Source organism: Delphinapterus leucas, chromosome 14, assembly GCF_059928025.1.
Source record: "Delphinapterus leucas isolate spDelLeu-1000000601 "Yukka" chromosome 14, BTC_Dleu_Yukka2, whole genome shotgun sequence".
NCBI classification, from domain to species: domain Eukaryota; kingdom Metazoa; phylum Chordata; class Mammalia; order Artiodactyla; family Monodontidae; genus Delphinapterus; species Delphinapterus leucas.
The window spans coordinates 72724252-72796023 of NC_143142.1; the positions used below are offsets into that span (position 1 = coordinate 72724252).

Here is a 71772-nt window from a genome sequence, read left to right on the forward strand (position 1 = left end):
GATAGATGGTTTAGAATTGAGAATTTTTCAGATATTTGAAACGTGTTAGCAGCAAAAAATCACATACTACATACCCCCAACAGGGTCTGGGAAAGCACCTTGTAATTAAACACAATAATATTTCTGCAGAGGTATGTACAAATGTTCATTCTAAGTGGGATAAAGACTGAAATAGTCTCACATCAGTTCAGTTAAGGCTATTTCAACATGAGATTAGAAAAACTTTTGATTTTCGGAGATTTTTTTGGATTTTAAAAATGCAGACAAGAAACAATGAAGTTGTGTTTTTCATAAATAAGGGATTGGTTTTACAGCACTTTGAGACAGAAAATGCTCTACCATGTACATTTAAAGTTCCTACAAGCGTATTAACATTAATCTATCTCTTAAAATCATCTATATAAAATCACTTGCACAATATTTTTAAATAATTAATTCAGAAAATTCTGGAATTCAACCAGAAAGATCACTTATTTCAACCTGCTGCCTAATTCAGCTGATCCCTATTAATAGCATCCTAGCCAGATGTTCACTCAGCCTGTGCAGAATACTCCTGTGGATGAAGAATGCACTTTTCATGTGGTAACTTGCTGTACTCTTGGACAACCTTAATTATTAGAATCAAAGTCAACTCCCCTGTCACTTTTACCCTTTGGTCCTAACCCTGCCCCGAGGATCAGAAAAAATACTCTACCCCCTCTGCCACATGACAGCTAGGCAAATATTTGAAGTGGCAATCATGTACCACACCATTTGCCTCTTCCCCAGCTTAAACATGTGCTCTAACTCTTCCACATAAAGCATGGTTTCCTCTTCCCTCACACCCTGAGAGCCCACGGTAATCTTTAGCTTATCAATAGCTATATTAAAATGAGGTAGCTAGAGCTAGATAAGCCTCCAGCCCAGAATACAGGGAACCTGTTACCTTCTTTGTAAGCTATATGCCATATTTCTAGTAGTTTAGCCTAAAATTACATTAGCTTTTTAGGCAACATAATACTTTTGTATCATTTTGCATTTAGAGTACACTAATACCTCCATTTTTGCACATGCATTGTTTTGACAATCCAGGAACCTCCTTTGATTTATATTTTCAGCCTCAATAAAGGGCTTTCATACTGGTCTTTGTTCGATTAAATCATGCTGGTTTTCTTTCCAACATTCATGTTTCATTTTGAATCTTGATTTTCTCTTTCAATATATTAGCTATGACTGCTAGCTTTGTGTCACCTAAAAATTTGATGAGTAGACCTTCTAACCTTCAGTAAAGACTTCAAAAAAAAATATTGAACAAGATAGGGTCAAGGGCCCTATAGCATCACTAGAGACTTACCTCCAGGAAGGCATCCTCAAGTGCTCACTATCTAAAACAGCCAATGAACTTCATACACAAGTAACAATACCAAGCTTTAGATGATATGTACTGAATGAGCAGCAAGAAAAACACATGGTATACAGAGAAGAAAATGACACCTCTCAGAACAATCAGACAAGGTTCTAAAATTTAGTAATTAATTTCAAATACAAGTTTGGCTACAAAAGGGCACTTTAAAAGATGTCTCTGCTTCCTGAAATGTGCATATATATGTGCTAGGGTTGCAATGTAAAATCCATTTCCTACTGTGGATATCACCCAGAAAGTTTACAAACACAGTATTAAAGGTTGGTAGGATTTGAAGTGTCATAAAGGGGAGAATAAACCACGGGGATAAATTTTACCCCGTTATGGATAAACTCCTATAGATGTAACTTCTTCCACTGCCTTCTTCACCCCACCCACCCCACCCTAACTACTTACTACTGTAAGCAGCCCCAACTTACAGAAATCTATATTTTAAGCATATATATATACATAATTATAAATAATTGGTTTCCAAGGGATTATTCACTTTTAAAATGGGTACATCCAGAAGGTTCATTTACAAGGTAAGTGACCCTGGTTTAATATATGTTCATTTGATTGACACCCAATTTTTTTTCAGAATATCAAGAATACAAAATATCCAGGGTTGCTACTGTTTGCTTATATTGTGTAACAAACCTGATGTTAAACATGACCCTTGAAACTTCCCACATCTCTCCAGCCAGGACACTTTGATGATATAGTAAATATTGCTATGGTTCCCCTTTGAAAAAACAGGACTTAAACAAGCAATTTTTCCACATAAAACTTAAAATTCCCTTCAGAAGAAATCCCTTAATCAAAAATTTGTAACACTTTCCAAAAAATGACATAACTCTGAAGCAATTCTGGTCTCATGAATCACTTTAAATCATGACAGGTTCTGTTCTCTCATTCTGTTTTCTGTTCCTTCTGTCTTTCTTGGTCTGTAAATTAGTTACAGATAGGAACCAAAAAACCCAGAACCCACTCACTGAATTGCGTCACTTGGAATTAGAACTAAAAGAAAATTCATTTCTGAAAAGGAGAAGCCTTAAAGCTTTTGGAATATGAAGCTAATCATTACAAAGTTATCCCCATTTATGTCCCAATATCTAAATTACAATATTTAACAAAGGCAAGTTCTTCTTGATGAAAGAGTCAAGTAAAAAAAAAAAATTTAACTAAACTAGGGTTAGTCATCATTTCCCCAAGTATGCCACGATATCTCATAGCATTAGTTACCACTATGAGTGGTATCACTTAAGTAATGAGTAATTTAATTAAGTAATAACTCTAAAAAGAGAAGTTTAGAATAACAGGGAGAAAAACTAAAGTATGAGAAAAAAAGAAAGTAAAAAAATTCCAAAGTAAATCAGATATGCAAATAGCTTCAAAAAAGAAGTATAAAAATGGCAACTGAAGCTTCAGATATGAGCTGATATTAGCCAAGTTCACTGGGGATGAACATAGTTCGTCACTGGCAACAGCAAAGGCAAAAACTGCAGAGGCAAAAGGCAAAAACTCTGTCCTCCAAAAACACAAAATCCTTGCCTTAATCATATGAATCTAGGTAACCTTAGTTGGTTTGTGAATTCCTAAAAATATTTCCACTCACCCCACCTCTATTTTACTGGAGGTTGAAATTCACCCTAATTCACTCCCTCTCCGACAAAGTCTCCTACTTAAAAAAAAAAAAAGTGGGAAGGGAGAGACCTACTAAAAACTGCAACCAGATCAAACATCATAGTTTTGTAGCAGATATATATAGAATATTATTGAAAGGATTTCCAGAACTTTCACCAAGCCCAGGATCAACTTAATGGAAAATTTTAAGGATTTTCCACATTTAAAATTACAAAGCATGTTTGAAACCTGGTGTTTCAAAACATGATATTTCAAAATTATCCCAGAAAATTCCATTATCTTGTCACCGATTTATATTGATAAGGTAAAGAATTTGACAAATGCACTGCATTTGGTTGATGTGAAAACAATGCCCACAAACCAGGTTTCCCCAGTCTGATAGTTGGAAAACCATTACAAAATCCATTAAACCATCTCAGTAAGCAAGAGAGGAAAGGCCATTTTGCGTTCAGTGACCTATACTCAGCCCATGGATTATGAAGCAGGCAATGCAGTGAGAGGGCCCTTTTTGACTCTATATTAGATCTCCAGGGAGCCAGTGCTCAACTCTTTCCAGGAGAAAGTCTGAAGCACACATTCCTCCAACAAAGGAAGACAGTAAAATACTTAAGGGCCGTTTTAGAAGGAAATAGAAAAGTGAGACATCGGGAATGAGAAGCTTTACACCTGTAATACTTTTGCTCTACATAGCCTACATATTTCTTGTATAATTCGATTCTTATAAAATGTCGTATAAGAAAATTTCAAATTGTAATGGAAAACTACATGGTTTTAAGACGCCCAACGAAGCGGACATAAAATGTATACGTCAAAGGACTACTCTCTGGCTGCCAGTGCTTTTCTGATATAGATACAAGGGCGAGGCGGGGAGAGGGGGTGATTCTCATACGCTATGTATATACACCAAATCTTTCTACCTTTTTGAGTCAGTTAGAACCAGAACGGCTTCTTTAGCATGTATTCTCCACACAGTTGTGTCAACTCCTGGTTCTGAGGACACACAGACACTCCTCCTCAGGACACACATCTCTCACTCAGTTCGGTACAAAGGAGAGGGAAATGGCATCCACTGCCTGCCCTCGGGGTGCCGCCGCCGCGAGCCCGCCTGGACTTGTTGCTCTGGCGGCGGCGGCGCGAAGTCTCCACTATCCGCCGAACGTGGCCCGCCCTGCCCACGAGGAGGGCGGCCTCTGCGGGGAGCCGGTGTTCCGGGTCATCGTGGAGCCGGGCGGCGGCGGCTGCCGCACGAGGCCCCCCAACCGGGCGTGCGGGGACCGGAAACGCCGCCGGTGCGCCCTTCCGCCTGCAGGACGCGGGGTCGGTCCGGGATCCGCGCCGAGCCTGAGACCCGCGCCGAGCCTGAGACCCGCGCCGAGCCTGAGGCGCCCGCCGCCCCCAAGGCCGTCCGCCGCGAGCCCTGAGGGAGGGTCCCTCCCCTGGTCCTGCCTTTTGTCTTCAGTTCTCCTCCTTCTCCTCCGCAGGAGGCCAGCGCAGGCCTGAGGGGGGTAGACCAGGCCTGTCGGCCCCGCGCACACACAGGCGGGCCCCGGCGGTCTTCGCGCGAGGAGAGGAGCCTGAGGCTTGGAGGCCCTACGAAGCCGCGTGCTCGGCGGGGGGCCGGGTGGCCCGGCGAGGACCCCGGTCGAGGGCACCCGAGGGCCGGAGTCGACTCCCCGCCCTCCCTCTGCGCCCCGCGGCCTCCCCACCCCCTACTCGTTCCGGGAATCAATAGTGGCCGCTGATTTTTCACAATTGCAGCTGTCTAATTCATCAGTGAATAATTAAATCAGAAGTAGCCAGGCCGGCCTGAGCAGGGCCGGGTTTGGCGTCGGAGACTAGGGGTCTCCCCTTCTGGATCCCGTCAAATTGGGGGTCCAGTTGGGATATAGAAGGGCGGTCGGGGTCAGGCCTCGCCACGTGCCACTGCTGGGAGAGCGGCCCGAGCCGGGACGCCATTCAGGGTGGGCGGGGGAAGCAGGAGCTCACGTGTAGGAAACAATGCGGGAGGGGGGAGCAGCCTGAGGAAAAAAGGAGGATGAGGAGGGACGAGCGGCTCCCAGGCCCGCAGTTTCCCTCCATGTGGGTGCTTATTGCTAGATCCCCCCCACCTCTCAGAGACCTCGCGTGGCGCTGAGGTTTCAGTTAAGTGCGGACGCTCTCCTCTCCCCGACTTCGCGAAGGGAGAAGAAATCCACCCTCGGGAGGCGATCTGCCTTTGAGAAAGGCGAAGAGAAGTAGAGAGAAGCGCCTAGAAATGGCATTGATTTAGACATCAATCCTGGCCGGCTCCCTCCGGCTCCCTCCGCCTCCTGAGCCGCGGGGCCGCGCAGCCCCTCCCGGAGAAGAGGCTCGGCGCGGGCCCCGGGGCCTCCGAGCTCCGCGGGGCCGGGAGGGCAGGACCCGGGCAGCTGGAGGGCACGGTGCGACAGGGGAGCCGCTCGCAGCCTCCCGCGCCCGCGGCCTCGACGCCGGTCTCCGCGCCGAGCCGGCCGGTCGGCGCAAACACCGCTTCCTCGAGGCCAACAGGTCTCCCCGGAGTCAGGAGCGCCGCGGGCATCGCTCTCCCAACCCCGGCGGCAGGACGCCCTCGGAGCCCGGCATCTTTAGAAGCAGCCAAACCACCTGTGCCCGGCCAGGCCCGGCGCGGCGCTGGATGAAGTGGCCTGCGGGGACCGTGGCCCGCTCCTCGAACGACCACGGCCGCCCCTGAACCCTACGGTTGGCCAGAGTTGCTTTTTCTTTACACATTTGGAAGCGAAACAATTCAGAATTTCTCAAAAGTGGCATCGAAGCGATTTTCCAAAGATTAAATGCTCCTAAAATAATCCGAGTGTGTTTTCTGTTATACTTTTGATTGTATCACCTTGAAAAATCACCTCGGACTCCTTGGTTATTTAATATCCTTGGAAGATGATATCCCAGGAATCTAAAATATATATATATCATGCGATTTTTTTAAAAAAAGAAATGGTCTGATTCGCATAAATATTTTATACCCCTGGGTTGGGTTTTAGTTTTCCAACAGAAATATTTCTTTGAAATCGGAAATAATATTTTTCAAGTTTAAAATCTGATCAACTCTTTTTTTTAATACTCTGTACTTTAAAGAAAAAAATCAACTGTAGCTAGACGATTGAAATTATACGAAAAAAAATTTAAACCCCCCATTTTCATAGAGAGGGGAAGTGCTAGGTATCTGTATTAATGTCTAAACAGTATTGAATCCTCAATCAAAAATTGTTATGTCCAGAGCAAATAAATGATCGTTTTAAGAAGGTAATAAATAAAAGCGACGCCCGTGCTTAGCGTCTCAGAGCAACTTGAAAACAGCTCCACTTTCAGAGAGTTAAATTTGTCCTTTTTAAAATCAACTGCAACTTTTGCCTTCCTTTGAAAGGACAACAAAAAGATTTCACGCACAAGTTGACCTGAACAAAAGGACCTCAAGCCAGTTATTCTTTTGTGGGGTGACAACTGGAGGAGAGGAAAACTTTAAGTATACTTGGATGGTACTTTTGGAAACCCACTGTAAAAAGAAAATGCGACCGCAGCTCCACACGGTTTAAAACCAAGACTTCGGGGCTGTGGTGGGAGAGAAATCATGGGACAGGAACTGAAGGCCTGTGAGGAGAAAATTCGTCGTGGTTTTCAGATTAACAAGTTGCTTTCTTAAAGCTCAACGTTCTTTCAGGGGGAAAAAAAAGCCTACGTAGTTGTGAGAGTCAGGCTTCCGGCTCCCCGCGCCCACCCTCCTCCCACTAAATAAATAAATAAATCAGCCTTCTGATCTTCGCAGCTTTGAATCCTCAAATTCCCCTTCACTTTTTAAATTTCCTCCAAGAGTCAAATTATTTCTCCCACCAGCTTCCCGAGTGGTAGCAGCCTCTAAAACAGAACCGGAAGGGGGGCCCCCAGAGGAGAGTCTGTCGTGAGCACCGAATTCGAAGGAAGTCCCCTGGCAGGGACTGCAGTCCCGCCACCCAGCCCTGGCGACAGTCATCTCTGGTCCAGATCAGAGGCCCGGGCACACACCCCGGGCAAACTCCTCCCGAGAGGGGGCCGGGGAACCCAGAGAGGGCAGGGAGGAAGGAGGACAGAAACGTGTGTGTGTGTGTGTGTGTGTGTGTGTGTGTGTGTGTGTGTGTGTCCTTGAGGACACAAAACTCCAGCAGTCCCCTCTCTGAGGGAGTGGAGGGAGGCGATCAAGGTCGGCCGACCTAGTCCCAAGCCTTCTTTAAAACTAGGCAGGCGGACGCGCTAGAAGCTTTGCTCTGCGGAGGTCTGGATTCGGGCTGCCGCTGCCTGTCCAGACCCGCTGCCCCAGAGCAGGTGCCAAAGCTTCTTGGGGTGGGGTCTCCTCCGCCCCTCCCCTCCCCCAAGCTCGCCCACTCCCCGCGCCTGGACTACTGAGGCTAGGTGGGTTAAGCCCAGGCTCCGGCATCCCGCTGGGTTCTCCCCGCGACCCTACTCCCCACCTTCGAATCCAGGCACCAGGGCTTAGGGCTCCGAGAAAACGCTCCCCCGGCAGGGAGGGCTCCGGGAGCTTCGTTTTTCTTTTCCTAAGAGGCTAGCTGAGGGTGGGAAGAACACTAACAAACTCCAACTCTCCCCCGACCCTGGCGCAGTGTCTGTCTGTCCACCCAAAAGTTCAGGGCAGTCCCCCGCCAGCTCTTCTAACTTGGCCTTTTCGATATTAACAACATCCACGCAGAGCCAGAAGCAGACGAAAAAGGACCGGTTCGGCCTCAACACCTAGAAAACTTTGTTTCAGACTTTCCTAGATTCACCTGGAAACTCAGAAGTATCAGTGAATTTCTGAGCTCAGAGGCCGAAGGGAGTTAGTGGGGCTAGGCATCGGTTTTGGTTTTCTTCTCCCTGTGCTCAACCAGCCCGAGCTTTCAGGCAGAAGAAAACTGCACCTAATGGAGATATCAAACAGAGCCACAATTCCGAAGACGCCTTTTCCGCCACTAGCACCCACCGTCCATCTGCAAGTGTAATCACAGACTTGCGGCGTCTTCATCACCAGAGGCTGCGAGAAAAGGGGAGAAAATCCTCTGTCATTAAAAGGAACCCTCTATTATCACTATTATTGTTTGTGTATAGCAACATAAGAATGTCCCCCTCCTCTTAAAATTCCCCCACAATATTAAAACAGCATTTGTCGTCAGATTCCTACAAACGCTTGAGGCCTTTCTGGAAAACCATTACCATTCAATGGCTAGAAAATTGCTCTCCTTCCTTTAAAAAAAAAAAAAAAGGCACAGCAGCAGATACAACAGACAACAAAAACTTTCTCCTGCATAATCCCTGCTCATGGAATGACAAAGAAATGACATTGACTTACCCCTGAACGGATGATGTGTTTGATAAGTGGGGGACTTTTTCGAAGATTTCTGTTCAGGAGCTGCACAGACAGCTGCAATTCATGGGCGACGCTGATTGCCAGAAACGCTATGGATTGGCATGGGGTCTGCAGCTCACAGATCCTGATCAATACCCCTACACTCACACGCCAGATGGTTTGGGGAAGGACAAAAATAAAATAGTCCAAGTCAGCCCACCATTATGTTTCTTTGTATTGCTCTGATAAACCTAGTTGTAGCGCAAATCCGTTCTGCCCAACACAAAACCTTCTTCAGGATTTTGAACGTTTGGGTGGAAATAAGCAGCCCCCGTTCTACCCAGGGTTTGGGCTGTGGTTACAGTTGTTTACTAAAAACAGAGCTGTTGGACCCCTTATCCAGATTGGGTTTACTTGTGGTGTGTTTATTTTTTTTCGTGAATAATTTATAGGGTCTCTGTTTTAATTGAATGTTCATGTCTCTCTCCCTCTCAGACCCTTAAAATTTTTTTAATGTAAAAAAACATATGAAAAGTCCAGTAAAATTTTCCAGTCTTTTTCTGCACTTGCTCAACTTCCATTTTTTTTCTTTTACAGTACAATAGCTTATATTTGTTGTCAAAGCTGCATTTTATTTACAGGCTTCTTTTGAATCATTTAAGTGTTTGGTCTTGAAGAAAATCGGCCCTGCGAATGGGGTATTCTAAGTAATGGATATCCTGCTCCTGATATAATGGCTGGTGCAACTGTTTGTCCAGATTCTAACAGTCGTGAAGTAGCACTTCTGCTGCCACATTTCTATACGGTCAGGGGGAACAGGAGTGTAACTTCAAATTAAAAGAAAAAATTTTGAGTCGTAGAACTTCCGAAGGTTAGAACATGTGTGCTTAACAAGGGGTGGTTAGAAAGCAACTCTTCCTTTTTATTTTCTCGAAGAACTATAGAGAAAAAAATCAAAGATATTTCAAAACATATTTGAAAATTGTATTAGTACTGATATTCTTAAAATTATCTTCAAGTAGATACTATTTTTCCGGTTTAAAAAGAAAGGGAGAAAACATGCAAACTTAATTCAGTAAAAATTAGGATGCTGAGTAAACAAGCACATTAATTTTTCTTTTCAATGGGTTTTGGGATGAAATATAAAACCTCAAACCGCTATCAGAAAAACAACGTGAAAAGTCTGCTTTAATCTAGCCCAATGAAATTATACACAAAGAAGCCAATGCGATTTCATGATTTCCCTGAGATCGCCAATATTGATCGAGGGAAGGGGAGGGGAGGAGGGAGGGAGGAAGGAGCGAGGCAGCAAGAATATGCAAGTCACCTTTCAACTCCCCAGCACGTGACTGCTCCCAGGCACACCGAGGTGGAATACCCAGGAGCAGATTTATCCTGGTAGCCTGGGAAATGAGTTTATAATTTTGAAATTTTATTTAAATGGCAATTTATATGCCTAGGTTTCTGAACGGAGGCAGTGCCTACCAGATGTCCCAGCCTGGGGTCACTGGCCACTGCTTGAGCCTGAAGCCAGGGCAGAGGAGGCTGCCTTCGGCACTGGGGCACATCAAACAGATTTTTCCCCTGTCTTGCTCCTCTCCTGCCTTATTTCAGTGTCTGAGCACGCCTGGACCAACGGGATTGCACTCTTGTGAACTTTTGTTCAACTCGGTGTGTATTTCAAACATTAACTTTCAAATTATCCCAAATGTCCAGCTGCCATATACAAGGTGGGGAGGGTGAAGAGAGATGGTAGGGGAGGTGAGGGAGAGAGGAAAGTCAGAGAAACAGAAAACTGAGAGATTTTACCTGTCTAGTACTGTGACATTAAAAGATGTGAGCATCTAGAAAAGTATGTCTAGCAAAGCAGGGGATCATCCACTTTCTTACTCAGGCTTTGATATCACAAGAAGAGGCTATTTGAAAGAATAATTGGCAAGGTATTGGCCAGAATTCAATAAAGTTGATCTAGAAATAGTGTCACTGTACGTTCATGTGACAGCATGATGTGGGAGGGGGTGGATTTTTTTGCTCTGTAGCTAGAAGAGAGAGGAGGGCAGCCGTAAAAGGTCACCAAGACTAAGAACTGTTTTCCAAATGAATAAAACCTTTCTCTAGCGCCAGGGAGGCACATACAGTATTCCAGACTGTGTCCTTGTTTTCTTATCAAGTTTTCTCTAACAGCTGGAAGTTGTTGGAGGGGGCTGTCTTAAGGAGACCCCCTGCTCTTCTTTTGACAGCTGATCAAAAGAAAATAGGTCACGCTTCTCCAACTTATGTCCACCCTGTCCTTAATTACTGTCTCTTTAAACAAAGGCAACATCTGCGCAACCTCAGCTAGCTTGAATCTTCGCAGGCAAACAGAACGCAACCTGCTTCGGAAGAATCTGTTTCTTGTAAGGTTTTCAATGCCGAGTGGCTCTCTGCCTTCAACTACCCCCTCCACCCCAACCCGGGCCGCAGAAATCTCCACCTTCTCTCTACAACCCCGCTCCATTCCCAGTCGCCGACCAGGGGTTACTAAACAACGGCAATCCTGGGTAGATGAAGGTACACTTTTCAAAGCTGCGGCTTGCGAGCGTTCTAGAACTCAACAGGGCTCTGGTCTTTTCAGAAACAAGGTTTGGATATACAGATATGGGCTCCATGTCATCTATCCACAGCCGTAACCCAGGGCGTTCCTCTCCCGGGATTCGAGAGACGTGTGTGTGTGTGTGTGTGTGTGTGTGTGTGTGTGTGTGTGTGTTAGGGGGAAGATCCGCGAGTAACGTCCCGGACGTTTACATACTCCCTACTCCCAGGAGAAGTTTGCTAACTAAGGCATCGGCAACAACCCTGCTGTACACTACCCCCCTCCAGCCCCCGCCCCCTCCCACCACTCCTTTCCAACTCGCTCGCGCAGCAAGCATTTGGTCACCTTGAAACCGTAGCTCCTGGTGTTCTAGTTTTGTTTTGCAATCTAGCAGGGGCCCTTTTGAAGGCTCATAACTGAGAGATTTATGGGCTCGCCGGGTAATTAAATGATGTTATTGTGTTAACTTTGCAGGCATTACTGCGGCCCGCGCCGCGGGTGGGCTTGCGTCCGCCAGCCGCAGCTAGCAGGCAGCGAGGGCGCTGGAGTTCCTTCGCCCCGTAGATTCCGCACTCCCCAGTCTCGGGAATTTACCCTACATTAGAATACATTAGCGCCCGCATTTTTAAAGGCTAAACTACTGGCTCCCAGCTAGGGACGCTTGGGAAGTGGCTTGTTAGGAGACGTGGGATTGTTTTTACACCAGCACGTAGCTGGAGTTTTCCCTCCTGGCTTGCCTCGATAAAAGCTTTGGGGTGAAGCAAGGGGAACTGAAGCAAAAGCCCTTTAGCCCAGGTCGCAGCAGCTCCGGAGAGACACAGAGCGTTATCTTTAACGTAATTTCTCTCCCTCACTCGCTCTCTCGCCTCTCTCCCCACTACCCTCTCCTCCCCTCCCTCTCTTCCTCTCCTTGACGTTTGATTCCAGTGGCAAAGGAGGAAAAAAAAAAAAAAAAAAAGCACAGAGCCGTCAGCCAAACGTGAAACGCGCGGCCCCGCCCGCTCCTCAGCCATTGGCAGCTGTGCGCAGGAGGCCCGCCTCCCGGGGCAGTCGCGGCCACGCAGTGGCTGCTCGCGGCGCCCATCGGGCACTGCCCCGCCCCGGGTCCGGGAAGGTAGGTTGGCTGCCCCGGCGAGCGGCAGAGCCCTTCTGGACAGCTCCCGCTCACCCAAACAGAAGACGTCGGCACCGGAGCGGGCTCGGACATGGCTAGGCAGCGCGCAGCCCCGAGCGGCGGGACTCGGTGATCCCTCCCTCCTTCCCCGCCCCCTCCCGTCTCCCGCACACACGCCGCGTCTGCCCCCACCCCACCCCACCCCACCCCCACCCCGGGCGCGCCCGCCCTCCCGCAGCCCGGGGCGCACACCCGCACGCACGCTCCCCCTCCACACGCTCACGCACTCCCGCGCCGTCCCTTGCTCCCGCGGCAGAGCTCCGCCACGCGCGCCTTGCCAGCCCGCCGGCCACCCCCGCCGCCCCCGCCGCCCCCGGGCCCCGATGGACTGAATGAAGGCTGCCTACACCGCCTATCGATGCCTCACCAAAGACCTAGAAGGCTGCGCCATGAACCCGGAGCTGACAATGGAAAGTCTGGGCACTTTGCACGGGCCGGCCGGCGGCGGCAGCGGTGGGGGCGGCGGCGGGGGCGGCGGGGGCGGCGGCGGGGGCCCGGGCCATGAGCAGGAGCTGCTGGCCAGCACCAGCCCTCACCACGCGGGCCGCGGCGCCGCTGGCTCGCTGCGGGGCCCGCCGCCTCCGCCGCCGCCGCCGCCGCCAACGGCGCACCAGGAGCTGGGCACGGCGGCAGCGGCGGCAGCAGCGGCGTCGCGCTCGGCCATGGTCACTAGCATGGCCTCGATCCTGGACGGCGGCGACTACCGGCCTGAGCTCTCCATCCCGCTCCATCATGCCATGAGCATGTCCTGCGACTCGTCCCCGCCCGGCATGGGCATGAGCAACACCTACACCACGCTGACGCCTCTCCAGCCGCTGCCGCCCATCTCCACCGTGTCGGACAAGTTCCACCACCCGCACCCGCACCCCCACCACCACCACCACCACCACCACCACCACCACCAGCGCCTGTCGGGCAACGTCAGCGGCAGCTTCACCCTCATGCGCGACGAGCGAGGGCTCCCGACCATGAACAACCTCTACAGCCCCTACAAGGAGATGCCCGGCATGAGCCAGAGCCTGTCCCCGCTGGCCGCCACACCGCTGGGCAACGGGCTGGGCGGCCTCCACAACGCGCAGCAGAGCCTGCCCAGCTACGGGCCCCCGGGCCACGACAAAATGCTCAGCCCCAACTTCGACGCGCACCACACTGCCATGCTGACCCGCGGTGAGCAACACCTGTCCCGCGGTCTGGGCACCCCGCCCGCGGCCATGATGTCTCACCTCAACGGCCTACACCACCCGGGCCACGCTCAGTCCCATGGGCCGGTGCTGGCGCCTAGCCGTGAGAGGCCACCCTCGTCCTCTTCGGGATCGCAGGTGGCCACATCAGGCCAGCTGGAGGAGATCAACACCAAAGAGGTGGCCCAGCGTATCACCGCCGAGCTGAAGCGCTACAGCATCCCACAAGCGATCTTCGCGCAGAGGGTGCTGTGCCGGTCTCAGGGGACTCTCTCCGACCTGCTCCGGAACCCCAAACCGTGGAGTAAACTCAAATCTGGCAGGGAGACCTTCCGCAGGATGTGGAAGTGGCTGCAGGAGCCCGAGTTCCAGCGCATGTCTGCCTTACGCCTGGCAGGTAAGCCCAGAGGGTCTCCTGGAGCCAGGGTGCTGAGAGAGGGCTCCGGGGTGCCTGTGGCCCCGGGTGAGGGCGCTTAGCCACATCTCTGGGTTCTCGCCTCCTCTCCACACTTCCTATTTCTTCTCTACTTTATTTCTTCTTCTGTTTCCTCTTTCTCCTCTCCTCTTCTTTCTGTTCTCCCTTTCTCTTCTCTTCCTTCCTCCCTCCTCGTTTCCTGGGCTTCCTGACCGACCCCCACCCGCATTTTATTCGCACTTTGGTCAACGTGCCAACTCTGCCCTCTCCTTCCGACCTTACCCAGTTGTGGGAGTCGCGATGGGGGTGCACCGTGTCCGCTAGGAGCCCTCTCTTTCCAGGACTCACAGGAAAGGGGGATTGCCTTTATTGGAAACCCTGTGCACTTGAACTCTTGCTTAGACAATACATTTCCAAGCTTGCTTAGGCAATACGTTTCCGTTTTCCAAGCTGCCTGGTCTCCCTATACGGAGGCAGTTGGTGGGCTGGGGTGGGGGAGCGGGAGGCAAACTTGTTTGGTCACTGACAAGAGTCACAGCCTTGCCCACGCGGAGAACGGGTGACCAGGGTACAACAGCGCTTCCCGAGCCCGTTTCCAGCCTTGACATTGGCACGGGGACTTTATGATCGAAAGAGCAGGCTGGGGCCAGCTCCCTTGTCACTGCCCACAGTGAGGGGAGGGTACAAGGACGAAGGTTGGGACTGCCACATCCTCTCTGGGAGGACGGGAGAGGAGCAACTAAGAGTAGAGAGCGTCCTGCCTCACTCGCCGGCCGCCCTTGCCCGGCTCCCAGCGTCTGCCAGGATTTGCCGAGGTTTGGGGCCTCCGGGAGAGACTGGGAGCTCGCGGGAAGAGGTGCAGAAAAATTAAGATGCAGGTTAGTTAACGCATCTTGGCCGCGGGCTACAGGCTCCGCCTTTGCATTAAGCGGACGCTGATTGTGCGCGTAGCTCGGCGACGGGGAGGGCTTGCGGCCGGCGGGAGAGGACGGGTCGACGCATTGGTTACATTGTTCTGTAGCCGGCTTGGCTCTTTGTGCCTCCTCTAGCGGCAGAGCCGCGAGGTACAGCCCTCTATTGTTCTAGGAGCGCAGAAACCTCCTGCGTGGGCGGCGGGAACCAGAGAGAAAGGCGCAGCCGTGGCTGCGACTGGCACACAGTTGCGCGCTTTAGTGCGCACAGAGCCAGCGCGGTGCGCGTGGCAATTGCGCTGCCCCCAGGACCCTGCCACGGGCCAAGAGGGGCAAAGTGTCCAGGCGCCCCACTGGGGAGGACGCACGGTACCCGGACGCAGGCCGAGATGGGCAGCTTCTTTTGGATTGAGGCTGTCTCTCCCGATCGTCGGATTATCTGGCGGACAATTCGTGGTGGCAGTGATTTACATAGGTGCGGGTAGTAGGTAGCGCGCGGTTCCGAGCCGCACACAACGCGCTTCCGGAGCTGTGAGCTCAGGCTTCCTCTCTGGCTCCCCGGGGCTATCCTCGCACCGCTGAGCCTGGCTTGTAGGGTGCACTCTACTTACGCCGGACAGGGCTGGGGGGTGTGACAGGCAACGTGTTCGCCCAGGCTTGGGGAGGGGGCGTTTCCACTCTGACAGCCTCTGCCTTTGCCCGCTGTTGGAGGATTCGGATCTCCAGTCAGTAATCTCCCAGCAGTGTTGATCTGAAAAGGTAAAGAAACTAGTCCCTCCGCCAAGGGCTTCCTCACATCGGTGGACTCCAAATAGTTCTGCATGGATTTAGAAACCTACTTTATCTTTCTCCTCATTTAGCTTTTTACTCTTCATCCTCTCCTACAATTTTCTCCGATTGCTCTTGGTTCCTCGCAAATATTAAGCAGTGAATAGAGATTATCCGTGAAAAACTGGAAGCTTACTGACAATTCCAAACAGCGTGGTACCCCTTTATCTTAGGCCCCTGAAAAGGCCTTTAGTCCCTCACGGGTGAGCTTTAGCAAGGGCTGGCTTCTTGGGCACAGGCAGCCAGAAGAAACTTGGCAGCTGGTCTTGGGGAGGGGGGACCAGGGTAAGGTAAAGGCAGGATGACAGCTATTCTAGTCAGGCTGATCTCAGAGCGCTGCCGCCCCCTCACGCCTGTCCCGAAAAAGACAGAGATTTTTAAAACACGTGCCCTCTGCCAATGTATAAGTGATTTGGAAAGTAATGCTTTCCTGGCTAGCCGGTCTCAAGCATTTTTGCAACAGCATTGCTGGGATGGGGGAGAGTGTGGCATCCCTGGGGGACCCCAGTCCCACCACCCACCACGGGAGAGTCCCGGGGCCACTCAGGGGCTGGCCTCAGGCAGCATCGGGGATTTTCAGAGCAGGAGCAAGAAAGCCCGCTCAGTGGGAGTCTGAAAGCCTCCTTCAGCGACTGGGAATTTCCTGCGAGGGACCCCGCTTTGCTCAGGCATTCAAATGTGTGTCTGTTTTATTACCCAGAGCTGAAAAGGGACAAGAGCTTTGGCCTTTTTATCTGGCCATTCGATCAGCAACTACAAGTGTGTTGAGTGGTTATTATTACATAGGAAGCTTTTCAGTTTGGGGTCGGTAGATCAGTCTCTTCAGACACTGATGCAGAAGCTGGGACTGGTATTATGTACTTGGAGCGCTAGGGGACAGGAGCAAATGGAGAAGAAAAGCTGAGCCCTTCTCCACCAGGAGTATGGATCGGAATCTCGCCAGGACGCTGCCGAGGGCCCACACCGTTGAGCTCTGGGGGTTAAACAATCCCAGTGATTCTACAGGGCAGCTCTGCCTGAATCCCAGGCCCGAACCTCGCCGAGACCGACCAGCCCCCCATCTCATCGAGACCAGCTCGCGCTCTCTCTCTCTCTCTCTCTCTCTCTCTCTCTCTCTCTCTCTCTTTTAATTTCGCTTTCTCTTTCCCGTTTTGGGTCTTGCCAGAGGTAAGCAGATAGGGGTTTGAGGAACCGCAGAGTTAAGATGCCTGATTTGGGCCAGTGTCGGCAACCTCACCCTTAGGTGAAGTACACCCCCGTCACAACAGAGGCGCCGACCGCCTCGGTGTATCCACAGCCCGGGATAGCATAGCAAAAGGGAAGGGAGAAGATGGGGGAGCTCAGATTGCCTCAACAGTAGATTTCAGAGAAATGGGCTCCAAGTGCACGACTTCGTTCATAAAGGGTGGCGAGGGCTGAAACTGTTTGCAACCATGCGGGCTTGGGTCTCTTCCGCGGTCCCCGGGTCTGGCACCGGCAGAGCAGTTTTTATTAACCCGGCAAGAGGCGACGAGGACAAACTCCAGCGTGTTCAAGCACAAATCCTCAAGAGGCCTCTGAACTAAGCACACACGAACCAGGAGGGACCGAGAGAACCCAGGCAAGAAAGTGGATGGGCGCCTCGCGGAGGACGATCGAGGCCCCGGTGGCGGGAGTGGTTTCCTCCAACAACTGGAAGACAGAGCAGAGACCCTCCGACGACACACCCTGCCCAGGTTTCCGCCTTCTGTGAGCCGGGCTCCCGGGGCGGCCCGCCCCGAGCCTGCCTCGCGTCCCCGCGGCGAACAGACGCCCGGCCCTCCCCAGGCAGCAGCTCCCAGCGACCAGTCCGGAGCCACCTCTTGCTGAGGCAGCGGAGGGCCCTTAACCAACCCAACGGGATGTCGCCTGGGCCACCTGACGCCCGCGGCAGGGGAGCGTGGCCAGGGCACAACGCTGCGGCGCCTGCCAGGGGCACCACGTGCGTGCGCGGCTCCTTTTGGCGCCAGGGGACGTCCTCAGGCCACCCTAAGCCTAGGGACGGGGGCGGGGACCTCATCCGCAGAGGCCCGCACCCCGACTCCCACCCCTCCCTCTGGTCAGCCTCTCGGCCGGGCTCAGCCGGTCTCTCCCGAAGGTTTAGTTCGGGATCCGAGCCGGAGAGGCCGAATGTACCACGTCGGTACGGAACACAAGATGTTTTCTCCTGCTGGCTGGTCGGATTAATAATTGAAAAGCTCACTGCCATCCTTGCTTGGTCAAGTCCCCGGTGCCTCGAGAACACCTTCCCAACCCGCATTAGGGTGGGCGGGAGCTGGGCCGAGCCGGCGGGACGCGAGGGAGGTTAGTGAACCCGCGGGCGAGAAGTAGCCTGGGTCCACGGGCGCCCTCGATGCGAGAGGCTGCGCATTTATTTTTATTCCAGGCTTTCCACCATGTGGTTATGTCACTTTCTCAAACAAATGTGTATATGGAGGGAGATCGATGCTGATAATGTTTAGAAGATTAAAAGAGCATTAATGCTGGCAACAATAATGTTAACGTGTAGACCCAGATTTCATTGATCTGGAACTTGATCCGGCGCGTTTCCAGTAAGCCCGACGGCGCCCTCTTCCCAGCAGAGCGCTCGCCAGCGGCCTGGCTCCCCGGCGCTCCCGCCGCGCTGCTTCCGCAGCTGCAGGCGGGTTCTTGGGTCTGGCCGCTGCTTCACCCCGCGCGGCCCCAGCCCGCCGCTTCCTACTCGAGGTTTCCTGCTGTCGCCAGGCTGCCTGCCCTCTCCCCCGGTCCCCGCGCGCGCAACGCCGCTTTCTGCGCTCGCTGCCGCGGGCTCTGCGGGTGGTTGGTATACCGAAGGCGTCGCACGGTACGGCGCCCGAGTCCTCTCGTGCTTAGGGTGCCTTCGCCTCTGCCCCGCGCGGCCCGCATCTGGTCCAGCAGGGCCGGGAGCAACTTCTTTCCTCCACGGAAACCATCCCGGAAATTTGGTCTCCTCTCCATATGAGGGAACGTCCAAGCCGAACTTTAGAAACGACGTCTCTAAAGAGAAAAACAAATATATTAACGCATATATGTGGGAACCTAGAAAAAATGGTACAGATGAACTTCCTTGCAAAGCAGAGCTAGAGACACAGACGTATAGAAACGACGTCTTTAAAGCTGCCTTCTAACCTCGTAGCTTCCTGATCCGCGGATCTGCTCCATCCTTGTTTTCATTAAGAAAGAACATTCTCATTAAATGTTCCCATTCGCAGACTTTCTACGCTGGTGCATTAGTTGGACAGTTAAACGAGACCCCAGTGACAATGGCCTGGGCTTCACCCCTCAGAATGGTCTGCTCTGGGCTAATTGGGTCACAACCAGAGAAGAATCTTGTTTCTTGCCCCGGCTGGTAAGAAACACCAGCCTGGGGAACTGCCCCGCCCCAGCTCCCCTTCCCAGCAGCTGGAGAGATCTTCCCCTCTGAGACTCGGGACTCAGACCTGGCCCTAGTAGAGAGGTTTTCTCTGAGACACCTGCCTTGACGGGAAAAGAAAGAACTTCAGAGCTGTCCCTTCCCTCCGGCAGGAAGACCTCCACATCCTGCCAACGGCTCCTTTCGCCAAATGGCTTATTCTTCCAGAAGGAACACTAAGGTGGATGAAGGAAAGAAAGAGCTGGGACGGTAGTGGGGGTGAGATAAGAACTAAATTGTTTGGGTTTTTTGAAATTATAAATTCTCCAGTTTTAGAAATACTAAGCTTTTCCTTCAAGAGAAGGTTTCAACCTGGACGAAAAGGAGTGTTTTCCTTCCTTCAACAACGAAATGAGAAAAAGGAGGAAGGAAAGGAGAGAGAAAAACCCCCAAATCTTGCGTTATTCTGCTTTGCCATGTGGCAAAGGGGAAGCAGTCATTTCTTTCTGTCCTCCCCAGAGATAGGGGTCGTCTTCCTTCCAGTGGGTTTCCTTAGAGAAGGGAGCTTTGATACAGCTCCTTGATTCCTAGTCAGAATGAGCCCTACCCCTCTTCTGAAAACCTACATTGAACTAGGTCCGGTGATCAGATACAGAAACCAAAAAGGGTGGCGAGGTTTCCTTTTGGTGAGGAAGACAGCGGGCCCCTCCCCTCAAGCTCCCGGTGAAGGGCTCTTAGGTTCTGGGAGGGGCGAGTGGGCTTTTGGAGGGTGGAATCTTAGAGTCTCCTCCAACCCCATCTTAGAATCCCAAAACAGGGCTGGATTCCTGGTGAATGGTGAGGGTGGGGCAGAGGGGAAACTGAGCTGCCCAGATTCTCTGTGTCTCTGAGAGCGGCCCCACTTCTCTCCAGAGACACGTGTCTGCCCAGAGGTAACAGGGGACCCTGGGCAAGGTTTACCTTCTAGAGCTCCAGGCCTGAACCCTGAGGGGTAAAGAGGCTGCCTCTCCAGCTTTCTTCAATCCAAAATTTCACTTCAGGGTCGCCTCTTGGTTTTCTGGGCTCTAGAACCTGTTTCTAAAGGAAGATCAGACGAAGGGGGTTGAAGAGTTCTCAGGAAGAAGGTACTGGACGCCACCACACTACTGCTGGTGGCTGGTGTTGGTAGAAACTGTCTTGAGGGAAAGTGGTATCCTGTCGGGGGTATCCCTGGAGGAATGAAAACCTCAGAGGAGAAGCAGAGGGATTTAGTTTCTGGGCTCTTGCCAAAGGAAGGAAAATGAGGAGGGAATAAACAGAAACAATTGTCTGGATAAAGGGCCCTGGGGAAAAGGGTGAATACGGAGGAACCCTGGGCCTTAAACTTCATCTACAAATTCTGGATTATCCTTGTCCCCAACCCTCTCAGAGATCCTTGTTTTTCCTGACCTGGGGACAATTGCTTCCTCTGAGGGGATACTTTTCTTGGTGGGGAGAGACCACTATGAGGGAACCCAACAGGGACATTTATACTGTCAGGTACAGAGCCTGCTCAAGGTGGGCTGGGGGCCCATCAGCACCCCCTTTCATCACCCAGTCTGTCCCCCTAATGCACTTCAGTGCCTTTGGGAAAAGCTTGACTTTTGATTTCCAAGTCTCACTCCAGGTGAAGACCCTGAGAAATGTACACAGGTTTTTGCAGGGGCAGGGAGGTAGCCTGGGTAGCTCAGCCCATCTGAGGCATGGCAAGGCATGGAAGCAGGCTGCGGGCTGTGCACACAGAGCTAGTCTCACTGGGGGAGAAGTGGACATTGTGGACATTGTTGTGAAAAACTGTCCAACACAAATTGTCCCAGAGGGAAGGGAGGCTCTGCGTTCCACCTTGGCGCCTCTCTCGCCATTTGAAGATCCATTACTCTTCTGTAGAAAGCAGACTTTGTTTGGGTTGGAAGCACACCTCCAATGTAATTTAATCAGCATTGGACTTTGGCTCATGTAATCAAATATACATATACTTTCTCCTGCAGGAAGAAAAATAATTTCTCTGTAACTGGTATTGACTTGAAGTCATGTAATCTCTGGAAAGCATCACGTTTTTAAAGGGAAAGGTAAAATTAAGGGGGAAAGAACCCACGGTTTCAGTGGTTTGCCTTGTAATAGCTAAGAGAGCCAGTTACCACCTAAGAAAGGACAGAAGGAGAATTCTAGAGCTGAAATGCATGGGCCGCTCCAATTGTAGGTATCCCACTCCAGCTTCCTCTGTGTAGTCAACCTCCCAGATCTATACTGGTAGGAAACAAGGTTGACTGGCTCACCAGATCCTAGGAATTTGGGCTTTATGTTTATGTTGGGTTGAGGCATCTTTGGAAGAGTCTGGAGCTCCATTGCTCCATTTTTTTCTGTCCTCTTTGGAGAGACCACAGGCAGCAGCAGCAGGATCCCAGTGGGCAGCAAGCCCACTCCACCCCCAGGGCCTTGAGCCTTAATCTCTGCCCTAGAGCATCCCCCTAGAGCAAGCTTGGACTCCCCACCCCCAGGGCGAGGCTCTGGGCTTTACCGAGGTTGGGTCTGTTAGGGAATCTGTTGTAAACACAGATCCATTGATTTGCATTTGTCAGAGAGTAAAGTTAAACCAGTGAAAAGAGAAGCCCTTACCCTTTTATGCAGGGCCAGGGAAACCTTTCATATCGATCCTATTGATCCAACCTTTCCCTTTAAGGAAACCACATAGTTAAAGACCCTCATTCAATAGATTTACCCTTTGCGCTTGCGATATTCCTTTAAGTGTTCTCATCTAGGATAGCTGGGCATTAAGCCCACGCTCCAAACCAAACAAAAACGAAAAGGGGGAAGGAGGGGAGGAGTCAAGAGGCAGAATTGTGGGAAGTGAAACTGAATCAGACTGAAATGTGTAATGACTTGGTTGGGGAATGTTTTTCTCATTCTTCTAAGATGACATGCAGGGATAAGGACAAAATAGATGCATTTAGCGATCTCCTCTTTTCTCTTCTCTCTCTTTCCTTCCCCCCAAAACAAAATCTGTTTAGATGCTAGAGTAACAACATCACAGGAACATCATCTTCTACTGTAAAATTATTTCAATCAAGCCACTAGCTTGGTTCATTTACAGTGGTTCACTTAAAGGCAGTGATCTTCCACAAAAATTATTTTGGTTCATTTGTAGCAAATTGGGAGTAAAATTGTCCTCAGAAATGCAATATTTTGGACTCTGTATATGAGCATGAACACTGAAGTCACTTTCAAAGAGAAGGGCTTGGAGTTGTGTGTTCTGATGGAAGTAGATAGAAACCAGACCAGGAGTAGGGTACAACTTCTTATTGAGCAGTGTAGATGGAACAGGAATTGCTCAATATTGCTCAGTACCCTTTGTGTTTGCAGAAATGAAAATGAAAGTCGCCTTTGTTTCCAGAACTGTTGGCATGATCCGTTTTATTTCTTCCTTGACCCTTTTTGTTCTGTAAATAACATCCATTTGTGATTTTTTTTTTTCAACATGTTCCATGTGCTATTCCTAATGGGCTATCTCTTGGGTTGTGTTCAGACATTCATGTTTGTTTTATGTGATTGAAAAATATTAATGATTCCTTAGGTGAGCTAATGTATTTATCTGCAGAGTGAGTTCAAAGGGCAGAGTTCAGCTATGGTTCAGGTTAATTGAACAGGAAGCAGTGAGCTTTCCAGTCTGTGTTGAACAAGGGACCAGCTCCTTAAAATATCACACTCGGCAAACACACAGTTTCAGTGTCTTCATCCTGGAGTCTGATGTAAGAGGCTCAGATCAACTTGGATTGCTTGTTTAAAAACCCAAAGCAAAGCACAGCCACTGCAACAAAGCCTCCGAGTCCCCCTCAGGGAAGAAGAGTTTTCTCATTGGCTAATTGCTTTATTGGTAGCACTGACCTGCAGAGCAGCTGCAGGGGCCTGGATGAAGGCTTAGGCCTCAGAATAATGTGCTCCATTAGAACAGGGCAAGGCATTTTTTGTTTACTCAATTGGAGCTCCCTGCAAAGTGCCATTAACGCCGGCCCAACCGCATGTGTGTTGCAAAAGGCAAAGGTCACGCCAGTCAGGCTGTAGGCACAGCCAGCTCTGCCCTGGTGGGAGGGAGGGCATCCTGTTGGCACTGCCCTCTTCAAACTTGGCCCAGCCCCATGGGCCCCTCCAGGGCTTTGACCAAAGCAAGCACTTGCACAACTTGCTTGCATTTCCCAATTGTTGAATCATGTTATTGATGGTTACACAGTTTTGATCTGAGCACCGTCAATCACACATGAGAAAAAAATCCTCCCACTGACCCTCTCTTTCTTAGTTATGTTCCCTTCATCATTGTGTATTACGGTAAATAGAATTGTGCGAACGGTGCTTTTTAGCAGAGTGCTTGGATCAAGAGGAAGACAGACCTCCAACCCTGGCTAGGGGGTTGTTTAGCAGAAAGGAAGTTTGAGGTGGAACCAGGAGCACAGTCAAGGCTTCTACCCAAAGCACCTTGAGCTAGAGTGCCACCTGCCAGGAGTCTTCTAACTGCAACAAGCCTTGCACCTCGAAGGCCCAGGCTCTTTTCTTCACTTTGTTCCTAGTGTCTGTGTCTCCATTCCCCACCCTACTGACCACTACCCGTATTTTCCTAGAAATTTCTTAGGGGACTTTCTCCTGGTCCTTTGGAACTCTAACCTCTGCCTCTCCGAATTCATTGCCAAGGAGAAATCAGCGGTTTTGCTGTGATGGGTAAAGGTGTTTCGCCCACCCTGCACACTGAGGTAATAGTCTCCTGCTTGAGAGATGAGGGGCAGAGAAGGCAAAAAATATCTGTGGGAGAGAAGAGGAATGGTTATGTGTGTAAGAGAAACGGCTCAGTTGATGGTGCCAGTGAGGGCGCTACCAACTGTAAGGTGCTCTGCAAAGGCAAAGTGTTGTACGAAGGAGAGGGGGTGAGAGAATTCCTATGGGCAGGGAGGACATCAGGAAAGAGATATGCCAGATCGGTGAGCCAGAGGTGGGCTCTGTGAAACCCCCTGGGAAGAGAAAAAGTGAACCAGCCATTTTGCAGTTGCAAAGAAGTAAACCAGTGAGCTACACTTGGAGCCAAACTGTGGCGCTGGCTGTAGCTCTGTGGGCGGCAGCTGTTTCCAGACTTGCCTCACGTGGATCTGGGCCCGGAGCCCCTGACAGCTGGTCGCCTGTGCGTGGGTTGCTGCCTCCACGCCTTGATGCAGGCTTCAGCACCACGAACAGCGCCACGGAGGGCCCTGGCAGCCAGCGCGCCCAGTCTGGGTTCTGAGCAAGTTGGCATCTCACCCCAGAGAAGGGAGATGGGTCCTCTACCGGGTTAAATCCGGGCAGGACCCCGATCAGTAGCTCCAGCTCTCTAGATCTCGGAGCCTCAGACAGAACAGGGCCTCAGATTTTCCTCCCTCGGCCGTGGCTTCGTTTCTCTGTGGGAGGTCAGCGATAATAAAGGGAGAGGAGGCGATGACGGTGAGAGGACAAAAGATGCTAAAGGACCCTTTCCTTTCCAAGAGGAAGAACATTACCTCTGTCGGGGGCGGAGGGATTGAAATGTTTTTCTCCATGTTCCTGGCTTCTGCAGGCGCTGACTGCTACTCTCAGCACGGTATTTCAAATTGAGTGTTTCCTTTCAAGGTTTACAGTCTGGCTGCCCTACACACAAATATACAAAAACGGATTTCCCCTCCCCCCCCCCGCCTCCACGTGAGTTTTGCAAACATGGTTTACATTAGATGAAGCAAGATTCTCACATTATATCAGCAGTAGTGTTGCCAGGCTACCTCCAATAAATCTAGAAAGTGGGTTTGATTTCTTCAGAGTTTTCCTTGATGGGGCTGTCTTTAAGAGGAACCTCTCCACCGCTTCTGTGGGCCAAGGGTTGTGTCACTTCCACGAGGCCACACAACGGAGTCACATGGCCCTGGCCACGGTGAGAGCTGACATTAGGCACTGACCCCTGACTCTGGCTGTTTTCATTCAGTAGCTCTGCTTTATTTGTGTTTCTATTACAGGGAAAAGAGGCAGGTGGGTCCTTTTGGTCTGTGATTAAGCACAACTCTCATCTCTTTAGGTTTCTAGTAAAATGGCCCTTGACTTCCCAAAGCTAATTAAAATGTAAACCTTTTGCTTTATATCAAGAAACTTTCGTTCAAGCCTAATTTATTGTTAAAGTGGTTCTCGGGGAGGTAGAGCATAGGAACAGACAAGTGTATCCCCTTTAAACAGAAAGTCAAGGGCATGATAGATGAGATTTTCTTCCCTGTGACAATTCATCTTTAAATTCCAAGTGGCTCTTGGATGAAAGGAAGAAAATCCAGCCCCAAACAAAACAAATCTGGTAGAGCATTCACTCTCAATGTTGAAAAAAATCATTTTCTGTGTCTAAATACCTAGACTCTTGCTCTATAAATGAGCAGGAACATATTTGAATTAGATCTAAGAACTGGTTTTAAATCTATTTGATAAACTCTGATTAAAGCAGTTTCTTCAAGTCATATGATCTTTGAATTTGCAGGCATGCATTTCCTAGTAGTTGTTGGGTTACACTATCAAAACCTTTTCCGGTAAAACATGGATTTGACAGTAAGCAAAGCCTTTTTTTTAAGTCTGTTTTATATGCATCACTGCATCTTATTAAAATAAGGCCGTGCACTCTGCAAGGCCTTATACTAAATGCATTTCCTTTCTAGTGAACTCAATGTGGTTTTTAAAAGATATTTTGAGAAGACTGCAATGTAAACAGTACCTCCCCAATAGTCTTCTTTGACTCCAAATACTAAAAAAAAAAAAAAAAAAAGTGTGGATTCAAAGAACTTTTTGTGTTTCTGAAACAGAGCGACAGATTTCCAAATCTAAAGGGTTTTTTTGTTTTTAAGTCTTGGATTCAGATGCCTCCTAACGTATACCCGAGCTTATATCAGTTCATGTTCAAGGCATGAGAGTGAATTCCTTAGTCACTCTCGATGTTTAACCCCTCTCATCCTTTTTTTTTTATTATTGTTCTGAAAAGGAAGAGACACTCTTCCTGTTGAAAACCAATTCTTTGACCTCATTCTGGGCCCCTGCCTCTCCTACCTTCTCAGGACCCAATCCCTTCCTGTGTTTATAACCTCTTCTTAGCACTTTCCCATCTGAATTTTTGTGCTCCAGACTCTCCTATATTTTTTTAATGCTCCCCCAACACCTGTTCCAACTTTAGCTCTTCCCTCCCTTCACTTCTAGAAAGAGTTGCTCTAACTCAGTCTCTGTTTTTCACCTCCCCTTTCAGTCCCAGGCCTTTGCTGTCTCATTCTGGCCACTCCTGTTTGCTAAATCTGCTCTTACCAATGTCACTGTTGAGGTCTTTGTAGCTAAATCCAATGGATGCTTCTCAGTCCTCACCTTAACTTGGCCCCTCCATGGCCTGTGACACACTCCTGAGTGCGCTTTCTGAAATACCGTACTCTCTAATTTTCCTTTTTGGAATCCTGGCTATTGCTTCTCGGTCTCCTTTCTGGGCTCCCTCCATCTAGCTCAGCGTTCAGGCCTAGGCTATTCTATTTATTCATTCATCATACTCACCCCGGAAGATTGCATCTGTTTGATTGTCATCCTGCTACGCTGAGGACTTCTAGGTCTCCCTCCAGCCCTGATATCTCTCCTGAGTTCCAGGTCCCTGTTGCCTTCTGCATCTGGACATCTTTGCCTGGGTGTCCTCAAACTCAGTGCATCTCAAAGTGAACTCATTCTTCTTAACCCCCAGCCCCCATCACCACCACCACCAAATATGAGTCTCTTCTTTTATTCTGTCTCTCTCAGTAATAGCATCTTGTACACAGAATCTCAAGCCAAAAACCAGGAAGTCAACTCAAACTCTTTCCTTTTCCCCCAGGTCAGCCATACTAGCCATGTGGACTATACCTCCTAAACATCTGTCTCCATCCCCTCCACTGCTGCCCTCATTGGAGGCATCACCAATTTCAACAGCCTCCTGACTGGTCTCCCTATCTCCAGTCTTGCCTTGTCCCATCCATTTTCCAGCCTTAAGCCACAGTGATTTTTCTGGAACCCAAATCTGACCACAGTACACTGTTGTTTAAAACCCTTTGTTAGCTCCCTTTGACCATTGGTGAAGGTACAGATCCCTGAGCAGGACAGACTAACCCCTGCTCACCTCCAGCCTCATCTCCCATCACTCCGCCCATTTACTCTGCGTGCAAGACATGCTGTACTCCTAGCTCCTCAAACACACCAGGCCATTCCTTTAGCCTAGAACACTTTTTCCCTCACTCAGCTAACCTCACCTCAAAATCTTGGCTTAAAGTTCCTTGTCTTTAAGAGAAATCTTGGCTTAAAGGTCTAGGAAGTTTTCTCTGGTCTCCTAAATTGGGGTCTCCCTGAACCACCTGTCCCATTTCACATAGAACACAGATAGGTATCACCTGCTTACTTGTCAGTGTCCTTCCCCCACCCCAGATTGTAGGTTCTGTGAGGCCAAAGATTGGATAGAGCATGTGATAGGCAGCCAGTAAATATCCATGAATAAATTAATGAATACCTTTATATGACATTGTTTCTGCCCATTTTACTCCCCCAAGTTAGTGAATGGCATTCGAAAAAGAATCATCAGTGTTGGTGCATCATTTGGAGATAGTATTTCATATTTCATGATATCAAGTTCTCACTGATGTCATTTTCCTCCTAAGCTAAGATACTACAGGTATGTATGAGCTTTAAAGGGAATCTTGAAGTGGGGTTAAATCTCCCATCCAAAGTTTCAGACTAGTATCTCCAGTGAGGTGAGGGATGTGAAACCATCACTAAACACTAGACTAGGGTGTTACCAGTTGACTCTAGTCTGCCAAGGTAACCTGCTCGAACAGGTAGTTCTTGCTGTCCTGCTCATACGTTGCCCTCTTCGCCACATCGATGTCCCTGCACGCTCTCTTCCTGCTGCCCGAAATGCCTTATCTCATCTGTCCCTCTCCAGATCGTCCCCGGCCACCACCTTAGGCACTCCATCTCTGAACATTCCCAGCAAACTCTAGCCCATTCTTTTTTCTCCCTTTGCTCAACTCTGGTTGCAGTCATCTGTTCCAAACTGCATAGCAGCTTCTTAGCTGGGGTCTTACACCCCTCTCTAGATCTCTCCTGTATCCCTTCCCTGTGGCTCTGGAGAGGAGATGCCATATCCTTGTGCCTCCCACAGCTGCTGGTCCATGGCTGAGCACAGAATAGGCAATTTTTTTCAACTGAGTCATTTGATGCATTCCTGCCTACTTTTATGGACTCCCCTAATTTCAGTCACTGGGTTGGGGAGGTGTGGGAGTTAGGTTTTTTTGGTTTTTTGTTTTTGTTTTTTTGCGGTACGCGGGTGCCTCACTGTTGTGGCCTCTCCCGCCGCGGAGCACAGGCTCTGGACGCGCAGGCCCAGCGGCCATGGTTCACGGGTCCAGCCGCTCCGCGGCACGCGGGATCCTCCCGGACCGGGGCACGAACCCGTGTCCTCTGCATCGGCAGGCAGACTGTCAACCACTGTACCACCAGGGAAGCCCGGGAGTTAGGTTTTGTATGTCTGCTTATAGCTGGCATTCTTTTCTAGCCTCTACTCTTTTTCTTTTCTTTTTTTGTTTTTTTTACATCTTTAGCCTCTACTCTTCAAATAGGAGTATTCTTTTTTGTAAATATTTTGATCGTTGACAGAAATACTTGCTTACACAGTCAAAAATAGATTCCTGAGTTAACCTGAAATGACACCTAAGCTTAATATGGGGAAAACAGTGCTCATGATGGCTTGGTAAATAACAAAGGTGGTTCTGCTTCCACACACAGCTGAAAATGTTACCATTTTAGAATATTTGAGGCTGCAAACACATCAGCAAATCAGAGGGACTGTTTTCCTCTTTTAAGTCATTTTAATTATTAATAAACCAAATTTGTATTTAAATGGCAGTAACTTGATACGGTACAAATTCCTAGATTTTTTTTGACTTAAATTTACCTGTAAAGAAAAAAGCCAGAGGTCAACATTTTTGTAAGTTTACCCTTTTTCTTTCTCATTTCCTTTTATTTTGGCAAATGAGTACGTAAAGTTATTTGAGGTCTTTGAAACCCAGTAGTTCAAAGGTTTTCAGGGATATACACAGTTCTGCCTACATAGTACTGATCTAAGTAATTACACATGGACAAAAATTAACTAGCTTCTTTCACCTTTGATTTTATTGGAATTTTAAGATTTGAGTGGATAAATCTCACTTATCTTCATAATATCCATACAGGATTGAGTGAAAAGAGGTTTTACCATTATCTCAACTTTAGGGAGAAACTGAAACTAAGATAATTTGCCGTACCTCTTAGGTGGAAATTATACGTTGCCTGGAGATTTTTTTTTTACAGTTACATTTTGACATTCATATTACATGAGTAACAAACTATGAAGACCAGGCATATATGAACAGAATGTTTAAATTAAGACATTCCAGACCTTTTTTTTTAAATGCCTTTAACTGAGAGCTTTGCTGTGCTGCATGATAATTAGGTATGCTTGGTAAGCAGTTGGCTTCAGTGACTGTCATCTGTGCGCCTTGTGTAGCCAAAACAAGTTTCCACTGACACAGAGGCAGAGACAGGCAGGGGTGGGCAGAGCAAGAGGCAGCTCTGAGGCCTCTCTGAAGAGCCTTGAGCCCTTATTCAGAGGCCGCCCTCTTCTCTGGCTAGGGTACCATGGCCTGGACATGCCATGTCCAGAAAGACCACACACTCCTGTTTTCCCTTCTTCCTGGTGCCGCATCTTCCATCCTCTGCCATCCTCCAAAGGAATTAGGTGGGACCTGGAGGAGAACTGCCGAGTTCACCCTCCCTGACCAGCTCTCCACCTAGAGCCTCGGACTTGGGCTTCCCTAGACAGATTTTGGAAAGTCAGTTAAAAGGGCAGAGTTGGGGGTAGGTAGGGATTGGATTGGAGGGGAGAGGGAGGAAAATCTACAGTAGAGATAGGTGGGCTTTTCTACTGGAAGCCACACCAACTCAGGAGCCCAAGTATTCTGCCTCCTTAGAGCTCCAGAAGTCCCTAGGGCATGAGCATCCCTATCTGAGATGGGGAAGGAGCCCCAAGCTAAGAAGAGAGGGAGTGTATGACAGGTCCTGGGAATAGTGTCTGTAGGACCCAGATCCTTCTATCCTAGGCTGTTGGGAAGGGATTGGAGGCACCAAGCACTCCTTTCTCCCTGCCTCTTTCAGAGCTGATCTTATAGAACCGGGGCAGAGTAGCACAACAAACGGTCTTTGGCTTTGGAGTCAGACAGGCTTGGATATTAATTATAACTCTTCCATTTACTAGCTCTGATTTAACCTCTCGGGGTCTCAGTTTCCTCCTTTATAAAATGGGAATAGTATGTCCATCTCGGAGAACGATGTAAGTATGAGAGATGATCTGTATAAGATCATTGTTAGGTAATGGGCTGATCAGCTGTCGTCAGGACTTTTCCACAGAATTCCTTGCCTAGAGTGATGATCTGAGGGATAAGACGGGCTTGGATGTTGGGGAGGAGGAGAGAAAGGATATAAGATACAGATTTTATTGAACATCTATTATGTGCTATGTATCAGTTACCTATTGCCATAATAATACTAAGTAGCAAACCACCCCAAAACTCGTGGTGTTTAACAATAAGCATTTTCCCTACCCACCTTCCCCCTTGGTAACCATAAGTTTGTTTTCTACATCTGTGACTCTGTTTTGTAAATAAGTTCATTTGTACCATTTTTTAAGATTCCTTAATAAGCGATATCATGTGATATTTGGGGGGGAAGAATAAATTGGGACATTGGGATTGACATATATACACCGCTATATATAAAATAGATAACTAACAAGAACCTACTGTATAGCACAGGGAACTCTACTCAATATTGTGTAATGACCTGTATGGGAAAAGAATCTAAAAAAGAGTGGCTATTTGTATATGTATAACTGATTCACTTTGCTATACAGCAGAAACTACCACAACACTGTAAATCAACTATGCTCCAATAAAAATTAATTTACAAAAACAATAAACATTTTTTTCTCAGATATCTGCAGGATTCAGCTGATCTAGGCTGATCCCAGCTGGGTTTCCCTTTGTGGTTTGGCTGGCTTGATCATGTGTCTGTGGGTGGCTTTGTTCCATGTTTCCTATCCTGGGACCACTGGAGTAGCCTGGGTATGTCCTCACCACAATGACAAAGGGGAAAGCACAAGCAATAACATTCCATTGGTGAAAGCAAGTCACATGGCTGAGCCTAGAGACAGAGTAGGGGGGCACTACCAGATTCCATGGCAAGGAGCCTCGTACAGGAAAGGGTGAATTGGAGTTTGAGGGGTTTGGTATTTTTTGCCATCTACCTCTTACCACATATTTTAGCTCACTTCCATTCTTGCAGGAAGTCATTCCTATGGTTGGGATAGGATAAGGACAGCAGATTTGGCAACAAATAGGAAATAAGTGTGGAAGTATTTCAAAACCCTTTATTACTTTATACTTTATACAAGTAACAAACTATGCCCAGCTTGTTAGAAGCCATGTTTCTTTGTACTAGGCTGATCTGTGGCCATGCCTGACCTTCCCCCTAGATGGTAGCAGGCAGGGAGCCTGGCTTTGCTCTCCTTCATCTTCCCTCTAGTGCTGGCCATAGTTGGCACTCAGTAAGTGCAGGTGATCCCCAGGGTCACACAGCTCTGGTGTCCTAACAGGAGGTCCCTTCTAGCCCCACCAGATGACCACATGTACCTCTACATGTATTTTAAAATAAGACTTCATTTTAAACTTTTTTTTTTTTTTTTTTCACTGAAATAACCACCAACCATCTGAGGAACAAAAGTCCAAATCTGGGCTTCCCTGGTGGCACAGTGGTTGAGAGTCCGCCTGCCGATTCAGGGGACACGGGTTCGTGCCCCGGTCCGGGAGGATCCCACATGTCGCGGAGCAGCTGGGCCCGTGAGCCATGGCCGCTGAGCCTGCGCGTCCGGAGCCTGTGCTCCGCAACGGGAGAGGCCACAACAGTGAGAGGCCTGCATACCGCAAAAAAAAAAAAAGTCCAAATCTGTTGCCTATAGAAGTTAAGCCATCCAATCCAGATCTCCATTATTCTGCGCAGACAACATCCAAACGATGCCAGCACTTTATTCATTTTACCAATGAATACAGAAGCAATTTGGAGGTGATGTCCAAAAGATCAAGAGATTTACTCATTTGTGATTCTAACAATGTCTAAGGCTTGTTGAGGGTTGTTTTGGGTGTTTTGTTTTTTTAACCTTAGGTTCTATTTCTGGCATGCTTTTATTTTTTTTAAATCATAAGCAGTGTTAAAAATACTGGATGGGTTTTGTCTTGATTCTTAATGTGGGTGTTAAGAGATGCCTTCCATTAGTGAGTATGCCTCAGATAATGTGTTTATTTGCATCTTCCTTCCTCTCTGCCTGTCCCCTAATGGTCTGGTACACAGAGGGCTACTTGAGCTGATTTATATGGACCTCAGTTGCTCTCATTTGCGCATACTTAATTCAGAGAGGTGATCATATTGATTTCCCAGGCCCACTTTTCAAGACATTGTACTAACATAGATATCTTAGCAGCTCTAACTACATTGTCTGAAAAGGAAAACATTTTAAACCTTTGGAAGCAATTTTGATGGACATTTCATTGTGTTCTATATTACTTACCTAATTAAATTTCCTTCACATCAAGGTCTGTTTAAAATTCAATTGAGAAATATTTTTGAGTTCCATTGGGCAGATAACTTTGTTTAGCTGGATTTGTTCTGCATGCATATGAAATGGCATCCTATGAATCAATGCCCAGTGCTTATACTTCCCATGGATGTGAAGAAATGACACCCTTGTAGGCAAGTGTAGTCTCCTGTTATTCATAACAAGCTGTCCCTGGTTACTGAACTTGTTCACCCTGTAATTCCAAAAAGTCCTTGTGTTTTTGTGCCTGTGGTTTGGCAGGCTGATTTATTCGAATTCTGGGCATTGTGAACAAAACCTGTAACTTCTTTCATGGATTAGCTGGAGTCCCGGAATTCCTGTTTGCAAGTTCAGAGTCCAGCTCAAGGCCACTTGCCCCCTTTAGGGCATACAAAAGTCTTATTTGCATAGCGGAGGTGGGTAGAATTCCAGATTGAGTTTGAAAGCAAATAAGGTTATCGGTCTGAGGAGTCATCCCCAGTGGAAGAGGTGTGATTCCTGATGTTTTGTATCTTTGGAAGCAAAACCCAGGAGAAAGGCCTTATCTCTCAGTTCCACCCACCTGCCACCGAAGACAAGAAAAACAGACCCTGCTCATCTTTTATCCTGACTAGCCATCCCATTCAGTTCTGTGGCAAAGGACCCTGCGGTAACAGAGCTGTAATTGGAGAATTGGCATTCCATAAGCACTGCTTTAATACTAAAAAAAAAAAAAAAAAAAAAAAAAAGTTCCAAAGATGTACTTTTTGTTGCATTGTTAATTAGCCTTTAAACATTTCAGAATTGAGTAGATCTTCAAAGTCTTCAAGGTTTATCTTGTTTATCTCTGTCTTAGTCTACTGTACCAAAATACCACAGACAGCTTATTAACAGCAGAAATTTATTGCTCATGGTCTGGAGGCTGGAAGAGCTAGATCAGGGTACCAGCCTGGTTGGGTGAAGGCCCTCTTCAAGGCTGCAGACTTCTCATTGTGTCTTCACATGGTGGAAGGGGTTAGGGAGCTCTTTGGAACCTCTTTTATAAGGGCACTAATCATATTCAAAAGGGTTTTCTACCCTCATGACTTAAGCACCTCCCAAAGGCCCCACATACTACTGTCATCATCTCTGGAAGTTAGAATTTCAGCATATGAATTTGGGCGTGACAAATATTCAGTCTATAGCAATCTCTGTGCCTCAGATAATAGTGGACATATCATAAGGTTATTGTGAGCCTTAAATAAGCTAATGCATATAGATGCTCAGAACAACTGGTCAATTGTGAATACTTGCTAATTTAGTTGAATCATTATTATTACTATTAATTGATTAATATTACCTTTGTAATTTCTCTGTACATAAGCAGGAGACTTGGCCTGAGTCACCAGCTCTTCCATATTTTTTACATATCAAGAGTATTGCTTGGGACTTCCCTGGTGGTGCAGTGGTTAAGACTCCAAGCTCCCAATGCAGGGGGCCCGGGTTCAATCCCTGGTTGGGGAACTAGATCCCACATGCATGCCACAACTAAATTAACATGCTGCAACTAAGGATCCCGCCTGCTGCAACTAAAACCCGGCACAACCAAATAAATAAAATACTTTTTTTAAAAAAAAGAGTATTGCTTGGCATTGTCATCAAGAGCGTGAGCTTCGGGGTTAGACAGATCCAGTTTAGGTCCCAGCTACACCACTTACTAGCTATGTGACCTCATGCAAGTCATTAACCTCAGAGAGCCTCAGTTGCTTCCTCTGTAGAATGGGGATAATGTTGGTGCTGACTAGATGGTTGGTGTGCGGGTTAAATGAGATACCATAGTGTTTAGCACTGCACCTGGCACTTTTACATCTTATTTCCTTCATACCCAGGATAATCCCCTATTTCACATGGACAGGTCTATCCTTCAGCATAATTTTTGTCACTTTCACCAGTGGCATTTGTGACGAGAGAGATTGCCAGACACAACATTGGTCTTTGGATGCTCTCCTTGCAAACTGGTCAAACATGCAGCAGTGTTATTCACTCCTGCCACCACTCCCTCTCCCCCCACCCCCGTGTCCTTTTAAGACTCTTAACAATTACAGGCATTTCGCTAAGCTCGTGCTTGGAACACGGAAGTCTGCTGTGCTCACGGTAGGTTCTGACTGCATCCTTACTGACTTATGCTGGGGTAAGGTCCATTTGGAGAGTGTGGTATGTGTTGAGCACAAACTCTACATTTGCTAGAATTGTACAGTTGTACATAGAAAAATTATAGCTCCGCCCGCAAGGCTCAGCTTATCTTATATCTGCATCATGATCGCAGGTTTGGGAGTCATTTCAGAAAGCTGTTTTCTCCCACGTCCAGGTAGCGATGAGGCAAAAAGTGCTGAGTACTGTTCCCTCTTTTCTGGTTTCAGTATGGCTGGACCCTGCCTCTTTCTCCTGTTCCCCAGATCCACCACTCACTGTGCATTCATTTGGTTCTCGTCTCACTCCCTGAAGGCTCCTGTTTTGGTTCATGCTATCATCTTTATTCCCAAAACCAGGAGGCTTAATATGCAAAGGAAGGAAGGAAAGAAGGGAGGGAGGAAAGAAAACCCATAGACACCTCGCTGTTGCTTTTCCTGAAGTAGCAACTCACCTGCTAATAGAAGATTTTGAAGCCGTGGGCTTCCTCTGAATTCTCAACACACGATTGTTGAGACTATTTAAACAGTCTCTAGAATCCTCTTCTGACCCCAAATTACTCCGAAGCATTAATTGTCTTAGTGGTTTCATGGCCACATTATTTCATATTCATTAGTGTTTTCATGAAAAATGATAAAACTAATTAGAGCAGCTAGCGGTTAATTCACTTGGTGATTCGTTACTCTCTCCCCTCTTGGTGTTCTGCATGTGGTCATCTTGGAGAAGGCGTCCAAGGAGTAATTGCAGCTCTATTCCCTGAGTGATCGCCTAATGCCATTAGTTCTGATCCACAGGCACATCTTCAGCGGCTCTGATGGGGTCTGGTTACAGCTGCACCCTCGCCCCTGCCCTTTGGATGCAGGGAGAGAGGGGAGCCTGCACTCAGGACTGGTCCTCTGGAGGGGGTCCAGGGCAGCAGAGGGGGCCGAGTTCCCGGTGGGAGGTGAGCATCGCTTTAGCCTCTTCTGGACCGTGAGGTAAGGACAGGATAGTGCTCAGAGAAATCTGCCCTGAGAACCTGTACTCGGGAACGAATAGGGAAAACAAATTTTCTTCGGTTTTAGCAGACGTGTGGCTAGGCACGGGCTAGAATCTGGAAGTCTGGTTCTCTCTCAGACCTCTGCCGGCCATTTCTCTTCTTAAAATGTTTATTTGTCCTCACATCCATTGGGATGGCAGCTATCAAAAAGCCCAGGGAGTGTGCCAGCCTATGATAGCATCTGCAGCGAGGCAGTCTATCTAGGAGCAGAATTTCTGGGTCATAGTGCATGCATATATTCAACTATATCAGATACTGCCAAACCGTTTTCTAACCTGTTAGGCGAATTTACACTCCCACTGGCAGCCTGGGAGAGCTCCCATATCTTTGCCAGCAGTTGGTATTGAGAGATTTTTACATTTAAGCCATTTAGGTGGATGTATAATGTTGTTGTTTTAAGTTTATAATTCCTGGATTACTAGTAACTTTGAGGGTCTTTTTATATAATTGTTGGAAATTTGGATTTCTTCTCCTGTAAAGTGCCTGTTCAAGTCTTTGCCGTTTTCCTATTGGGATGTCTTGACTTCTTGTTGATTTCCAAAAGATTTTATATATTCTGAGTTCAGGCCCTTTATCAAACATATGTGCTGCAGATATCCATGGCTGTCCTCTCTCTCTCTCTCTCCCTCTCTCCACTCTCTTGTTTGTGTCCTTTGATATACAGAAATTCTTAATTGTAATGTGCTTTAATATTTCAGTCTTTTTCCTTTGAGTTAGTTTTTTTCTTTTTTTCTTTTTTTTTTTTTTTTTGGGGTATGCGGGCCTGTCACTGCTGTGGCCTCTCCCGCTGCGGAGCACAGGCTCCGGACGCGCGCAGGCTCAGCGGTCATGGCTCACGGGCCCAGCCGCTCCGCGGCATGTGGGATCTTTTGGGACCGGGGCACGAACCCGTGTCCCCTGCATCGGCAGGCGGACTCTCAACCACTGCGCCACCAGGGAAGCCCCTGAGTTAGTATTTTTTTTAGTCTTGTTTAAAAAATCTTTCTTGAGATTATGAAGATATTACCCTATATTATTTTCTAAAAGCTTAATTGTTTTGCCATTTACACTAAGGTCTGTGATCCATACAGAACTTATTTTTTATGTATGACATGAAGTAGGGGGCCAAGAATTAAGCCCTGCCCCAATGCCTATCTAATTCCCCTAGCTCCGTTATTAGAAAGAATACCTTTCCTCGTGTTCTGACGTGCAAATCTTCTCATTAAATCCCATATCCATAGGTGTGTGGATCTGTTTGTAGGCTTTCTCTTCTGTTACACTGGTCTAGTTGTATATCCTTGTCCCAATACTACACAATTAGAGTCTGATTAGACGTCTTGATAGTTAAGACAGCAAGTCCTTCCATCTGCTCTTCTTCATCAAGAATAGCTTGACTAGAGATTTTTATTAAAGATTTGGTTGGATCTATAGATTAACATGGAGAGAATTAAACTTTTTACAATATTGAGTCTTCCAATCCATTTATTTAGTACTTTTTAATTTCTCTAACAAAGTTTATAGTTTTCTTTGTCAAAGCTTTACATACCTATTGTTAGATTTATTTCTATGTACTTGATATTTTAATCCTATTATAAATGGTATCGTCTTCGTTTTCTGTTTGTTGTGTTATATAGAAATACAGTTGATTTTTGTCTATGGATCTTGAGTCTAGGAACCTTGCTGAATTCTCATATTCATTCTAATAGTTTATCTGTGTATAATCTTGGATTTTCTATGGATGTTAATCAATATTGATGTTCATATGTTCATCTTAAAACTGACCACCTTATTGAGCTTTCTTATTCTAATAATTTGAGTATTGAAGCTTTTGGGTTTTCTAGGTTAAAAAATCATATTAACTTATTTTTATGAGGGTTCTGTTTCTGCCTAGAGAAGCAAGATAGGGTAGCTGTTAGGTACAAGGAGTTTAGAATCTGACTACCTGAGTTTGAAACCCAACTCTATTACTTTCTATGTAATCTTAAGTAATTTGCTTAATCCTCTGTGACTCAGGATAATTAATTGTAAACCACCTCATAGGTTGATTTTAAAAATTGAATGAGTTAATACAACTTCAAAAATGCCCATGAAATCATGAGCACTCAGTTTATGTCGAATTTTGTCATTTTATCAATTAGTTTCATTCCTTTTAAAATTCCCACTTCTTATTGTTTTTTCTTATTTTATTGCACTGGCTACTTTTCCAGCATAATACTGAATGATACTGGTGCTTTCAGGCCTCACCTGAAACTTAACACATTGAAATGTTCCTTCTAGGTTTTTTGTTGTTGTTGTTTTGTTTTTCATAATTTGATGTATATTTAATCATCTTTAACTGCACTTATGAATCTGGTATTAAGCTCTGCAAGGGGGAGATAATTTTCCAGTAGAATTTCCTTTTTTCAAACTATGCTGTTTACATAATGATGAAAATCATTAATAATGGAATTATTTCTTTTTAAATATCATTGAAATCCTGTTGCAAAAGGAGGCACTGACCCTTCTACCTTCCTGAAGATTCATTGGTGTAGCCTTTCCAAAAAGGTGCTGATTGTTAATGTAATGATACCCCTTTGGATGTTTGGGATATGTTCAGGAGTATTCATAGCCACACAGAGCTGTTGGCCAGTCCTTTTTTAGGACAGTATCACATTCTTGAGCTTTTAATTTTGCTATATTCCAAGGAAGTTGGAGTGTGTCTTCAGTTTTCTTTTCATAAAGAGTATACAGATACACTTTTTGAGTCATTATATAACTAAGAGTGCTTCGCTGCAGGAAAGACCACCTGAACTGCATAAATTCTAACATTACAACTATGGTATCAATTTTGCTCTTAATTTCCTCCAATGCTATGTATTTCTCATTTTCCTGCAAGAATTTTTTTTGTCTTTCCCATCTCTTATCTTGTGTTTTCTTTATTACCTACTATTATTTATAGAGTTCTGTCTTGTTTTCTTCTTAATCATTTTCTGTTCCTGTTTCATAGAAGCCATCTCTTTTTGCATTATCTTGAGATACCAAATGACTCTCTAAAATGTTCTTTAAGTTTCTATAAGATATTTTCGGATGAATTTTCTCTGATTTCAGATGGTGATCTATTTTTCTGTTTTCCAGTATTTTCCATCTCTTTCCTTTTGTCCTATGTATTCATACTCAAATGAGAAAAACCCTGTCAGGCCTGATATAGTTAATAGGAAGGGTGTGTGTTGTCCTCACAGCCTCCTTTCTGGATGTTGGTGCACTCACCCTTGTAGACCTACACTAAATTGCCAATTGATATACCTAACCCAGCTCCTACAGTCTAACCAGTTTTCTTGTAATTTGGCCCTGCTGGACTGACATGGATTCATCTCCTGCATCCATTCCTCAGCTGCTGACAAGCTGGTCAAATGGTGTATGTGCATCAATCCCCAAGATACCAAGTGCCAAATCTTCCTCTTGTCCTTAGCTCACGTGGAGCACTCTTTGGAAACTATACCTCCCAGGGTTCGATCTACCACTGGAGTCCTTCTTCTACCCACCCCACCCTCAGTTTTTTTGCCCAATTGTTTATTGAGAGTTGCAGTTCTCAATTAGTAGGTAGAAGGGAGTGGACAGCACTCTGGCTGTTTCAAAAGGCATCACCTATCAAGTTGAGGGATGGCTGCTTAATTTGAATTTCTGAACAGCTGGAGGACTCAGGTGTTATTTTTTCAATCCAATTCCATTGACCTTGTGTTTAGGTGAGAATTCCTCAGAAATGCCCCCGTGCAGGTTGACGGCAGTCCTAGTGTTCAGTTTGGTGAGTTTTACCTTTTATTCTAGGTCTTCGAGATCATTTTAGTGGGAAGTTAAGAGAGGCTGTATTGGGTTCTCCTAACCACTTTTAGTGAGATGTTCTATCCAGAATTAAATATTTGTTTTAGCAACTCACAACCTCCTGGATAGCTTGCCGAGTAGAGATATGCAGCAGATCTAAAGGTCTGTCTTTGCCAGGCTTCTTCATAGGCGGAATAGATGACCAGGAATCGTGATTTCAAAGGCTGAGTGCCCCCTAAAGATTTATTCTAATAGTCAAGGGAGAAATAAAAACACCACTGAACTAGTAATAAGGGAATCTGGGTTCTCAGGGCTCGGTCACTGACTCCCTGTGGTCAGCGTTGGGCAAATCATGACGCCTCTAAGAGCCCCAGACTCCTTATATCTAAAATAAAGGATAGGACCAAATGGTCTCTAACGTCCTGCCCTTCTAGGACTCGGTGATTCTACCAGCTGGCCTGGAACATCTGCTGTTAGAAACCTGTTCCTTGGGGCTCCCCTTTTACTCCCAGAGTTTCTGCTGAAAGGGAAGCCGAGGAGGAGAAGGCACATCCACGCTGGGTGAGCGAGCCCCAGCTACAGGCAGAACCTGCTGGGAGGGACAGTAGGAGGAGTGGGCAACTCGGGTGCAGAGGACTGGTGACCCTCCTCTGGAGATCCGCCCTCTGGGGCCACACTGGGCCTCTATATAAGCAAGTTTCAGCCATCAAAGGACCCCATTTGCTGAGTCCCCTTCAGTGACTTTGTATTGAAGGGAAAATAGGGATAGGAAATTAAACTTGTTTTCTTCAGAGGATGTCTTTGAGGCAAGGGAACTGCGAATGGTGACCGGATGGCTGCCTCTCATGCGACAATAAATAGACCTGGGAGGTGCTGGTTTGTCACAACCAACGTGTTTATAACCCAACCCAAGTGAAGTCATGGGCGGTGGGGTTTTGAGGGAGCGCAGAGAGTTATCACCCGTGATTTCCAAATGGGAAGAAGAGAGCACCACAGGGATACCCAGATGGGCAGAGACGTGCCCCAGGTCAGAAGTGAAGCTTAAGGTGGGGCTCAAGCGTTCCAGGCAATGCCAGGCTTCCTGGGGTTCCTGACTTTTCTGCACTTTGGATGCGACCCCTTCCAGAGCCTCCAGAATGAGGGGTGTGTGCTCATGCATGCGTGGTCCCCTGCTCTCTTGTTTTTTCTCCCTCCTCTCTCCTCTTTCCCTCCTGCTCTGGCATCTCCCGCCTGTGATATTTGCTCTAATAGGCCGGGCAGCAGCTACCTCACTGGCACATGGGTTGTTCAGCCCGGATCCTGTTGCCTTGTCTGTCCAGGATAATTTGCTAAATGGTTTAGAGGTTTTTCTCGCCACGGAAGGCCAGTTAGAAGGGAGTGAAAGGAGGGCTAAAACCCCAGGGACCGGGAATGACTCCAAATCCATTTGCACAGTGCAACTTCCCTGTCTCTGCTCTTGGCCACCCAAATGGACGCTGGTCTGGATGTCACTGGCTCTGCTGCCTGAGCGGATGGGCATCTGGTCTGTGAGAAAAGCCAGCTCCAACCTGGAGACAAAGCCATTAAGTTTCCCGTTTGACTCAGGCCAGGGATGTTTGGAGAAACAAGAGGGAAGTTGGAGTTTAGCTCTCAGGGGCCAAGTTCACCCTACTGGCTCTGTGACCATCTGGACCAAGGTGGAGTTCAATAATAAGGTCAGGAATCAAAGAGAAGCAGGGAAAACTGTAAAGCATCTAACTGCAAACTACTTATAGTTTCCAAGTTTTAAAGAGCACAAGATAATCAAACGATGATGAAAAGATCTTGTCCTTTGCAGCCCCTCCCCCTTCATCAAGCCCTCCCGCCTCCCCGGTGAGTGATTGGTGCGCCACCTTCTGGCCTTAGTGGCCAATGCTCAGAGCCTGAGCCCCAAGTCCTGTGTGTCACACCCCTCCTCTCCAGGTCCCTGCAGGAGTGTGCCAGCACCTCTCCCTTTGCTGGCCCGAGGAGCCTGCATTGATGGCATTGTTCAGCACTGATGGCTTCCTGAACATTAAATATGTACCATCAGAGTATGTAACTCTTCTATTCTTGCTTCCCTATTTGAATGCAAGGGATGCTGTTATTATTTTAAAAGCTCTTGAATATGCAAATTAGTTCCAGAGGAAGGGAGCCTTCCTGGACGCCATCACTCCTTCCCATCCTGACAGTAACAAAGGGAAGTAAAAGGAGTTGATTTCCCTCTTCTTACCTCCAAAACCCACAGAATTCTCCGAACAAGGCTGGAGGTACAAATACGACTTTACTTTTGTAATTGATTTTTCCAGCATAACCCAGTTGGTTGCCTCAGTTGATCTTTCCAACCCGACTCCAGCCCCTGTGGGTGTGCCCTTGTTGCTGGAGAGGGTCACTCTCCCGCTCTGCACAGCCCTTGGAAGACAGCAGCTTCAGGCTTTCCAGCTGAAAGCTGGAAACGATTCTCCTTCGGCATCGTTTTCAAACCCATATACTCGGAGGTTAAGTGACCACGCTGAAAAATGCACAGCCCGATGACTTCCTTCCCCACCCCACCCGGTGCCCTGGCAAGATCACATTGAACAATTCAGGGAAAGTATTCACTGAATGCAAGGAGAGTAGAGCACGTCTGCATTATTTATTAGGGGCTAACAATACCCATCATATGTAGAATGTATTTGGACATAAATTAGTGATGTTAGGAAACACCAGGGGTCCAAAACCTATTAGGATCTCTGACACATATGTAAAAACACATCACAGTCTTACCTTTTCTACGAGGCTGGGAATTGGCTCTGAGACTGCTTCACAAGGAAAACAAAAATCTTTAACCTTTTGTTTGCTATAAGCCCTCTGGACACTTCATCTACCGTTGAGTAAGTCTTGGCAAATCATTTCAGACTATGAATTCTTAACCTCACTTTCTCACCCCCCTTCCTCTTCTTTCTCTATGATGGAAGGAAGGATATTTACTGAGCACCTACTGTGCACGCCAACATTACAGCTAGCCCCTTGATGTCCAGAGGGGTTTGCAATTAGTATCCCCACTTTATAGATGAGGAAACTGAGGCTCAGGGTCATGCAGCTGATAAGTGGCCAATGTGGAATTTGAAACCAGGTCATGACTTCAAGCTGAGACTTCTTACCCTACATGTGACTCCCTGCCTGGGCAGGAAGGCAACAGCAGTTCTTTGCTTCTTTGTCAGCTGTATATCACCACAGGAATGCCACGTAACACAGAACCACAAAACCGATGGCATAAAGCCATGAACGTTTATTTTTGCTCAGGAGTCTCCGGGTCAGCTGGGCAGTTCTGCTGGTCCAGGCCACGCTTGAGGGGTCTCAGCTGGGCTCGCTGCAGTCAGCTGCTGGGGCAGCTGGGGTGGGCTGACCCAGGCAGGCCTGGGCTTGTCATGTGGCGGCCAGAGCTCCAAGAGCGTGAACAAAGCACTCAGCTTCTCGAGGCCTGGGCTGTCCCTTCTGCCACATTCAGTTGGCCAAAGCAAATCGCCAGACCGGCCCAGATCCGGGAAAGACAGACGAACTCCATCCCGTGCTGGAGGGGAGCTGCAGAGCGACATTGCAGGGGATAGGGATGGTGGGACAAGAAGGACTGGGGCCAATTTTGCAATTAGTCAGCCTCACTTCCCACTGTGGGGCTGCCTTGCTTCCTTGGGAGCACCTGCTTCCTGGAAGCCTCAGCTCCCCCATCTCCAAGCCTGCGCTCAGAGCTGTGTCTCATTTGTACTGAGGACGTTGCACAGAATGACTGCGGAGGGGGATTTAAACGGCCCTCTTCCAAAGGGGAAGGGGTGCAGTCAGTCTGGCAGGGGTTAAGCCTTCCACTGACTGGATGAAGCTGAAGCAGGAGGCTTTCAGCATCAGCCAGCACAGGAGGGGAGCCTGGGGGCGGGGCAGCCAGCCGGGGGCAGAAACCACCCTGAGAAAGATTCTTCTAGGCCTACACCTGAGACTTTGGCGCTTCTTCCAGATACCTCTTGGAGGGTGGCTTTCCACTGCCCATCCTCGAGCATCTCTGGACATGGTATCATGTTTGTGGAGCCAGAGTTCCCCTCCTCTGCGGGGGCTCGGCCCCTCACCTCCCCAGGGCCTCTGCAAGGACCTCTCTTCGGCCTGTGTGTTTGTGGTTTCCAGGGAGGAGGGTTGGAAGGAAAGGTCCATTTCCGCAGGACACCAGGGCTAACCGGTCGACACGGGAGGTGATGCTGGGCTGTGAGGGAGGAGAAGCGTGGAGCTGGGGGGCAGGAAGGGGAGCACGGGGGCAGAAGAGGGAAGGGCTGCTGGATTCCTGGAGGACTGGGACAGGCCAGAAAGCTCATGAGAAGGAGACAACCAGCGGAGAGCAAACAAATCGGCAAGATCAGAGATGAGAGGACAAGCCAAAGGGGGCCGACGATTCCAGACCTCGACACCGCATTGTACCACGACTGCCCTGCTGCTAACTCACGCTCGGCACCTACTCAGACCACCTTCACCAGCAGGTCATTCATGACCCCTGCAAGGCGGTCCTGGAGGTTAAAGACACAGAAGCTTCAAGTCCAGAAGGAAGGAAAAGCCCCGATTCCATTTCTCACTAAGGCAGGTGGGGCAAGTATCCCCCAAAGAGGCACCTGCCCAACATGGGACTTGAGAGGCAGAGTGGATTGCGTATAACAGCTCGCAGATTAACAGCCAACGATGTCCTTAATTCTTCTGACCCCTCCAGGAGATGTCACTGAGGAAGACAGCATCTGTACGGTACCAGGCAGAGGGAGAGGACCATGGAGGGCAAATCCATCCGAAGGATGGAATGGACCCGTCAATCATTTCTGGCCCAGTCACCCCAAGGGAGAGGGAGGCCCGGTGATCATACCCAGGTCACACGGCTAGTGAATGGCCGAGCTGAATTTGAGCTTAGGTTGGATGGAAACTGCCCTGCCCTCGTCCATTTTAGTCTTCTCCCCCCATCAGTTGCCTCAAGAAAAATAAAACTACAAAGGCTTTTGTTTCAAGTCTGTAATTCATTTCCATGAGACGTTTTCCTTTCCTGTCAGCTTGTTGAAGGAGCCCGAGGGACCCTTCCGGTACTCGTAACTCTGTAGCAAATCATGGGATGGGACCGGATTCTCCAAAAACAAATGGGAGCGTTTCAGCCCAATACAGCAGAAGTTGTTCAACAGGGACCTGAATTCTTGGGGCAAAATCCCAGTAGCGTGGGTAGTTTCAGCTCCAGAGCAGGGAGGACCGAGGATTCGGGCCGGTGTTGGGTGCCTCTTACTTCCCCAGCCCCTCAGGACCGAGGGGTAGCTGGGAAGGTGTTTCCAGGCCAACGTCTCAGCCCTGACGCTAGTTGTGTCACCCTAAACAAGTCACTGAACCTTCACCACGTGCAGAATGGGAATCCACACCTCTGCCCCACGTTCCCGTCAAAGAGCCTGTGGAAAGTGCTGGGGCTTCCCCGGTGGTCCAGTGGTTAAGACGCGCCAATGCAGGGGGCATGGGTTCGATTCCTGGTCAGGGAACTAAGATCCCGCATGCCACGGGGTACGGCCAAAAATTTAAAAATAAAATAAAAATAAAGAGAGAAAGTGCTCATGGGAGTCCAGAACTTGCCTGCCTCTCAGGCTCACCTCGCTGACCTCTAGCTCCCCACGTGAAACCGACAGCCCCAGACCCGACAGGAGCGCCGTCGTTCTGTGACTCAGGCGTGAGGATGGAGTTATGGGCGGAGGGAGACGCGCAGGGGCCTTGAAGAGCTGAAGCCCCTGCGGCTGTGGGACCAGGCATTAAAGCGAAGCGCGGTTCCGATGACCCCCGGCCTGGGTCTGCCTCGTAGAGCTAGCTCCTTACCACCCCCCTTACCCTGCAGACACTTACAGCCGAGGGCGCTCCGCCCGCCCGCGTCTAGGCACGGGCCCTCCCAGAGGAGACCACGGCGAAAACCAGGCGGGCGGCGCAGAGGTGGCGGCCCTCCCCAGCTTTGCTTCTCCCTCCCAGCCTGCCTCCCTTCCCCTCCCCGCGGCTCGGGCCCTGGCTTCCCACAGCTCTCCACCCCTAGCAGGCAAATACCAAAGACCTTTGTCCCAAGAAGTAAAATTAGGGGTGGGTGAAAATAAGTCTTTTCCATCAGAGAAACGACACAGTCACTGCCCTCTGGGGTCGGCGCCAGGGCCCTCCCCGGAGTGACGCACTGCTTTCCGTGGCCTCCTTAATATTATTTCTTGAGTCTCTGGTACCGCCCCTCACCCTGCCTCACCTGCCTGTGAGCCGCCTCCTAATGGGAATGACTTCTGGCTTTACAACCTTGCCACGTGCCTGACGGGGCGCGCCTTCGTGCTGTCCGTGTGCGGGCGCTGGACAGCGCTATGGCCAGTTCCCCTGGGCGCCCGAGGACAGCTGGGCTCCTGAGAATGCCCAGGAGCAGCCTGACCGTGTGCGGAGCAGAGAGAAAGGGCCAGTGGTAGAGAGAAGTTCTTCTTTCTCTCCTGGTTTAGGAAGATCAGCTCCAGGGAAGTGGCGCATGCTTCGAGATGCACTTTTGTCTCTGACCCTCTGAGGGTGACCACCTGGGAAAAGGTGAATTGGCATCTCACGGTCTCGGGGAGGGCTTGTGCCTTGAACCAGGGCTTCCCTTCTTATTATTTCACCCTGGGAACCCAGTGGTTTAAAAATTTTGTCTACCCAGGACCCTACTTAGGCAGTAGCTATCACCTCTGTTACTAATCACAGATACCTCTATCTGTATATACCTGCGAGTTCCAGGTCCTGGTCCATGGGGGACAGGCAGCCTTCTCCATCTGAGCTGATATTGTTCCTGCCCCCAAAAGGAGGGAAAAGGCACTGTAGGCCCAGGAGGTAGCCTCATTGTGGGCAAAAACATGATTTCTCCCTGTCTTTGAAATAGAAATGAGCCCTCAAACCTCCATGACCCACACAGGGACCACTTCCCCCGAAGAGGAAGGAAGATGGAGAATGAGGGATTTCTCTCTCTTCCCATCAGGCAACACACACATCACCCCATGGTACGCCCTCCCTGCTTCCTTCCTAGAAGAGGGAGGAGAAGCAGATCCCAGTGCCTGCAGGAGTCTGGGCTAACCTCTCACCCTCCTGGAGCAGAGTTTATCGTGAGTGGCAGGAACCCACTCCATCCACACCACTGATGAACACCGTCTGTTGGGTTTCTAACACACATTCCTGGGCCGTAGGGAGCTACTTGACGTTTCCCTAGCTGTTTTGAAATGGGCATTTGTAGCGTGTAATGTTCTAACACCAAAACCATTTACACTCTGACTGTGCCTCTGGGCAAAGCTAGCTCCACACCTTGTCTGAGAAATTCTGAGGCTCCCACCTTCCTGCCAGCTTCCAGACATCATTCAATCCGTCTACTTTTTCTTAGACTTTCAAAGCAGGTGTTTGCCCTCTTGTTTGTATTTTCCTTCAGCTCCTGACCAACTGCTTTTGTAAGAATCATGAGGTGGCAACTGTCAGCTGTGAGGACTTGGGGCAGGTTATATACCTGCAGCCTCATTATTTTGGGCTTTTGGACTTGCTGTACGTTGGCCGACCACAGGCTGCAGCTCTGCATTTGTTGACGTAGAGTCTGTTGTCTTTGGAGAGCTGTTGGCAAGGCATACACAGGATCTGATGATCTGTTCTCTCTCTGCAGGTTGCTGAACGTTAAACTTTTAACATTTGTTTCTTAAATTATATGTAGATATATCTTCAAATATAACCTGACAGGCCAACATGGACCTGCATCAATACTGTCTAAACTCCCTATTAAAAGTGCAAATACACCACCACACCAGTCAGAAGGACCATCATTAAAAAGTCTACAAATAATAAATGCTGGAGAGGGTGTGGAGAAAAGGGAACCCTGCTACACTGTTGCCGGGAATGTAAATTGGTGGAGCCACTATGGAGAACAGTATGGAGGTTCCTTAGAAAACTAAAAATAGGACTTCCTGGCAGTCCAGTGGTTAAGACTCCACGCTTCCAATGCAGGGGGTATGGGTTTGATCCCTGGTCGGAGACCTAGGATCCCCCGTGCCAAAAACTTAAAAAAAAAAAACTAAACTAAAAATAGAGCTACCATATGACCCTGAAACCCCACTCCTGGGCATATATCCAGAGAAAACTCTTAATTTGAAAAGATATATGCACCCCAATGTTCATAGCAGCACTATTTACCATAGCCAAGACGTGGAAGCAACATAAATATCCATTGACAGATTAATGGATAAAGAAGATGTGGTACACACACACACACACACACACACACACACACAATGGAATACTACTCAGCCATAAAAAGAATGAAATAATGCCATCTGCAGCAACATGGATGGACCTAGAGATTATCATATTAAGTGAAGTAAGACAGAGAAAGACAAATATATGATATCACTTGTATGTGGAATCTAAAAAGTGATACAGAAGAACTTACTTACAAACAAAAAATAGACTCACAGACATAGGAAACAAACGTATGGTTACCAAAGGGGATAGCAGGGGATGGGGAGGGAGAAAGAAATTAGGAGTTTGGGATTAACATATGCACACTACTGTATATAAAATAAAGAACAAGGACCTACTGTACCGCACAGGGAACTATATTCAATATCTCCCCAGATTCCAGAACACTGCCCCTCCAGGTAAAAGTCAGAATCTCGGGGGGGTAGAACCTCCGAGGCTGCCGTGCAGATAGAGTCCCTCTAAGGTGCCAATGGCGTGGGGTGCCATTTCTATAGGGGAGAAAGATGGACAGACCCAAGGGCTGGATTCTTGCCCTGGGTCTGCAGCCAACTTGGAATGTGACCTCAGGTCAATCGCTTACACCCTCAGGTCTCCATTTATTTCATTTTAAAATGAGAATAATTCTGCTGTTTATCGTCCTCAGGATTACTGGGGTTATGCAGCCAGAGGGAAGGTGGGGAGGGAGCATTCACACACTTTGCCTCACGTAAGCCTCTACAGAGGTGAGCACCTTATTTCCATTATGCAGGTGAGGAAGACGAGCACTGAAAGGTTAAGTCATTTACCGAGGTCCCAAGTCTTGTAGGTGAAGGAGCGCAGGTGAGAGAATCCAGGCATCTGGTTCCAGAACATTCCATTCCATCAGGGTGCTCCTCTGAGATTTTAGAAATCAGGTAGATGCTCGCTAGTCAAACCGAGGCATATGGGCCAGCAGCAGCAGCATGACCTGGGAGCTCGTTAGAAATGCAGGTTCTCGGGCCCCGCCTGGGTTGACTGCCTCAGAATCTGCATTTGAGCAAGCTTCCCAATGATCCCTGTGCACCTTGAACTTTAGAAGCACTGTTGTAGAGGATTGCACTAGAGAGAGGAAGTCTACAGATGAGGTTATGGTAACTATCCAAAAATCCAACAGAAGTGTAAGATCCTCCCAGGGATAATCAAAGAAGAAATCATTACCGGGAAATTCCTGTGGGAGAAGGGTGACTGTAAGCTGTTTCAGCCCTTTCTCTCTGAGTTCCCATTTCAGGGGAAGCGCCCCTTATCTGAAAACGTCCAAACCTCCCAAGAGAATGGGGTTTGGGATGGAAACATACTGTTTTTATAGGTGTGTATGTGTGTGTTGTGTTTAATTTTCAAAGGTAATACGTTTACTTTTAGAAACGAGAGAAGGAGAAGTCAGGAAGAGAGGGTTCCGCAAAGCTGACGTAGCCCAACAGTGTTCCTTTTTGAGGGTTCTCCTGTTCCTGCCCTTTTTATCATGGCTCTTCACTTATTTCAGGAGTGATCCTTCATGGCGGATAGCATCCACCAGGGAGGATGGCCAGTTGGGTAGGGGGAAGTTCAGCTTCCAGAATATCTTTGCTATGAGTGTTGGTCCTTAGGTTAAATCCGAAGACCCATCAGTCTGAAGGATGTTCCCCTGATACTCAAACTGCAGTCAGCGGCACCACTATACCAAATGCTCCCTGCAGAATGTAAAGAGTAGAAAATGGCCTGACCCAAAGCTCAGAAGCAAAACTCACAAATCAGGGCTTTGAGAAGTATGAAAAGGCTTCCAAACAGCACTCCAGACGACTGCTAGCCTTAGGGGAGTGTCAGTTGAGTACAAAGAAATTCTCAACCTGGAGCCAGAATGTCCAGTAGGATTTGATCCAGGGAAGGATGCTCAAAGCCGGCCCTCTGCTCCCTCCTCGCCTTTCCTGGATTAGCTCTGTTGAGGCGGCACAGAACCCCTGGATGAGCTGTGGTTTCTGTCCAGGGATTTTAACACATGTTCCCATGTTTAAATTTGTGATTTGTATGCACAATATTATTTAGCCCTTAAAAGTTACTTTTCTGAGACCCAATCTGTCTGTGAAGTGTGCAAATTCCTGAAAGAGTCAAGACACCACTTGTCATCAGCATCCCAAGTGTTCATTTATGTCCGCAGCTCCAGAAAGAGCCAGTCGGAAATATCACACAGACCTGATCCCTGCCTTCTAGAAACTTGTAGGGTAAGGCAGAGGTAGTGACACATAAATTAATGTCCTGGCTGCACATGGCACCCCAGATGTGGATACCCATCTACTGAATCAGAGACTCTGCATCTACTAATCGACACATCTAGGGCCCTAAAATAATCCACTGTAAATTTGGGCTCTTTTGCCAACCTCAGCCCTGGTCTTCTTGTACTGGCTTTACTTCAGACCAGCCAAATTAAAACTGGTTAAACCAATTTTTTCACAGTCTTTCCCTCCCTGTTTGATTTTATTTTTTTTATTTTTCAAAAGTCTAGAAGAAGGGGATTTGGAGTCGGGATGATACCATCACTCTGTCACTTCTAATTTCATTCTGTTAACAATTCTTTGAGTCACGAGGGTGGAAGCTTTGATTCTGAGAAATTACGCACTTTTAAGTTTTGACTCCAGAAAGTCACTGTGGCTCATCTGTAAACAATTCCAGAGGGTGACCATGAAAGAGGAACTTAGTAACCAGGCTTCCCCCTGGGGAAGTCACTTATCCCTTCAGAGCGCCTGATTTCACAGGTAAAGAGTTTTAAGGGGGTGGCAGTGGGGGGTAGGGAGTGAAAGAGAAAGCATTTGGTTCAAAACCAGACTGTGTAAACAGCCCTGCTCTTTTCTCCTTTCTCCCTTCCCCCACTAACCGAGGCTTTCCATCACCCATAGATGAACTGGGAAGGCTGGTTATTGACAGCTGGGCAATTTGCACAATAAAGTTTAACGGTTTACATCCCCTTTGACTTTCCATCCCCATTGACTTTGTCAGTGTTCTCAATGGATCACGTTCTCACGCTCACACTGACTCTCTCCTTCTTCTCTTCCCCTTCAAGCGTGCAAACGCAAAGAGCAAGAACCAAACAAAGACAGGAACAATTCCCAGAAGAAATCCCGCCTGGTGTTCACCGACCTCCAACGCCGAACGCTCTTCGCCATCTTCAAGGAGAACAAACGCCCATCCAAGGAGATGCAGATCACCATTTCCCAGCAGCTGGGCCTGGAGCTTACGACCGTCAGCAACTTCTTCATGAATGCCCGGCGCCGCAGCCTGGAGAAGTGGCAGGACGATCTGAGCACAGGGGGCCCCTCGTCCGCCTCCGGCACCTGTACCAAAGCGTGATGGAAGGACTCTCAGTTGGGCACAAGTCACCTCCAAATGAGGACAAAAGATACCAAAAGAAAATGCAAAGGAAAAAGATGCTGGATTCTTAGCTGGGGCCCTTCACTGGTGATTTGAAAGCACAATTCTCTTGAAAAGAAAATTCTATTCTAGCTGTAATCATAGGCCAGGTGTTCTTTTTGTTCGTTGGTTTTTAGTGGCTATGGAGTCCAAGTGCAAGCTGAAAACTAATCTCTTTGAACCGGACATTGTCCTCTGAGCGAGTATGCTAAGCACCTCAGAAACCCAAATGGGGCCTTTCTGCAGCAAGTCAGTTTCAGTGTGGCGTCAGTCAAGCTCAGCATTGCCTAGAATGTCAGCGGTCCTACTCTGAGTCCTGTCAACCTCTTGCAGTCGAAGTTCCCATGAGTAATAGTGGGACTTTGGCCTGTGTAAGGACTCTGAGTTTGGGTTCCCAAGATGCTACAATAAGAGAAGAATCTAGCAACAAGAATGACCTCATTTGCTTTCCAAGTGCTTAGCCTCATTATACCATAGTTCATCAACGTTCACAGCCATAACATAAAAAAACATCAGAATGACAATTACTGAGCACAAGTTTTAAATATGGAAGTTAAAAAAAAGAATACGAGGACCTGTTTTTCCAACTCAGGCATCTTTTTCATTGAATGGTTTAGAAAGCTTTAAGTTGATCCAGTTTACAATTTTCTTTTCCTTACCTCCTGGAAATCTCACGTGGTCTTGGATCCATCAAAAAAAAAAAAAACCAGATCAGTTCACTTGAGCTCAAAGTATCAAGCACAACGAAGATAGAGAAGTCAGGAAGGTTCTGGATTCACCGCATCTCGATCTTCAAGACACCAGTTAGGAAGTCATGAGGGAATCATTGGGAATATGGCTTCAAGCACATTTTGCAGTTTGCTACAAATTCTGTTTGTACATAATGCATACGCACACTCAGGAGGCCAATTTAACTGTTACAGTACACGGAGCAAATGCAGCATTTTAAAAGATCTAGATTTTTTTAGATCATAAATGTATCCTTCTTGGTTATCTGTCACCTGGTTCCTCCTATTGTGCATTATGACCACATGATACATTCTCGCTCCTTCAGATTTGGGTTGTTCCCTTGTCCATCCCATCGGTAGGGACGTTTTCAGTGTTTCATAGCAAGGAAAAAATAAATAATTCAAACCACCATACGTGTTACTCATAACCGTCATCTAGTCCTGAATCTCTTCCATTGTCGAATCATCTAGCAAAACAGCTGAATAAATCTGGAGAAAACACAGCACACCAAAGAAGCAGAATACTGCAAACCAAAGACATTTATTACTTGCCATTTTCTAGCCTGAAAAATACTGTGATTACTTCTTAGAAGTCAGAAAACCTCTGCAACTCCGAATGGCATTCAGCTCTTGCATTTGGTTCATCATCGGGCTGAGTGGACCGGCTACACCAAGGATGTTAGCCAAGCCACCCAGCGAGTGGCTTTCTGGTTCCTGGCTGTCACCTTCCCACGGCAAATGGAAGAGCACCCACAGAACCCTGGGAGATTGCAAAGGTCACCATGTGCATATTTACCAGTGAATGGCCCCAGGTGGGCACCACGGGGGTGTTCAAAGCAAGCCAAACACTGCAATGATTCTTTACAGACACTTGAGACTGACTTTTTTTATGAATTACTTAATCGAAACCAAAGAAACTTTTTCTGCACCTACTTCTGCAACAAACAAAACTGTCCCATTAAAATGAATAAATAAATAAAAACGTAAATCACCGAAAATCACCACCAACGAGAAGGAAGCTCGCCAGAAAAGGAAAAAGAAAAAAAACAAAAACCAGAAACAGAAAAACAGCGAGACACACTGTGTTCAAACAGACCTCTTGGGACATTTTTTGGAAGCAGATTTTAAAGAAAGGGTTGAGACAGGAAGAGAAATAAGGAAAAGCCTCCGTGGCTGCTGCTTCATTTGACAACTCATGCGGTAATCTAAAAGTTGAAGATTGTCTTTAATTTGTGCCTATGCAGTTTTTCAAAAGAACACGGAACAGAGCAACAGAAACCTCAACAGCTACAATACCAAAGATGAGGATTTCTCACACCTTTGTTTCAGTTCATTATCTCCTCTTGCCTGGCTTAAATACTAATAGCGCCATTGATCTGTGTAAAGGTAATCAATTTTGTTTCTGAGCCACGAAAGGAAAGGGTCATTTGTTTGATTTTATTGTTTCCCTATCATTTTGTTTTATGGCTTTCTACCCGACATGGAATCTCTCAAAAGGTTCCATGGAATCCAAGTTTAAGATGTTGGGATACTGAGCAGTTCTCCTCTCTGCTCGGCAGAGCGCGGGGAATAATATTGTCACTTGAATGTTATGCGTAGTCCTTAGTCTTGGTTCCTTCTATGTTCAGAGTCTCATCATCAGGGGAGGGAAGGGGAGTGAGGGTCAAGGGTAGGGGTCTCGGTGACACATCCTCTCCCAAGCCACAGAACCAAAGAATTTATAGAGGAATTGACAAGCCTCGTCTTCACGTGATTGCTACATCCTAACAGGGGGGTGGGGGAAAATGTGTAAAAATAATTGTCAGTTTCTACTTTTCTATTAGCTTTTTAAAAATCAGCTGTAAAGGTTGCATTTCTAAAGAAAGAGATATATATAATATATGAATACATATATAGATTCAACTTGACACTGGTGATAACCCAAAGTTATTGCTCTTCAAATTCACATCTTGTTTTTGTCAAGTGCTTCATTTCTTAAGTATTCAGTTCAGAACTTTGCTCATTTCTCATGCCATCCCAGAGTATATTTGCTGCTGTGGATGATTTAGAGTATTCAGATTTCTGTGAAAGTTCCTGGGAAAGGTTGAAAGTCAAGTTTAAGCATTTCAACAGTTAACCTGTTGCTAAGTGGATCCATGGGACGAATGAGTTTTATTTGTATTTTGAGTCTTCTCTATTCTATGTCTCAACCATGATCAGGGTGGTGAGTGAGGTCCATCCACCAGTTCTGGGCCGTGGCCAGGGAGTGTTCATCTTCTCTAACTGCTGGGAAAGCTCAGTGGTCCATTCCCACCAGTTACAGAGATGAGGCCAGCCCAGAGGTCTGTTCTCCAGGAACCGCCCTGTCCCATCAGGGTGTTCCAGATGCCCCTCAGTAAGTAGATCCACCAAAGGGACTTCTCACAGGGGAAGTCCAACTCTTGCTGCAATGGGTTGATCAGGTTTCCTCAGGGTGGTAATGACCAATTAGTTTAGACAAGCCTGTGTGCAGCCACGGCCGGCACTGGGGTGAGGCAGCGGTGTTGGGGGGTGCGGGTGTCTCAGTCCTAGAGAGAAAACACAAGGCAGGGTTTGGGGAGAACCCCAGAGTCCTGCCCTTGGGAACCCCATTGTCTATTATGCCACCTCCTTCCTCCCACTGTGTGGGTCTCCCTTTGCAGGGGCAGCAGCCATGTAGCCACTAAAGAAGGCGACTTTCCGTGGCTTCTATAATTCATCCTATCTGGGGATGTTCCTTGACTTTGCCCTGTGTCACTTTGTCTCTTGCCCATTCTCCATGTCTCCTTTGTCAAATGACCAAGAAAAGAGCATATTTCAGCAGGGGAACTCTCCTATGGGTGGATCAAAATGAATTTCAACTTGGGTATCTCTAAATGAATCCTTGTGACTCATGGCCAATGGACATGCTTGTTCTTCTAGAGATTGGACTGAGGAACCGAGCCTGCTTGCTTTGGTTAGTGATCCTTTGGCGTGCTAATGTCAGCATCTGGGTCTCTGGCATCCTATGAAGACGTCTAAACTGAAAAAGGCTGCCTTTGTGGCCTGAGATTTCAACCCTGGTCAAACCAGGTGTAGTCACATACACCCTCAGCGCTCCTGGTGACCAGAGGAAGATGTCATAATGTAAAAAAAGGCAAGAACTTCCCGCTAGGGACTTTTGATAAATGTCTCATACCAGATAATGCCATACCAGAGAGAAGTGCTTGCTTCTAAAAAATTATTTACGTACATATATAAATACATGTGTGTATCTATATATCTGTGTATTGAAAAGTTAAGCCCTACAGAATTTCAGTTTGTTAAAAAGCTGAAAGAAAAAAAAAAAAAACCCTGCAAACTGGAAGGTAATGGAATTTGACCCAATAAGTTTCCTCAAACATTTTTAAACCTTATTTTAAGTTAATAATTTCAGAAAAAAATAACTCTTTGGACTCAACATTTAACCTGTTGGATTGAGGATCCATTTCCTCAATCCAAGAAAAATTCCAGGCATGCCTCAGCCATCAGCAATGAAAGGGGCAGTGTGAAGGGACAGTTCTGAACCAAAATTCACATTCTCGAAGCAACAGAAATCCAAAGGCTATTGAGTGGAAAATTCTTTATTTCTTTAGGGAAATAGGCTTGCTTACTTTTGTTTTCAATGTGATTTTGGTCCTGGGGATATAATTCTTTCATTCCAAGAAATTTTTATTAAAAAAAAGAGCCAATATATTTCTTTTTAAAAAGAAAACAGCAACAACAATAAAAACTCGTCCACAATATTTAAAGCCTTTTCTAAAATGTAAAGTAGTGTGTAGGTTGTACCACTTAACAGTACAGGCGGGAATGAGGCATGAAGGTACCAATGTGACACTTTGAAGAAATCAAGGCATCACCTCTGCAGTGTCTCTTTTCCTGCAGGCTCTTGGCAATTATGGGCTTTGGAAATTCAAGCTAATTTTTATTACTAGCTAAAATAAAATCAAAATTAGGAATAAATCTGATACACATACATACATTTTTGTAAATCAAACAATGTATTTCAAAGCCAAATATAAGTACCTTTTATTTTTTATTTATTTATTTTTTTACATCTTTATTGGAGTATAACTGCTTTACAGTGTTGTCATAAATACCTTTTAGATGATCACCCATTTTACTTTACCTGTGCTGGGTGCCCACCTAGTCATGCCAATAAATTAAAGTTGAACATATTTTTTTTAAATATCATTACTGGGTGCAGGGGGAACACTTTCCCACTTCTAAAAATGCTGGTAGAATTATAGAAGCGTCTTTTTGATTACCGTTACCGAAATGTCATGACAGTATACCTTTGTGGTGAACTCTGTTTTTCAGGAGGTTGTATAGTAGGAATTTTTAAACATAGAAGAAGAACAGGCTGGGTTCCAGTGTTGTTGAAGAATAATGGAGTATATGAAAAAGTAGAGAAAAAGAGGTGATACGTGTGGTCAAGGTTGACCCCAAAGCCCAGACACAGGTACTGTGATGATAACTGTCCCGAATCCTAACAGATCAGAGCTGATTTTTTGTTGCTGTTGCTGCTGATGCCTTGTGATTCAGACTTGTTAGTCTACCCAGGAAGAGAGAGTGAAAGACGGTAGACAGAAAAGGGATAGAGCTGTTATGTCTGTAACGTTCGGATGTTTACCTGTAAGACTGGAGAACTTAATACTTTTGTACGTTTAGTTAAGACCAAGTCACCTCTAAAACAACAGGACATTCTAGTTTTCAGATAAGGCCACAAAATCCTTACTAAAGGCAGAAGGTGCACCCAAGTTTGCTGTATAAATCTCCTAAGTTAATGACATTGGCTTTAAATATGGATGTCCCAGTGCCTATTTTCTACCTTTGATTTGTTTCTTTCCAAGGGCAGGGGGAAGGGAGGGTTTGTTTGTTTTAGAAAGTCTCAGAATGGGTTATAAAATTATATATATATATATATGTGTGTGTGTGCGCGTATATATACATATACATATATATATTAAAATAACATAGGGCTTCACGTAGGTAGACACAGAACTTACAGTTGAAGCTGATGGGCTATTCCATGAATCCCATGGGGACCGGAAGTATTCATTGTTCTCAGATACCAAAAAGGTTCTGACAGTCTGAGGCAAGTTGAAGCTTGAGCCTAAGCTTTCCTTACCAGTTTTGAGTTTGGTTGCCTGGAATTAACCAGCTAATTCCCTTTTAGTGGAGAAAATGTGTATAGGAAAAAAAAAGACACATTGCTACAGGTCTGTTCATTCCATGGAAGTCTTCCACTCTGTTCCATCTTTAGCAGAGGCATTTCTCACAGCGTAAACCTTGGTAGATAAGTTTGCCTAAACCTTATACAGTCTGTCAGCTTGGGTGTATACAGATTTAGATGCACCTTTCAACATGTATTCTCATAGACATCCTCACAGCGACACACATTGCCTCTGAGTGTTCAGACTGCACAGACACGTGTGCACAGACACCTTCATATGTACATAAATAGTGATCTGTTACAATAAATACATTTTAAATGATCATTTAACATGTATGTGGTACTTCTACAATGTACATTGTTTTTTATTATTTATTGTAACATTGAAAACTAAAGTGCAGGAAAAAAAAAAGTATCCCAGCATCTTCATTCTGTACACTTGGAATTACCTTCATTTGGGCACATCCAAGATAAACTCAACTTTCAAGAAAACTTGGATATTATTTAATCATCTGTGTAAGAATGACACATGTGCTTGATAACTTCGGTTGAATAGCTTTATTCTGGATCTCTCATAACTAAAGCTAAATCCAAAGACCTGAAAAAGGACACACACCAAAAAAAAAGAAAAAGAAGGAAAAAATAGCAAAGTAAAGCATGAACTAATAAGGAGAAAGTGAGTTCTGGTTTCCAGGGTGGAGGAGATGGTGACATGGTCTTGGGGGTGCTGCACTAGCTAAGAGCAGGGAACGTGGTGATTTTTTTTTCATGCTTGTCACACTTAAATGGTCTTTTTGAAAGTGAGAAAGTGTAGACGTTAGAATTTCCTGCTTTATTTTCATTTAGACTATGGAAAGAAGCTATACATTTTGTCCATCGAAAAATGAAGACAGTCAAAAGAAACCTTTTTTTTTTTTCCCTTCATCTCTTTGGGTTATGACCAACAAGCTAAGTACCGTTAATGTAATTAATTTATTTAAATTAGATTTTAGCACACAAATGTATAGGATTTTAGTAATTATTTAATCATCTTTCTTTACTTTGGTTTTACTCTTTGTGCTTATTTATGAAAACCTAGACCAGTTGTGCATCAGAGATGCACAGTCCCTTTTAGAATTCCCTTGAAGTTTTGCTTTATAAAGCAGAGAAGTTCTGTTACAGACACGGGAGAAATACAGGTTACAAAAAAAATGTCGAGGTATTTTTCCTTCTTGAATTAACTTTGAAAATAGTTTAAGTAACAGTGATTAAATTATTTAATTTAAGTTCACAGCCCCACCTGGTACCAGGCGAACTTCACCTTTTAATTATTGGGGCCCTCAGAGCCTTCATATTGTAACTTATTTATTTAACTTATTCAGCACCTGCAAAAGGTGCACGATATAGTTTATATTTTTTATTTAAAACAATAGAGAGCACTGCAGTTTGTTTGCTGTCAGAACAACAGAGCAAAGTTTGTGGACAAGCAATGACTATTCAACCCGAACCCGTGCATTCAGAAAACGTAAGCCGAGACCCTGCTTCACCAGCCTGGATTTTGGGGCTTCTGTACAGAAACTGGAAAAAATAGATTAAAAAAAAAAATCAGAACAGCAAAAAGAGGGAAACCCTTAAACTAGCTGCTTCCAAGAATGAACTCTGTGTGCGTGTAAAACAACAAAACAAAAAAGGAAAAGAAAAAAAAAAAGCAGAAAAAAGAAAAAAAAAAAGGAAAAACTTTCTATTTCTAGTGAGAACCAAAGAAGGCTACCTCACTGACTTTTTCCATTTGTAATTTTAATCGTGTTGATGACACCAAAGATACCAAAGATTTCTTTCTCTGTGCGGTCTGCATTTTGCTTGTGCTCTTTTATAATTTTAACTATTCTCTCTGACATATGGTATGTACAGCCACAGCTCAGATACCCCAAAGAAATAGTTATGTATGCGACAGTGGCTGCTAATTTGGAAAGGGATATTTTCTGTGTTTCTCTCATTTGTTTGCTGTCCCCTCCACATGTTCAGGGTGCAAGTTTAGATGCTGCTGTAATTGGATTCCTGAAATTCAAACTCCAAATTGGTGAAGAAGACTGGTTGGAAGTGGCCTTCAGTCCCAGCTCTGTTCCCTGCTTTGGAGCTATCGCAGTCGAGATTTCCAATGATTGGACCATAGAAATTCTAATCATTGAATAGTAGAGCTGGAAGGGACCTTAGGAATCTTTTAGTCCAGCCCCTGGAGGCCCGGGGGAGTGAAATAGTTATCCAACACAAGTATCTATCTAGAGGCAAAGCCCAGACAAGCCTCCCGCCTTCTCCTCCAGTCTGTGCCCATTGCTCAGTGCTGCCTCTGCCTGAGATGGGCCACACGTTGGCAAAGAGGAAGGGGGCCTGGGGCTTGTCACTGAACATTTTTACTCTGTAAAAATAGTCACAGGCATTTCAGTATCTGTCTAGTTAGAATCTCAACGTAAAGTCACATATGATCAATTGCTTGTAAAGGTGGCCAGCCTTAATTTATTAGAGCTCATAGAGGGGTTTACAGCCTGGAAGTACACACTGATCCAGTGAGATCACTGTAAAACCTCCCCATTCCAGAGTGTTGTATATATAAACTTCTAATTAAGGGAGAAGAGAAAGTGCATTCTTGGTCTGTTGAGTTGAACTATTACACATATTTTTAGGTCAGTATTTATCAGAGGAAGGGAATCTGATCACTGTTTGCACACGTGACATTTAAGCTCTTCAGCTTTTTCCCTTTCCCCTTGACTTGATACATCATTTCTAGGGCAACTTTTTGTATTTATGAGAGAACTTCTTTAAGCCTTATCTCATTGGATGCTGAAAAATTACTCATTGGAAACAAAAGATGACCTCAAAATTTCAGAGAAATCAATATGCCAGTTTAAGACATGATTACTTAAAATTGATTCTCTTTTCCCTTCTTACTCATGAAATGAATTGGTCTTGTTTAAGTTTCTTCCGATTCCATTAAATGATTAAGTCACTACTAAGATTCAGTCATCACTGTGATTTGTATGTTAGCCAATGAATCCTTCTCAGCTTTTGACCAAATGGGTTTCAGACATATGCAAAGACCGGCCTCTAGCCTGTATGGTTCCTTATTGAGTACTAGTATTTTGCATTTCACATAACGTAGTTCTCTTTTAGCTTTTTAAGAGACAATTTAGACAAAGAAGCTAAGAAGGGAAAAGACCAGTCAACTCATCCGATCCCTGCATCCAGAGTGCAGCCAGTGGAAGAAATCAGAGGTTAGGTTGACAGATGTTAAGAAACCCTCACTTACCCCCTTCCTGTAGTTTGCAAGCACCGTACTGACACATGTGAGAGTTCTCTCCTGTCCAAACAGGCTCAAAGCTCCATCTCCCCTCCATACCAGGCAGAGATGTAAGGCCTGCCTTCCAAACAGCAAATTGCTTTGGTTTTCTTCCCAAATTCCTATTGGAAGTAGAATTCTCCAAATACCTGGGAGACACAACAAAGATCTTTTCATTGAGCAGCGAAGTGCTCCTCTATAAGCCAACACCGCCCTCCCCAGCCTTCCGACCACCGAGCCCCTAGAAGAGGGAACCTAGGCAGACCGGTGGCAGCCTGAACACAGAAAACATCCCCGATTGGCAGACCTCTCCTCAGCAATCCCCCCTCAGCCTCATGCTTCACTTGCAAAGTGTGACGTAACCACGGGACGAGTGCCTTGCTTGAACCAAAGCAACGATTTAGCCAGTCTGGACTTCTCTGTGCTTTTTTTAATCCTTCCTGTGAATACCTCAGCTTCCACTGGGCCTCCATACAGTACATTGGTGGGCTTATTGTACTGTGGTGCTTTGCAATGCAACCCTGCAAAGAACGAGATTTGTACTAATACCAAAGGTTTTTTCTCTATCTCTCCTCCTCTGCCTTCCCTGTCCTTCTCCCTTTTCTAGTTCTTCACGGTTCCAAAGCTTTAATATGAACCTGGGCATGTTGGCAATGCAGACCGCGCAATTCCTTACCGAATTTTCTCAGATATACCTCATAGATAATAGTGTTTAGAGTAATGTTATTATAGCGTATGTAATAAATTATTCACTGTTTCTTTTGGTAACTGTGATTTAAAAGAAAAAAAGCTTTATACGTTTTAGGTTGTGCTTTTGTAATAGACGAAAAGGTGCGCTTAAAAAAAATGTATGTTCTTTTTTTTCCCCTTTGGATTTTATTTATTCTGGATTGGGGAAAGTTGCAGAATGAGCCCAAAGTTTACAGTTTCATATTTTGCTGAAGAAACAATCTGTGTTCATTTGCTCTGTTGAAAAAGAAAATTATTATTTTCTACATTTGTGCTACTTGGTCTGAACAATTAATTGTCCTGTGTTAACAGTGTAGTATTATAATTAGCAACTGCCAATCAGTGCTATAATTTTATGCATGAGGCTAAAAATTTAGCAGTGTGATGCATTGTGATCTTAATAGCAACATTTTTCATTTTGAACTAGATCTTCCCCTTTGGTTCAATGGACTTTATTTATGCATGGGCGCCAGTTGTTCGTTAGCGGTTGTGGAACAGTTGTGTATACATTAAACTGTGAAAATGTACACAGTTCAGCCTCAGACAGTGGTAATATTGGTTTTATTGGGAGATGTCTCACCTCGAAAATACCTTGACCTCTGTTGGGATTTCAAAATGAGTCAGATTAAATCGAGTTCAAATGTTATAAGAAGGGTCATTCCAAGTTTGAGTTCACCAACTCACATTCTGTGGTTAGATCCTCAGAGCCCAGCTGTCTCACTTCCATGCGAGAGGGGTTTGGAAACAAGCATTGAAAAACAACTCTGCATCTTAAGTTTCCGTGAAAAGGAGTCATTTTGGCTTTATGTTCATGACCTCAGACGTAACTGGCCACGTGGATGGAGAGGCGAATTCATCCAGCTCTAGCCTCTCCTGGATCTTTGCTTGGGAATGGCCACTTTTTGCTTGGTTTCTTGGAAGAATACTAGAGTATTTTGCTGTCAGGTCAATTCAAATGGCATCAATATCAATAATTCTTCTCTGGCTTTTTGTCCATTCTCCTGGACAACTCCACAAGCTGTTCCAGTCTTTGGGGCAAAAATAGATGGCCATTCCCCAAAACATAACCTGTGCAGCCATATCATGATATTTCCTCCCTAGAGTGAGAGATGATTCTAATTTACTGTTTTCTGCCCAACAATGTTACATCTATCCTAAAGGGGGTATAAGAAGGTGTGAAATCTCGTTTAGGAAAACCGTCTTTGTATAAACTCCCTAATTATCTGACCCGCCTATATCTCAAAAAGTAGCTTTCATTTGTGGTGGATTGGGCAAACTCATTCTTTCTTATATTTGGGTTCTGAGACCCATTCTCAAGTTTCATACCTATTCCCCAAATCAGTATGCTTGACATAAAGCCAAATCAATTGCCAAGCACACTTTATTTTCCATAGGAGTGCAGCTTAAGAAAGCGGTGGGAAAGCAGCAGCCAGCTCTGCCACATATTGGAAATCATCAACGGTAGAGCGTTCATATGACCTGTCAATGGGAATATACTGAGCATGCGCTTTCTTTAATAATACAAAGAAACATATTTTATTTGGCCTTGTAGATTGTGATAATGAAAGCTTTGTAAGACACAGTCTTTTTGATTTCTCCCCTTATTAATCTGCCAAAGACGGGAATGGATACAAGAATTTTAAGTTGGCTTTTGTAAGACAGTTAATGACTGTAGTAGTGCTTGATCTTCCAGAAAGCTGTACGTGTTCTTCTGCAATAAACCAAATCGATGTTTGTTTCAGTCAAGCTCTGTTCACACTCACAAACCTACACACAATGCAGATGTCGTAGAATCTATGAAGTTCAAATGTATTTTCGATCCAAAGTAAACAGAGGAGTGTCTGAGACGTGAGTGTGCCCAACAATTTTTATTACGAGAGATGCATGGGTCTGGCTCACTAGGTTTGCCAAGAAGACTTGTCTTATGAAACTCGAGGTATATTTTGTTATGCCATTTTATGTCCTCTTTTTTTTCAAACTTTGTGGAAAGTGGTATGTTGAATCAAGTGTAAGCTGAGTTTTCCAGACAACTGAAGTAGCTACATCGTGAATGTTATTTTGTTATTAAAGGGTTTTTACTCAATGCTTTGTGCCGGTGGATGTCCTTTTCCTTGGAGACACAGAACTATGGAATTACCTCAGCTTGGCCTGGATTTCACTCCTGCTCTCATGGGGACACATGGGCCTGGCCTGGGAAATGAAAGGTCATGGGCTAGAAGGTAGAGTCTGGCTCTAGGAGGAGATCTCCGTGACTATCAGCTTTGAAGAGAGCTGGGTCCAGACTTTCTAACCTCACTTTCTTGACCCCAGCACTTCTCTGAGATACCTTGGCCTTAAGCACATGCCAGCATGAAGGCAGACCCCGATTCTTACAGGAAGGACAAGGAAGAGAACATAGCCATCCTGAATCTTCTGTCACCCACCAGGCACTCACCTATCCTCAAGCTGGGCTCCACCAGTCAAAGTTGTGGGCGGTCCATCTGGTTGGCTTTACCTGCGCCATCACTTTACTGCAAAGGCTCCAGGTGCCCACAATGCAGTGGGGCTCTTCTAAATCAGAATCTCCCTCATCACTCTTCCTCTGCATCCTGGTTTAGTGAGTCCATCTATAGCTTTGGCAAATAAGTATTTGGAAAACCAAGAAAGGTGTGAATGGGTTTTTCTGTCATTTTGTTTCTAGTTTATATTTTGGCTCTTCCTAGTTCTTTGATCTGGAAAATAGACAAGAGAAAAGGAGACCCCAGTGCCTCTCTGTGCCTGGCTCCTCTCTCAGGGGGCCGTGCACACTGCCCATGCTACTGGTCTTTCTTAGAGGACAGGCTGAACCATAGCTATTGAGCCAATGAAGAACATGGCCCACCAGTGCCTCCTTTATCTCTGCTTGAAAATCCTAGTCTAAAAGCTATACAGCTTGGGAGTGTCCCGTCTCCCTTACTTTGACCCAATTTGGCATTTAGCTTCAGAGTCTGGTTACTGTCTAGGAAAGTTATTTTCAAATTATGACAGGAAACCTGCTACCTGGGAAGCAGGGTTAACTCTTCAATGACTACCTAGTCATACCATTAACAGATACTTCCTTGAAGCTAGAATATTACTTCCTTTCTTTACTATGTCATTTTGTGTTACACAAGTCTAAACGGGGCCAGCAAACTTCTTACCATGAAAGGTTATAAGACACCTGGCAAGTTGGAATTCCGGAAGCAAGAAGACGACCTTCACGCTGACAAAATGATAAAGAACGTCTGAGTTTGGCAGGCAAGGGCTGAGGTGATACGGACATAATCTTGGTGCTGGTTTCTCTTTTAATCCGTATTTCCAATCACCAACTCTTATTTTTTCCCCCTCAATCCTAGAACCATTCAGTCTCTCCTCTCCTGGTCTCAGATGCCAAAGAATTTTATGGGCAAAGATGATTCGGGATTGACCAGCATTTCCATTAGTTCTCTTCTTCATCCTTTGCTTTTCTCCAAGAAGGTGTTTTCCTGGACTGCAGGGAAAGAGCCTGGCCAATTTTTGCATCCTTCCTATTCTAATACTTCTACCCAAATTAATATTTTATTGGTACAGGTGCTGTAGATTCTCTCTTGGTCAATGAATTCTTACTAGAGAAACTATTTCCCACCAAAAGTGAGTGAGAACAAGCTCCAATATCTTTTCTTTCATTGGTTTTTGTTCTCAGGATTGAGTCAGTTTGGGCTATTTTCTCACTTTAGACCCTGATGACCTCAGATGTATTAATTTGGGGTATTAAAAACACCTTTTAATTTCACATGCTGGCCTGTGGGGCTTGAATCCTTTCCAACCTGTTGGTTGCTTTATGATTTTGAAAGTGACTAAAATGAGGGAAGGAAGATGGAAAGTGAGAAGAATTTGCCCCAGCTCTATTTAAAGTTTTAAAAGGGAAAGAAAAGACTCAATAAGCCATGGGAAAATGGCTATACCATGGTTAACCATCCCTGTCAGAGCCCGTGCTCAATCATGGGGCTTCTCGGTAAGCTTTTCCAGAAACCCAGCCCTTTAGTAGAAGTCCAGGCACCTTTCATAGGTCTCTATCCAGATTCCAAGATAAGAGACCAAAGAGTCACATGCATACCTCTTGTACTATTTCCTTGCTTTTGCAGATATTATCTCCAAGAAAATCATAGGGGAAAACTTCAAACTTTTATTTTTAGTCAATCCCTTTGACATCACCTCTCCTACTTAAAATCAGGAAAACACACCCCTAAAATTTGTACTCACGTCTGTTTTGAAAAAGAAAAACCCCACACCCTAGTTAATTCACATTCTTACTTTCTTTTCACCCTAAGCTATATTTCCAAACATATAACCCGGATTTTGCCCCATCTCAGACATGTTAAGTCAGACTGTGCTGAAAGATTTTCCAGGGATGGTCAACAGGGTAAATGTTCAGTGGCTGCCCTGAAATCCTGGCGAGGAAGAGGATCACACACCATTCTCGGGGGGCTGCTCACCCCTTGCTAAGCTCCCAATCCTTTGGAAGATTTCTTTGAATGTTAATTGCATTTTCAATTTCGCTCATTTCCCACCCTGATGTTTTGTCTGCAACATTGCTTACACTGGATTCTTTCTGTTTTTATTCCTCATTAAATGGTAGTGCTGTAAATTCTGCAATTAATGTCAAATAAACTGCTTTCATTCATTGACCATGTCTCAGCTGGCTTCTTTCTCTTTCCATGGAAAGGATTAAGCATCCTTCTCCCTACTGCATCCCACTGTGGTTTCATAAAGAACAGCAGTAAAGTTGTTCTGCTTAGCAAGACTGCAACTGCTTACCTCTGACAGGATGCAAGGCACATTTTATCATCACCAGATCTGTCATCCATGCCATCGGTTACAAAAGCTTAGGGATGCCCCTGTAAAGAAAGATTACCTTATTCTTAACCCATTAAAACTTTAGAGATAACCCATCCTGACCTTATCCTTATACAGATTCCGTATGAGCATCAGACAACAGGCAACCTCCTAAACCAAAGATGGAACACAGCGTCCTTTAGGGATCAGACCTCCCTTGCATTCCCCAAGGGTTCTGGCGAAAGGTTTCAGAGATTCTTCCATTCTGCGCAGACAAGGGAGTGCAGGAGGCATTCTCTCTCCAACACACCTATCTTAACACCTTTAATCTTACCGTCACCAAAGTCCACTGGTCACATTTCTCATGGTAACTGATAGGCTACTATTTTCACCATTGAGATGCCACTTCTGGTATTCAGTGTGCTAATTAGCAGAGCCTGGCATTGACTGAGACGTACGTGGCTGAAGCACCAGTGTGAGCGGTGGCTGCCCCGGAGTGAGACCCTTCAGAAACGATGTTCCCCGGCCACCCAGGGCTGCACACCCTTGATGAGGACAACTTACTTCCCCCAGATCGAAGCTTGAACAAACCAGCACACACATTCCACCACACTCTCTGTGCTCTGGCCTGTTACAGTAAGTCACGGTCATTACAACAGCAGTTCAGGCTTTATCCACATCCCATGTTAGAAATGATCGGAGAGCATGTGTTAATTTCAATATAAATAATGACACTTCACACTGGCATTTAAAAACTACTTTCCTATTCCTTTATTTATTCATCTCACTTTTCCTGCAACCAGTAGTGCAGGTATTATTATTCCCATGGAATAATTAAGTGCGAAGGGTTTCATAGTCACCTAATAATAACAGCTCACACGGATGGATATTTACCATGTGTGCGGTTTATCTCATCTTGTTCTACCAACTACTGAATGAGGCGGGTGCTATAATTATCTCCACATTACAGATGAAAACACGTGTTGAGAGACTGGGTAACTTGCTGCGGGTCACGCAGGAGGCAGCCTGACTCCAGGGCTAAGCTCTTACTTGTGTAGCGTTTCCTTGGGTTAATGGCAGAGCTTAGACTATCGTGCTCACAGCTGGGACTCCTACTCCTGCGTTCTTCCAACAGGAGGGCCTGATCACTAAGCCGTAGAGGTGGGTGGAAGCGAAGACAAACAGTTCAAATGTCCCTCCAACATCTCCACCAGATGTGTTCGCAGCTGGGATGCTGTAGGTTATGGCTCAGAATTTGCTCACAGCTCCAAGTCTTCATTTCGCCCTTGGGGAACTCCATCCAGGACATGTGCATGGAACTCCACGGAGCTGACAAGCAATGATTTGGGACTTCCCAGACCACAGAGAAGTACACAGAAGTGCAGGTAAGATCTCACTCTTGGCTGTGGGTACTCAAACTGCCCACAAAAATGAATTTTTAAAGGATACTAAGAGCTGCAAAATTGAAACCACAAAGCAAGTAGCTGGTGTTGGTGTGAACCAGTGGCTACAAATACATCTCCTAACAGGATTATTTTTGAGTAACCTCATTTGAGCTTTGCGTGGTCCTCGATATCACCATTATCATGTTGTTGTCATTATTCCCTTCACCTTCAGCACTCTGGCTGGATTTTAAGGAGACCAATAAATAACTCTCCTGTCTTCTCCTTCGAGTGCAGAACTAATTAAGAAACAAGACAATAATTAAACATTAAAATTTTTTAATCTGTTTTATTGGTAGAGCTGAATTGGAGACGTTGGATTGGATTTGTGACCAAAGGCACTTCCTAATATAATCCTCCTGAGTTGAACTTACCCCCGAGACTGCAGGCCAGCATTTCCCTCTGTTCCGTCCTGCTCTCCTGCCCCCTTATAGGGGTTGCTCCCAAGAGCGCTTCCCAATACCTCCTGTGTGTGGATCTTGGGGTCTGCCTCCCAGGGAACCTAACCTACGACACCCACTTATAGGCCTTCTTCCCCTTCACTCTCCCCTCCCATGAAAATGCCAGACACTCACTTGGAGAAGGAGGAAGGAAAGGGGAAGAAATCTATAAGATTCAGCTCTTTCCTAAAACAGATTGTTTCAACAGCAAGAGACTGAGATATTGTGACATAGTAAGACTCGGTTTCTACCCTCTTCCCCCAAACAGCTAGATAGGACTCTCGAAGATCAGAAACAGAAAATTAAGAGGCTCGGGCTTCCCTGGTGGCGCAGTGGTTGAGAGTCCACCTGCCAATGCAGGGGACACGGGTTCGTGCCCCGGTCCGGGAGGATCCCACATGCCGCGGAGCAGCTAGGCCCGTGAGACATGGCCGCTGAGCCTGCGTGTCCGGAGCCTGTGCTCCAAAACGGGAGAGGCCACAACAGTGAGAGGCCCGCGTACCGCAAAAAAAAAAAAAAAGTTGTACCTGGGTTTCCCTGGTGGCTCAGTGGTTGAGAGTCCGCCTGCCGATGCAGGGAACACGGATTCGTGCCCCGGTCTGGGAAGATCCCACATACCGCAGAGCGGCTGGGCCCGTGAGCCGTGGCCGCTGAGCCTGCGCGTCCGAAGCCTGGTGCTCCGCAACAGGAGAGGCCACAACAGTGAGAGGCCAGCGTACCACAAAAAAAAAAAAAAGCCCCTAGTGTTCTATCTTCTCTAAAGAGTCTTCCTGACTGATCTCACCCATATGCTATTTGAGGACTCTCAAAACTCTCAAAACTTTATTTATAGCCCAAATCTTTCTCCTGGGCTTCTTATAAATATATCTAATTGCATATTATATAGATATTCCATAGCTATCTGAAACTCAGAAAACCAACTTAAAACTCAACTCCTCATTTTCCTCCAAATTCAGCCCTGTGTTCTCCATCATAGTGAATGGCCACTCCATCGCCCAATCCAGAAACTGGGAGTCATCCTTGGATCCTTTTTCTCCCTTACCTAATTGGTGACAATTCCACTTGCTCAGTATCTCTCAGATCTGCCCCTTTCCCTGTCTCACTGCCCTGGTTCAAGGCCTCACACCCATCATTTCATTGTTGGATCGTTACAAAGTGTCTTGACTAATCTTGCCTCCAGGACTGTCTCCCTCAAATTCACTGTCTACAATGCAGCCAGATCTTTTTCTAAATCATGAATCTGATTTTGTCCCTTCCTTACTTAAATAACTTCGGTGGTTCCCCAATGTTCTAGGATAAAGTCCCAAGTCTTTAGCATGTCTTCCAAGGCTTTTCTCCATCTGAAATCTGCCCACATCTCCAGCCTCGCCTGTTACTGAAAACGTGGGTAATTAGTCAAATCTATTTCACCTGCCTTCACTAATCAAGGTCATTTTAAGACTTGCATATCCTCCAAGCAGTATGTAGCCTAAACAATAAGAGTTGTTTTCCCGGAACTTGAAATCACCTGTGTCTGGTTGAAGCTGAGCTGGTGGAGATTGGATAGGACCACCGTCGCTTCAACCGGGCATGCGCGAGTGTCCGCTCAGTGACCTTTTGACGTCAGAGGCCTGTAACTTAGTTACACCTGCGCAGAACGATGACTATCACACCTTTTTCCAATCACCTTTCCCCACGTTCCCCATACTTCCCACGCTCCCCACGCCTCAGACAGCCCTGCCTCTTTATTCGTTATCCTATAAATACCCCCATCCCGTTGCCCTGGGGAGGTAGATTTGCGGTTTGTTCTTCCGTCTCTTTGCTCAGCTACCTTTGCTCAGAAAGGCCTCTGCTGCAGACCTCTGTGTCTCAGCATTTGGGCTTGCTGTGCGTCAGGCAAAATGAACTTGGTTCGGCAGCGTTGCCATCCAGCCTCCCACCTTAGATCCTAATTTTAGAGTGCCAGTCATAGGTACCTAAAAGGCTCCGTCTACTTCTTGCCTCTTGCCCTCTCTTCCCTCTTTCTAGAACACCTTTTTTTGGGCTGATGAACTCCTATTTAGCTTTTAAGGCACATATCTGGATTAGGGGTCTCTGCCATGCACGTCCCTGCAGCCCTGTGTTTCTACCAGCCTGAGACTCGCCACTCATGACTCGCCATCACTCGCCACCTTCCTTACCGCCCTGTGAGCTGCTTGGAAGCAGGGCTGAACTTTACTCATTTTTGCGTCACCGGTCTCTTATCTTCACAAAGGGGGATGGGAGATTTAGAGGCAAGTGGGCAACAATGAAAACGGGAAGGGTCAGTCCCGGGGGAGAGGAGCCAGGAGCCACCCAACAAAGCAAGAGAAGTGCAGTCAGGAACCGGCCAAGTGTTAGCTGCCCTCTCCTCGGCAGAGAACTGACGAAAGCAGAGAGCAGGGGTAAGCAGAGCTCTGTTGGGAAGAGGGGTCCTGAGCCCCAGGTTGGAGCCGGGGAGAGATGGCTTCCGGTGGAGGCTACCATTCCCTGGCTGGGGCAAGTCCTGGTGTCAGCTGGAGTAGAATGGCGGGGGCTTTACTTTCCGTGGGAAGGCTCTGAAAAGCGCCCAGACACTGTGTTCTCTGGGTGACCATGCAGCTGACAACACGCAGGGGCTGCAAACCAAATGGAAGAAACAGATGAACGTACTTGGGGCCAGGACATGAGCCCTGAGCAGTCTAGAAAGCCCTTGGCTTTTCTCCCGTTCCTGAGGAAAGGTATAAAGACACTAAGTTTCTCCATCCAGTTTTCCAAAACCTCAGTGAAAATGTTTCCTTTTTGTGTGCATCTCTTTGACAAATATATACACAATGGCCCTGATAAGAAAAATCCGTGTCTCACGAGCTCCCACCTCTTTTCATACCATCTCCTGCGAATGTTGATACAATATTTATTAAGGCTGAAATAGCACTGTTAAGTGCACATGTTGATTTAGAATGAGGGAGTGTGTCAACACAAAGAACAAGAACTTAGCCGCAGAGCAGCGACCCCCCAAAGGACAAGTAGATGCATCATTAGCTGACGACCGAAGCTAGCAAATGTCACCAGCAGGGAAGAATTACTCTTTAATTAGGGCTTTCTTTATACCTATTAACACCAATTTTTTATAAGTGTATTTTCAAAAACATTTTAAAACGTGTGCACAGTTTCAAAATTCAAACAGCATGTACTGTACTGTTATTAAATAAAAACTCCGTATCACCTCGCCTACCCAAGTCCCACACTTCATTGGAAGCCCCTTCAAACATTTTGTTTTTAATTCTTCTGATAAGTTACCACCATAATTCTAAATGATATGCTAAGATCTCAGTTTCTTAATTTACCAGCAGTAGAAATCAAGTCATTTCCATCCTCTTTGATAGACAAGAAATTCAGCTCACATCTCCACTTGTCCCTCTCTCTCCCCTGAGTTTTGCTAGTTATATTAGTGTGTGTGGTTTTTCTATCAGTTGTCTTTATACTTTTAAGTGATGTATACATAATCCTGTATTTTTGTTCCATCTTCTTTACACAGTATCTCTTGTATCATCCCAAAGTAAAATGAGGAAAGTTGCGCCCCTACACTCGCCCTTCCTTCTCCCTGCTCTCAACTTGACTTCTACCAGCTGGAGCGTTACCTTAACAATGTCTTTTATGACATGCACATTCTATTCTATAACTAAAATTAGGTCTTATGTTTTGATTATAAAAATTGAAACTAGTAACCACCTAATTATAATTATTGTAAATGTGATCATTCAACTATTTGTCACTGCAGAAGTAGTGTGATTAGGTCCACTGAAAATGAAATATAATTTGTCACCGATTCTCTCAAAGGAGAAAGTCCCAAGGGTTAAAGTCAAATGACCTCTCTTATATTCCATCAAATGATCAGGCCACAGTTTTGCTCGTCTTGTATTTGAATCAACACTTTCTTCTCTAATTTTTCAATTGTTTTCTTGGCATTTCTGATTTCTTGGGCTTCTTCTTT

At 46.3% G+C, this 71772-nt stretch overlaps 1 protein-coding gene across 1 annotated transcript; it reads left to right on the plus strand.

The window, feature by feature from the left end:
* The first annotated feature begins 12450 nt into the window (after positions 1–12450).
* ONECUT2 (one cut homeobox 2) lies at positions 12451–52673 on the plus strand. The gene is made up of 2 exons (XM_022584407.2): positions 12451–13696; positions 50801–52673. The coding sequence occupies exons 1-2, from the start codon at positions 12451–12453 to the stop codon at positions 51085–51087; spliced, it is 1533 nt and encodes a 510-aa protein (XP_022440115.2). The 3' UTR covers positions 51088–52673.
* Positions 52674–71772: the final 19099 nt, after the last annotated feature.

What these genes read in the sequence shown, in the direction of transcription:
- ONECUT2 (XM_022584407.2), top strand. Translation starts at nt 12,451, where the DNA reads ATGAAGGCTGCCTACACCGCCTATCGATGCCTCACCAAAGACCTAGAA. An exon ending in GTCTGCCTTACGCCTGGCAG is followed by an intron (nt 13,697 to 50,800) that starts GTAAGCCCAGAG and finishes TTCCCCTTCAAG; the next exon opens with CGTGCAAACGCAAAGAGCAA.